Source organism: Pristiophorus japonicus, chromosome 23 (genome assembly GCF_044704955.1).
Source record: "Pristiophorus japonicus isolate sPriJap1 chromosome 23, sPriJap1.hap1, whole genome shotgun sequence".
Classification (NCBI taxonomy): domain Eukaryota; kingdom Metazoa; phylum Chordata; class Chondrichthyes; family Pristiophoridae; genus Pristiophorus; species Pristiophorus japonicus.
Window position 1 is genome coordinate 49,386,469 of NC_091999.1, and position 59,934 is coordinate 49,446,402.

The 59,934-nt window shown below is 48.2% G+C and overlaps 1 protein-coding gene across 1 annotated transcript; it reads right to left on the reverse strand.

Moving 5' to 3' along the window:
- Nucleotides 1–12,160: 12,160 nt before the first annotated feature.
- LOC139235370 (zinc finger protein 664-like) lies at nt 12,161–48,961 on the reverse strand. Its single transcript, XM_070866513.1, has 3 exons — nt 48,725–48,961; nt 45,657–45,813; nt 12,161–13,449 (listed from the first exon to the last, which is right to left on the reverse strand). Exon 3 carries the CDS (start codon nt 13,107–13,109, stop codon nt 12,810–12,812), a length of 300 nt encoding a protein of 99 aa, XP_070722614.1. The 5' UTR covers nt 13,110–13,449; nt 45,657–45,813; nt 48,725–48,961; the 3' UTR covers nt 12,161–12,809.
- Nucleotides 48,962–59,934: the final 10,973 nt, after the last annotated feature.

Consider the following 59,934-nt stretch of genomic DNA (forward strand, 5'->3'; position numbering starts at 1 on the left):
CCTTTATGCCCTCCATTGCTTCAGCAGTGTCGCTAACTATCTGTTCCAGTACCCTCTCTAGGTTACGTAATTCATCCATGGTGCGTCCTATCCCGAATGGGAGCATCATAACCCCAAAAAGTCTCTCTACCGGGGTACGAGCTCGTCTTATTCTACCTGGTTTCTGTACTTCTGCTAAAGTACGTACCCGTCTGACAAAGGGGACCACATATCACAAATAACAGGAGCCCCTCCAGTTCTGAGGCAACCAGGGGTAGGCCTTGTGCCCGCACACAAATTAAGTGCCATTATATGCAGTTAGATTCGATCCCAATCTCTCTCTCTCAGCCCCCGTCGCCACCTAATCTTAGGGTTCCAGTCCTGGCTACTTGTCTGATTCTTCAAACCCTCCATTTCAAGGAATCCCTGGTTTATTGTTTCGCTGTCTATGTTCCACCTGGTGAGGTTAAAGTATTGCGTACAATTGCTATATCCTGCTCAAAACCTGTTTCCTCACCAGTCAGGTTTCTAGTGAAACAAATGTCAGCGGTATGCCTTCCAACTCGAGGTGTTGGTCAAAACCATGAACGGGGGTCGTACCGACCTATTGTATTCCGGCTGGTACCATCCGTCAATGCATCCAAAAGGTAACCCCCCCATCTCCACGTTTCTTTATTACCCACTCCGCTACTTCTGAAATGATGAGGGAGATTGACCTCAAACGGATGCGTCCTTTGCTATGTATGGGGATGTGCGAACATACCCAGCAACTAGAAAAGTTCCCATTTTGCGCATAAACATAAGACATGTACAAAAAGCTATTCACATGAAAATCTCGTTTCGGTCTAGCTAGCAGGCCGGACCAAAAATGAACTATGATAATCGCTCCGATCGCAATATATAGCTTCATCTTATTACTCTGTCATTAACAAATAGTCAAAGGCAAAATGGTCATATGGCTTGCTTGAAGAATCTCTCGCTGTCAATCTGTAAATAGACAAACAACAACAACTAATACGTGTGCTAAACGGCTGGTTCAAAAACCTTAAGCTGGGTCCAATGCTTCCATTGTCCGTTCCCTTTAACGTCGATGCAGGCCCAAGTGTCCACGCTGATTATAACCTCATATGGTCCTATCCATTTTGGGGCAAACCCCAGTTTTCCCGAGAGGACCCTTACCATAACGTGACTTACCGCCAACGGGACTTCAGGGAGCTTTGTAAACTCTGCTTCCGCGTCTCTTTCTTCCTGATTGTCCCTAACTAATTTACACATCCCTTTTAATTGAGTACTTAGTTCCAAAACATACCATTTTATTTTGTCTTTTAATGGGCCGACATCGGCCCCACCTGTTATGATGTTTTCTGGTAATTGCATCGCCCTTCCTGTCATTAGTTCATAAGGGGTTAATTGGGTTGTCCGGTTTGTCGTGGCTCTTAATTTCATCAATATGATGGGTAATACTTCCGTCCACGTTTTTTCTGACGTTTGCATGGCCTTTGCCAGCGCTTTCTTAAGGGTATGGTTCATGCGCTCTACCATCCCAGAACTCTGCGGGTGGTAGGGGATGTGGGATTTTTGTTTTATGCCCATCAGCTGGCATATTGTTTTTACAATCTTCCTGGTGAAGTGGGTGCCTTGGTCAGAATATCCTTACCACTGTTGAGGCAGTGCAATCACGTGTGGGCAAAGCTTCCACCCACCGGGTAAATTGATCTATAATCACTAGGCAATATCTTTTTTCCATGGGATGGGGGCAAAGGACCGTTGCAATCAATTTGTACGTGTTCCCATGGCCCCCGGTGACGGAGCTGGTCTCCCAATTTAATTTTAATGGGCCGGCCATGAACTATATTGTGCGCACGTAACACATTGATGGCAATGTTTGGTGATATCTCTCCCCATCCCTTTCCACCACCAATCTCTCCCAAGACTCCCGGTCATGGCCTCTCATCCTGAATGAGACAGGCCATGCTGCAACTCCAACAAGGTATTCTGTATGCATTCAGGCGCCATTACCTTGTTTTTTCATCTCCAAACGTTATCCTTCTCTTGCGTTGCGCCCTGCTTTGTCCACATACATATTTCCTCCTCAGAAGTGTCCTGGTGTAGTTTCTCAATACTTATCTGTTCGTCTCGGGCCCCAGCGGCACTGATTTAATTTTAATAATTTAAAATCATTATCAATGGAGAGTGTTTTTTACCTCTTCAAATTCTTTTTTTTTTCCCATTAAACCAATATCTTTTTCACAGCGGATATCAACTGGTATTTATTAAGTTATGTCTTTCTCCATCGCAAACACCCACTTTTTTTTCCAGCACCTAATTAGTGCATTACGTCTTTTTTTTAGATCACCTTTCTTCAAATTAGGTTTTGTATTTAAAATCATCAGACAATCGAAGACACTTTTTCTTTCCAATCGTTCAATTTGTTTATTTTCAAAGTTGCGTCTTTATCTTTTTCTTTTCTAAACTGCTAAAGCTTACTGTTTTCGCCTTTTTCAAAAGTCCCTTTTACACCTTCACAGATAGCTCACTACTCGCCCAGGAGTTTGACCTGATCCCTGAAGGTATTTCTAGATTTAAACCTTTTATATTTTTTACTAAGCTAGAAGCTTTTGTGTCAAGGTTTTACACAAAGAAAAATGGGAGCGTTTTAAAAGGCATTCTTTATCTCATTCTCGACTAAGTGTATGTCTTTCAACCCAATTGCATGTTTTCTTTCGACAAGTAAGTGAGCGTGTCAAATAAATTCTTTATATTTTTACTACCAGGACCATGTATTTTTTATCTTTTATTCAACAAACTTATCCTTTGTGCATTCCCTAGCTCCGTAACGTATCATCCAAATATATCCACACCTGCGTTTCTAACTTAAAATGTAATACCATAGGTTCACACTTTCTTAAACTTCCCCTATACAGGACAACATTACGAAGGGTTAAAAAAAACTTTCACTCTGTTTGGAAAAGGTGGGTGGAGCTAAAACAGTCAGCCACTCCATACCTTCCCACACAGACTTTTCATTCATTCCGCAGTGAAAATCACTCAAGTATTCTCATTCAAAATAGACATTCACAAAAGTCTCTCTTCGTTCAACAAAGCTTAAGTCTGGCCAGTTCTATTTTTGGATCCATATGTCACTTAAGATAGTCACTATCAACTTTCTTATGTCATTATGTAATTACGCAAGTTACAATTAATGATAGGAATTAATTAATGACCCGGGCAGCCCGCGTTTTACATTCCCTTCCTTACCTTCCATGTTCGCCAGTATCGGACGTTTCCCTTTGTTTCTGTAATACTCACTGCCACGACGACTCTGTGGAGACCCTTTGTCGTCGCAACAAAGCTAGAGTGTTTCCTTACCAGCGGAGTTTCGGCTCTAGGTTGGAGTGATCAGCTCCCTTCTGCACCGACCTTATTTACTAAAGGGACAACTCAAACTGGTTAGTCAGCTTCCTCCTGCTATCTACTTACTCGTATCTTATACACTATCCCGTTGTGCTCATGCACCTCTCTCTCAGTCTCTAACACCAGATTCCAGATACTGTCTGAAGTGATCACGTCTGATCGGACAGTATCCTGTTTGTGACGCCATTTTGTTGTGGAAAAATATTTCCGAGACTGTATAATATATAGAGAGGTTTATTAAATCGGAGACAAAGCTTTGGGAGAAGTGTTAGATACCACTGTCTCTGAACCAGCTTCTCAATTTGATATCTCCAGTGAGGTTTTTTATCTTACAAATTACGTCACTTTACATCACGTGCTTTAGCACGAGTCCTTAAGTCCATTCATCGCATTACAAGGTTTACAAAGCTTTTCATACAATTACTGTCCAAGGCTGAGCTCTTGATATAAACCAGCCTCGTATTGTGACAGGAATTATATACATCCAAGAGGACTAGTTCCACTTTTATCAACAAAAAAATAAGCGGCAGGCATTTTGGCACCTGTATAGACAAACATACCCCCACTTATCTCTCCAGTCGTTCATTATCTCACTTTCCTATCTCCATAACTCAAGGCCAGCATAACTTGAATTCTAACTGTGTTTTTTTATATAAAGCTTAATGCATCAGTATTGTTCCTTCCAAAATTCATTCAAGGGGAAAATCAAAACAAGTGTTTGGTCCCGTATACTAGTCAAGTATATGTCCAAAAATCCGCTCCAACAGGGGCACACACTCAGTCCAGTATCTGAAAGTGATTAAGAGACTGGGTTTTGTGTTTAGTGATCCCGGGCATGTTTCTGACACCTTTGCTCGCTACCAAGGCAAGGAGAGGTACTCTGGAAGGTATGAGGAACAGGGAGTAACCAAAGATATGAGACTGAAATAATGTCGAGTTAGAAAGTAGAAAATGCACAAAATGGTGCAGTCGGTAACAGGAAATAACTTAGACCCCTTTTATCTTGGCGACATCAAATATCGACACACTCTGTCATTTAAAATATCAAATTATTAAACTCCAGCCCAGTTCTAGGGGTTATTCACATCAGCAGAAACAAATTCCAACCAACACAAGAAACAAGATTCAGTCAGGAAGTCATTAACACCAGCAATAACCGCAGAATCTAACCCCTGCAGTCACTTGTGAACTCGCTGGTGTGTCAGCAGGTTGGATGACTGAGTGAATCACTTCCAACACTCAGGGCAGGTGAACGTCCTCTCCTCAATGTGACTGTGATGATGCATTTCCAGTTTACAACGTTGGGTTCAGTTTTGCACCCGCTGTGCACAGAGTGAGAATAAAATCAATGAGCTGCTGATTCTCTCTGCTGGACACTTCGTCTTTTGTGCTGGTCCAATAGGGTGAGCCTATGCTGCCCCAATAATGTGAGCCCGGGCTGGCCAGTAGGCTCAGCCTGGGCAGGCCCAAAAGAGTGCAATTGAGTGGCCCAATAGGGTGAGGCCGTGCTGGCCCAAAAGTGTCAGCCCGTGCTTCCCAATTGGATGAGCCCATGCTGGCCCAATAGTAAGATCCTGGACCAATGGTGAGTCGGGCTGGCCCAGAGACACCAGGCAACAATCAGCACAAGAAGACTCCCTTTCAGGGGCCACTGACCTGGTCACAAACATGTGGTCCAATCAAACTGACAGACAACCTGAAGCCCCGCCCAACCATTGTCCTTGCTGAAAAAGCCACACATGCGCCGCGAGACCCACCCAGACCAAGATGGCGGCCGCTCAGCCCGCTCTCCCACTCCCCACCCTGACCAAGATGGCGGCCGCTGAGCCTGCTCGCCCCGCCCTGACCAAGATGGCGGCCGCTGAGCCCGCTCTCCCACCCCCCACCCTGACCAAGATGATGGCCGCTGAGCCTACTCCACCGGACGCTCATTGACCGTGTCTGTAACCGGTGGGTAAACACGGGGTCTACAGGCTGTATTTGGGGCCTGGGGACGAGCCCGGGTGTGTGTGAAGCGGATGGTGCGGAGTGTTGTCTCTCGGGCCTGGGCACACACTTGGGCTGTGAGACCCCTCTCACTCCCATGGTTTATTAACCCAGGAAACTATAGGTTCTGCACTTTGTGATTTACAAGCGGCAAGCTCCGCCCCCTCCTCGCCCGAATCATTCCATGCAGGTGGTGAAGAGAAATAGGACTTGGGGAAGGCACTTCGGCTGGGGGAGGAATACATTGGGACAGGGGTAAGCCACATCGGCTGTGGGAGGGATACATTGGGACTGGGGTAAGGCACATCGGCTGGGGGAGGGATACATTGGGACTGGGTTAAGGCACTTCAACTGGGGGACTGATACACTGGCACTGGAGTAAAGCACTTCATCTGGGGGAGGCATACACTGGGACTGGGGTAAGGCACTTCAACTGGTGGAGGGATACACTTGGACTGGGGTAAGGCACTTCGACTGGGGAGGGATACACTCAGACTGGGGTAAGGCACTTCAACTGGGGGAGGCATATACTGGGACTGATGTAAGGCACTTCAACTGGAGTAGTCATGCACTGCGACTGGGTTAAGGCACTCCAACTGGGGGACTGATACACTGGCACTGGAGTAAGGCACTTCATCTGGGGGAGGCATACACTGGGACTGGGGTAAGGCACTTCAACTGGTGGAGGGATACACTTGGACTGGGGTAAGGCACTTCGACTGGGGAGGGATACACTCAGACTGGGGTAAGGCACTTCAACTGGGGGAGGCATATACTGGGACTGATATAAGGCACTTCAACTGGAGTAGTCATGCACTGCGACTGGGGTAAGGCACTTCAACTGGGGGAGGGATACACTGGGACTGGAGTAAGGCACTTCGGCTGATGAGGGATAGACTGGGACTGGGGTAAGGCACTTCAACTGTGGGAGGGATGCACTGGGACTGGAACAAGGCACTTCAACTGGGGGAGGCATACTCTGGGACTGGTGTGAGGCACTTCAACTGGGGGAGGCATACATTGAGACTGGGGGAAGGTACTTCAACTGGGGAGGGATACACTTGGACTGGGGTAAGGCACTTCGGCTGGGGAGGGATACACTGCGACTGGGGTAAGGCACTTCAAATGTGGGAGGGATATATTTGGACAGGGACAAGGTACTTCAAATGGGGGAGGCATACACTGGGACTGGGGTATGGCACTTCAACAGAGGGAGGGTTACACTGGGACTGAGGTAAGGCACTACAGCTAGGGGAGGCATATACTGGGATTGGGGAAGGCACTTTGGCTGAGGAGGCATGAACTGGGACTGGGGTAAGGTACTTCAACTGGGGGAGGGATGCACTAGGTCTGGAATAAGTCACTTCAACTGCGGGAGGCTTACACTGGCACTGGGGTAAGGCACTTCAACTGGGGGAGGGATTCCCTGCGACTGGAGGAAAGGCACTTCAACTGTGGGAGGGCTACACTGGGTCTGGAATAAGTCTCTTCAAATGGGGGAGGCATAAACTGAGACTGGGCTAAGGGCACTTCAACTGGGGGAGCGATACACTGAGATTGGGGTAATGCACTGCGGTTGGGGGAGGCATGCACTGGGACTCGGTAAGGCACTTCAGCTGGTGGAGAATATACTGGGACTGGGGTAGGGTACTTCGGCTGGGGGAGGCATGCACTGGGATGGGGGTAAGGCATTTCGGCTGGGCAAGGCATGCACTGCGACTGGGGTAAAATACTTTGGCTGGGGGTGGCATGCACTCACTCTGGCAAGGCACTTCAGCTGGGGGAGGTTTGCACTGGGCCTGGGGTAAGGCACTTTGGCTGGGATAGGCATAAACTGCGACTGGTTTTAGGCACTTTGGTTGTTGGAGGCATATACTGAGACTGGGACAAGGCATTTTGGCTGGGAAAGGCATGCATTGGCACGGGTGTAAGGGACTTCGGCTAGCAGAGGTGTGCACTCGGACTGGAGTAAGGCAGTTCAACTGGTGGAGGCATACACTGGGACTGCGGTTAGGCATTTCAACTGGGGAGGGATACAGTGGGACTGGGGTAAGGCACTTTGGCTGACGGAGGCATGCATTTGCACTGAGAAACGCTACTTCGGCTGGGGGAGGCATATATTGTGACTGTGGTAAGGCACTTCGGCTGGGGGACGCTAACACTGGGACTGGGCTAAGGCACTTCAACTGAGGGAGGGATAAACTGGGACTGGGGTAAGGTACGTCGGCTGGGGGAGGCATTCACTTGGACTGCGTTAAGGTACTTTGGCTGGTGGAGGCTTGCACTGGGACTGCGGTAAGGCACTTCGGCTGGGGGAGGAATATACTTGGACTGGGGTAAAGCACTTCAGCTGGGGGAGGCATGAACTGTGACTGGGATAAGGCACTTCGGCTGGGGGAGGCATGCACTGTGACTGGGATCAGGCACTTCGGCTGGGGGAGGCATGCACTCTAACTGGGGTAAGGCACTTCAACTGGGGCAGGGATATATTGGACTGGGGTAAGGCACTTCAACTGAGGGAGGGATACACTGGCACTGGGGTAAGCCACTTCAACTGGGGGATGCTAATACTGGGACTGGAGTAAGACACTTCAACTGGTGAAGGCATACACTGGGAATGGGCTAAGGCTCTTCAACTGGGGGAAGGATACACTGGGACTGGGATAAGGCACTTCGGTTGGGGGAGGCATGCACAGCGACTGGGGTAAAATACTTTGGCTAATGGAGGCATGCACTCACACTGTGACAAGGCACTTCGGCTGGGGGAGGCATGCACTGGGACTGGGGTTAGGCACTTCGGCTGGGAAAGTCATAAACTGCGACTGGTTTAAGGCACTTCGGTTGTTGGAGGCATATACTGGGACAAGGTAGTTTGGCTGGGAGAGGCATGCACTGGCACGGGTGTAAGGGACTTCGGCTGGCAGAGATGTGCACTCGGACTGGAGTAAGGCACTTCAACTGGTGGAGGCATACACTGGGAATTCGGTTAGGAATTTCAACTGGGAGAGGCATGCACTGGGACTGGGGTAAGGCACTTCAATTGTGGGAGGATACACTGGGACTGGAACAAAGCACTTCAACTGGTGGAGGGATACCTGGGACTTGTGTAAGGGTACTTCAAATGGGGAAGGCATGCACTGGGACTGCGGTAAGGCACTTCAACTGGTGGAGTGATACACTGGGACTGGGGTAAGGCACTTTGGCTTGGAGAGGCATTCACTGGGACTGGTTTAAGGCACTTTGCCTGGGGAAGCATATACTGGGACTGGGGTAAGGCACTTCGGCTGGGGGACGCATGTACTGGGACTGGGTTAAGGCATTTCGGCTGGGGGAGGCATATACTGAGACTGGGGTAAGGCACTTCAACTGGGGCAGGGATACACTGGACCGGGGTAAGGCACTTCAACTGAGGGAGGGATACACTGGCACTGGGGTAAGCCACTTCAACTGGGGTAAGCTAAAACTGGGACTGGAGTAAGACACTTCAACTGGGGCAGGCATAAACTAGGACTGGGCTTAGGCACTTCAACTGGGGGAGGGATCCACTGGGACTGGGATAAGGCACTTCGGCTGGGGGAGGCATGCACTGGGACTAGGCTAAGGCACTTTGGCTGGGGAAGGCATATACTGGGATTAGGGTAAGGTACTTCGGCTGGGATAGGCACAAACTGCGACTGGTTTAAGGCACTTCGGTTGTTGGAGGCATATACTGGGACTGGGACAAGTTACTTCGGCTGGGAGAGGCATGCACTGGCACAGGTGTAAGTGACTTCGGCTGGCAGAGATGTGCATTCGGACTGGAGAAAGGCACTTCAACTGGCGGAGGCATACACTGGGACTGCGGTTAGGCATTTCAAATGGGGGAGGCATGCAGTGGGACTGGGGTAAGGCACTTCGGCTGGGGGAGGCATATACTGGGACTGGGGTAAGGCACTTTGGCTGTGGGAGGCATATACTTGGACGGTGGTAAGACACTTCGGCAGGGAGGAGAAATGCAATGGGACTAGTATTGGGCACTTCTGCTGGGTGAGGCATGCACTGGGACTGGAGGAAGGCATTCAGTTGGGGGAGGCATATCTTGGGACTGGGGTAAAGCCCTTCTGCTGGGGGAGGCATGTATTGGGACTGCGGTAAAGCACTTCGGCTGGGGGAGGCATATCTAGGAACTGGGGTAAAGCACTTTGGCTGGGGGAGGCATATCTTGGGACTGGGGTAATGCACTTCGGCTGGGGGAGGCATATCTAGGAACTGGGGTAAAGCACTTCGGCTGGGGGAGGCATATCTTTGGACTGGGGTAATGCACTTCGGCTGGGGGAGGCATGCACTGGGATGGTGGCAAGGTACTTTGGCTGGCCCTTGCTATCTTATGGGGAGCTCTGTCCTCTGTCGCTTCAGGAAGTCAAAGTGGATTGAGTTACAATTTGCAAAGTCAGTGAGACCTTGGGATGGGCGGTTCCAGTTACACATTCCAGTGAAATCTCAGGGTGTAGCTTATCCTCCAAGGGACCAATCATAGACAAAGGGTGCGGCGTGGCGGCCATTTTGGCAGTACAAATAAGCGTGTTCTTTATTTACCCGCTCCCTCCCTCCGCCTGTCTCTCACCTGCTGACTCACCCACTGTGCATGCTCAGCTCACACTGCCCGGCTGATTGACGGTAGCTCCCGACCAATAGGGAGAGTGGGGGCGGGGCTGGAGGACCAGGCAGGCGATTGATTCTCCAACCAATCACAGTGTGCGAGAGGTGGGGCTTGCCATCCCCGCAGTGGGCGGGGCTGGGTCTGGATCTCGCTCATTGGCTGAAACTCTGCCCCATTGTTGAAACTAATGTCCCTCAAACTCCAGGAGGAAATGGGACATTTCTGTCGTGGCTTTAAACAGATGGAACTCTGTGGGGTGGAGGAAACATTGCAGCATTTGGTAGTGACATGGATTCATTCAGGCCAGACAGCGGGGATTATTTCTGGAAATAACACAGTGTAGTTGTTTCTGTTGAAACAGATGAAACCCTGTCGTTGTGGAGCAAGCACACTTCTCGTGTCCTGGTCAATCACGTGTGCAACAAATGTCATCATGGAAGTAAAGGATGGTATCAAATTGGAAAAAATGGCAGATAATGTTGTGAAGGACAGTGGAAGGCCAGAGGATTGGGAATTTTTAGAAACCTGCAAAGGACGACTAAAAAATTAAAAAGACAGAGAAGATAGCAGATGAGAGCAAATTAGCAAGAAATATAAAAACAGACAATAAGAGCTTCTACAGGGATATAAAAAGGAAACGATTATCTAAGTAAACATTGCTCGCTTAGAGGATGACATTGGAGAATTACTATTGGGAAACACGGAAATGGCAGAGATTTTGAACGAATATTTTGTATTGGGCTTCACGGTAGAGGACACGAAAAACATCCCAACAGTTGATAACCAAGGAGCTACTGCGGAGGGGTAGTGGGGGGGATGACTTAAAACAATCACTATCACGACAGATTAAGTGCTAATCAAACTAATGTGACTAAAGGTGGACAAGTCCTCTGGACCAGATGGCATACATCCTCGGGTCTTAAAATAATTAGTTGCAGAGATAGTGCATGCATTGGTTGTAATCCACCAAAATACACTGAATTCTGGAGAGGTCCCAGTGGACTGGAAAATTGCAAATGTAACACGCCTATTCAAGTAAGGAGGGAGACAGAGAGCAGGAAACTATACATCAGTTAGCCTTCCATCTGTCAGTTGGAAAATCCTCGAGTTCATCATTAAGGAAGTACTAGCAGGCCATTTAGAAAATCATACTGCAGTTAGGCAGAGTTAGCATGGTTTTATGAAAGGGAAATCATGTTTGACAAATTTGCTGTAGTTGTTTGAGGATGTGCGAGCAGAGTGGATAAGGGAGAACCACTTGATGCTGTATATTTTGATTTCCAGAAAGCATTCAATAAGGTGCCACACAAAATATTACTGCACATGCTAAGAGCTCACGGGGTTGGGGATAATATATAAGCATAGATAGAGGATTGTTGAACTAACAGAAAACAGAGAGTCCGGATAAATGGGTCATTTTCACGTTGGCAAACAGTAACTAGTGGGGTGCCGCAGTGATAATTACTGGGGCCTCAACTAATTACAATTTATATCAATGACTTGGATGAAGGGACCGAGTGTAACATAGCCAAATTTGCCGATGGTACAAAGATAGGTGGGAAAGCAAGTTGTGAGGAGGACGCAAAGAATCTACAAAGGGATATAGATAGGTTCAATGAGTGGGCAAAAATCTGGCAGATGGACTATAATGTGGTCAAATATCAGGTGATTTCATTTGGTAGGGAAAAAAAAGCAAATTATTATTTAGATGTGGACGATTATAAAATGCTGTTATACAGAGAGATCTGGGGATTCTTGTATATGAAACTCAAAATGTTTGCATATAGGTACAGCAATAATCAGGAAGGCAAACTGAATGCTGGCCTTTATTGCAAAGGGGATGGAGTCTAAAAGTAAGGAAGTCCTGCTACAACTGTAAGATCACACCTGGGCTACTGAGCACAGTTTTGGTCTCGACTTGTCTCCACTCTCGTGCCGAGAGGATTGATACACCCAGATGGGAACAACAACATTTGGGTACACTGATTCCCCACCAATTCCCATTCCCCTTCTTTCTGGTGGATATGGAGGGGCCACTGTGTGTAATGAGCAAGGCATTAAGAATTGTCAGCAAGCTCATTCCAATTGGAGATTTTATTCAGTGGAAACTTTCACACACTATTGTAGATTTTGTACCAAAGATCAATTTAGGATTAAAGTAAAAGTTCATAATTTTATTGCAAACTAAATTTCTGTTGAGAATTGCTGAATTAAGGGGAAAGATAACCAACAGTGTTTCTTAAATGGACACTGCAGCCCCGAGAACACAATCAGCAATATATCCAGAATATTAAAGTCCAGCCCAGTTACAGGGTTATTAACATCAACAGAGACAAACCCCAACTGTCAGAATGAACATGGTTCAGTCGGGATGTGATTAACAACCTCAATAACAGCAGAATCCAACTCCTGCAGTCACTTGTGAACTCGCTCGTGTTTCAGCAGGGTGGATGACTGAGTGAATCCCCTTCCCGCACTCCGAGCAGGTGAACGGCCTCTCTCCAGTGTGAAATCGCTGGTGTGTCAGCATGTTGGATGACTGTGTGAATCCCTTCCCACATTCAGAGCATGTGAATGGCCTCTCCCCAGTGTGAACTCCCTGGTGTGTCAGCAGGTGGGATGAACAAGTGAATCCCTTCCCACACACAGAGCAAGTGAACGGCCTCTCCCCAGTGTGAATTCGCTGGTGTGTCAGCAGGATGGATGGCTGAGTGAATCCCTTCCCACACTCCGAGCAGGTGAACGGCCTCACCCCAGTGTGAACTCGCTGGTGTGTGAGCAGGTTGGATGATCAAGTGAATCCCTTCCCACACTCATAGCAGGTGAACGGCCTCTCCCCAGTGTGAACTCGCTGGTGTTTCAGCAGGTCAGATGATGCAGTGAATCCCTTCCCACACTCCGAGCAGGTGAACGGCCTCTCCCCAGTGTGAACTCGCTGGTGTTTCAGCAGGTCAGATGATGCAGTGAATCGCTTCCCACACTCAGAGAAGGTGAATGGCCTCTCCCCAGTGTGACTGTGTTGATGAATTTCCAGGACAGATGGTGATCTGAATCCCTTCCCACAGTCCATACATTTCCACGGTTTCTCCATTGTGCTTGTATCCGTGTGACTCACCAGGTTGGACGATCAGTTGAAGCCTCGCCCACACACACAACACGTTTACAGTTTCTCCCCGCTGTGAATGGTGCGATGGTTCTTCAGGCTGTGTAACTGGTTAAAGTTCTTTCCACAGGCAGTGCACTGGAACACGGTGCTTTTCCAGTCACACAGATATTTGAAATCTTTTCGCACAGACAGAACAGACAAACATTTCTCCTTCCATTTTCAAAGGCCGATGATATTCGGGTCCTGATGAATCGATTGACTCCATCAGATCTTGACACGATGTTTGGTTTGTCTTTCCTGTCTGAAAATCTCCCCTTCTAATACGCTGTAAAAGGAGATAACAAAACTCATCACTGTCAGTACAATACACAAATTCAGGATAGACACATCTAGTTTCCATTGAACATTCTTTCCTCTCTTGTTCTTCCAGAGATGTAAATCCCTGTCCCACACATTGTCCCTCCTGCAGCGCTGAATTCCAAACCAACACACATTTCTAGCCTGTTTCTCCTCCACTCCCAGTTTTCACCACCAATTCTGGTTGGGTTCAGTTCTGCAGTCACTGGTTCCCGTCCCTCTCCTCCCCTGAACGTTCTGACTGTGGCTGGGTTCAGGTCGACACTCACTGGTTCCCTACTTCCCCTGAAGATGCTGAGTCTGGCTGTGTTCAGTTCCGGACTCACTGGTTCCTCTACCTCTGCTCCACTGATGGTGCGGTCTCTGGTTAGGGTCATTTCTATAATCACTGGGTCCTCTCCGTCCCTCCCCTCTTTCCCCACCACTGAAGATGCTGACTCTGGCTGGGTTTAGTTCGACAGTCACTGGTTCCCCTCCCCTGAAGGTACTGACTCTGGCTGGGTTCAGTTCCAGACTCACTGGTTCCCCTCACCTGAAGGTGCTGACTCTGGCTGGGTTTAGTTCTACATTAACTAGTTCCCCTCACCTGAAGGTGCTGACTCTGGCTGGGTTTAGTTCTACACTCACTGGTTCCCCTCCCCTGAAGGTGCTGACTCTGGCTGGGTTCAGTTCTCCACTCACTGGTTCCCAACACCTGATGGTACTGATTCTGGCTGGGTTCAGTTCTACACACACTGGTTCCCCTCCCCTGAAGGTACTGACTCTGGCTGGGTTCAGTTCTGCACTCACTGGTTCCCCTCCCCTGAAGGTACTGACTCTGGCTGGGTTCAGTTCTACACTCACTGATTCCCCTCCCCTGAAGTTGCTGACTCTGGTTAGGATCAGTTCTACACTCACTGGTTCCCCTCCCCTGAAGGTACTGACTCTGACTGGGTTCAGTTCTACACTCACTGGTTCCCCTCCCCTGAAGGTGCTGACTCTGGCTTAGTTCAGTTCCAGACACTGACATCATTCACTTTGTTCCTGCACCAAGATGGCCACGCATGCGCTGTACTGCTCAGTAAATTAAATTGGCGGCGTGAACATGCCTTCCTGCACCAAGATGGTCGCCGTTAACCTGGGCCTGTGACCGGGAGAAAGCCCAAAAGCTGCAACCGCCGATATTCCGGTTATTATTCCGGGCTTGCGGCGAGCACCGATTGTTTATGAAGCCTCCCCAGCTCCCCGCTTGTCCATTACTCTGCTCCGTCCCGCTGAAAAGGACACTTCTTAGGAGCCTGTACAAAACGTGTCTCCTCCGCCATTACACGCACTGTGCATGCTCCAAACACAGCGAGGGCCCGCGCCTGAGCACTGAGCTCCTGTAGTCTGGGTGCGGCTCATTCTCCCCCCGGGGCATGCTGGGTACATATGACCATGAGAAATAGGAGCAGGAGTGGGCCACCCAGACCCCCGGGCCTGCTCCCCATTCAATAAGGTCATGGCTGGTCTGATCACAGACTCAGTTCCACTTCCCTGCCCACTCCCAAGAACCCTTTACTCCCTTATCGCTCAAAAATCTGGCTATCTCCACCTTAAATATATTCAATGACCCAGCCTCCACTGCTCTCTGGTGCAGAGAATTCCACAGATTTACAACCCTCTGAGAGAAGAAATTACTCCTCATCTCAATTTTAAATAGGTTGAAGAGAAAGATTGCATTTGTGACTAGAACACTATTTACTGTGATTGCATTGGGCACTGAACCATGTTCATTCTGGCAGCTCTTGTTTGTTTCTGGGTATCTTAATAACCTCTATACCTAAACATAAGAACATAAGAAATAGCAACAGGAGTAGGCCATACGGCCCCTCTAGCCTGCTCCGCCATTCAATAAGATCATGGCTGATCTGATCATGGACTCAGCTCCACTTCCCCGCCCGCTCCCCATGCCCCCATATTCCCATATCATTTAAGAAACTGTCTATTTCTGTCTTAAATTTATTCAATGGCCCAACTTCCACAGTTCTCTGAGGCAGTGAAGTCCATGGATTTACAATCCTCAGAGAAGAAATTGCTCCTCATCTCTCTTTTAAATGGGCGGCCCCTTATTCTAAGATCATGCACTCCAATTCTAGACTCCCCATTATCAGTGGAAACATCCTCTCTGCATCCACCTTATTAAGCCCCCTCATAATCTTATACGTTTTGATAAGATCACCTTTCATTCTTCTGAATTCCAGTCTGTAGAGGCCCAACCTACTTCATCGTTCCTCATAAGTCAAACCCCTCATGCCCAGAATCAAGCGAGTGAACCGTCTCTGAGCTGCCTCCAAAGCAAGTATATCCTTTCATAAATATGGAAACCAAAACTGCACGCAGTATTCCAGGTGTGGCCTCACATATAGCTGTAGCAAGATTTTCCTGCTTTTGTACCCTATCCCTTTTGCAATAAAGGCCAAGATACCATTGGCCTTCCTGATCACTTGCTGTACCTGCATACTATCCTGTTGCATTTCATGCACAAGTATCCCCAGGTCCTGCTGTACTGCAGTACTTTGCAATCTTTCGCCATTTAAATAATATGTTGCTCTTTGATTTTTTCTGCCAAAGTGCATGACCTCACACTTTCCAACATTATAGTCCATCTGCCAAATTTTTGCTCACTCACTTAGCCTGTCTATGTCCTTTTGCAGATTTGTTCAGTCCTCCTCACACATTGCTTTTCCTTCGATCTTTGTATCATCAGCAAACTTGGCTATGTTACACTCAGTCCCTTTTTCCAAGTTGTTAATACAGATTGTAAAGCTGGAGATTAATACCCTCTATAAATGTTGAATAAATTATCTTTGTTTCAAATACAGTTTGTTGAATATTTGATTCCTCCATGATCAGACGAGATTAATTGATGTTCTGTTACGGACTGTTCCCTTTTAGGGCTTTTTCTTAATCTAACTTATAGCACTTCTTATCTAGTTCGCTTTCTAGCATATCAAACTCCAAACTTGTTCCATTTGCATACATGAGTTGTGGTTGTAATAGACTTAACTGCAGTGTCCCACTTTAAACTCAGCTGAAATCTTTTGAACCACCCCTTTATTGAACTGTCTTGCATAATATTTGAAATCCGTTATTTTCTCGAACAGTTAACCTGTTTTTGAAACCAATTGAATATTAAAAACTCATCCACACATTTTGCACGTGATAGCCTGTGAAATATTCTGATATTTGTAATCATCATTACCACAAGCTCCGTTCCCTAGTGACCGACTCCATCCCTCTCCCCAACTTCTGTCTGAGCCTGAACCAGACTGTTCACAACCTTGGTGACATACTTAACCCTGAAATAAGTTTTTGACCACATACCACAAAATAACTAACAATGCCTATTTCCACCTCTGTAAAATCGCCCATCTCCGCTCATGCCTCAGCTCATCCACTGCTGAAGCCCTCATCCATGCCTTTTTTTACTTCTGGACTTGACTATTCCAATGCACTCCTCCCACATTCTGACCTACATAAACTAGTGTTGATCCAAAACTCGGCTGCCCATGTCCGAACTCGCACCAAGTCCAGCTCACCCATCACCCCTGTGCTCGCTGACCTACATTGGCTTCCAGTGAAGCAACGCCTTGATTTCAAAATTCCCGCTCACACTGCCTCCACAACATGCCCACGCCCGCCGCTCCCGCCCATGAGATATCAGTCTTTCTGAGTATCCCCCGATTATAATTGTTCAACCATTGGTGGCTTTTGTGGCTGTGCCTTCTGTTGCCCAGCCCTCAATTCTGGAACATCCAGCATAAACATTTCTGTCTAACCCCTGCTGTACCTGCCCTGGCAGTTTTTGATGGGATAGTGTAGAGCACATTTTTCTCTGTATCTACTCTGTGCTGTATCTTCGCTCAGAGTGTTTGACGGGACAGTGTAGAGTGATTTTTACTCAATATGTAACACGTGTTGTTCCTGACCTGGGTGTGTTTGATGGGAAAGTGTAGAGGGAGATTTACTCTGTATCTAACCTGTGCTTTATCTACCCTGGGAATGGTTAATGGGACAATGTAGAGGAATATTTACTTTGCATTATAACACTTTCTGTACCTGCCGTGGAGTGGCTGATAGGACAGTGTAGAGGGAATTTTCTCTGTATCTATCATTTGTGTACTTGCCCTGGGAATGTTTTCTGGGACAGTGTAGAGGGAATGTTACTCTGTTTGTACCCAGTGCTGTACGTGCCCAAGGAGTGTTTAATGGACAGTGTAGAGGGAGTTTTACTTTGTATCTAACCCGTGCTGTACCTGTGATGGGAGTGTTTGATAGATCAGTGTAGAGGGAACATTCCTCTGTATCTAACCTGTGTTGTACCTGCCCTGGGAATGTCTGGTTGAACATTATAGAGGGAGATCTCCTCAATATCTAATAAATGCTGTATCTGCCCTGGAATGCCTGGGATGTTAGAGGGAGATGTACTCTGTGTCTAACCTGTACTGTACTTGCCCTGGGAACTGTATAGCGGAAGCTTTGGTCTGTATTTAATCCATGTTGTACCTGCCCTGGGAGAGTTTGATGGGACAGTGTATTGGGATCCTTACTGTGTATCTACTCATATCCGTTATACCCCTTGGAGGACGAAATGTGCACTGTGACTCCGGGAGGAGCTCCTCAGCCGGAGTGACTGGAGTGCATCATCACCCCCAGCAACCAAATTTTAATTTGATTTAAGTTTACTGTCCAAAGTTTAATTGGTTTATTTTGTTGGTTATAGTGCCCCCCCACCCCCCCACCCTCCCGCCCCAGCTTTAATCAGGGGGCACTTGATTTACAGATCAAAAACAAAATAGTTGTGCTTTACCTGCCCTGGGATTTTTTTATTGGAACAGTGTAGAGGGAGAAATTACTCTGTAATTATCCCGTGCTGTTCCTGCCTGGAGTGTTTGTGGGACATGTACTCCATATGTGCTGTACCAGCCCTCGTCTGTTTGTTGCGACAATGTTGAGGGAGCTTTATTCTGGATATAACCCATGCTGTACCTGCCCTGGGACTGTTTAATGGGACCGTGTAGAGAGATTTACTCTCTGTTTAAACGGTGCTGTACTTCACCTGAGAGTATTTAATGTGGCAGAGTAGAGTAGCGGGAGCTCTACACACTGTATCTAACCCATGTATCACATCATGGGCCAACCCAACCTGCGAGAGAACATCTCCACAAGTTGGGGCTATAAAAAGAGATCGACCAATGGGCTCTAGGATATCGTGGGCCACCCCAACCTGCGAGACAACATCTCCACAGGTTGGGGCTATAAAAAGAGATCGACCAATGGGCTCTAGGATATCGTGGGCCACCCCAACCTGCGAGAGAACATCTCCACAGGTTGCGGCTATAAAAAGAGCAGGAGCGAGCCACTGCAGCTTCAGTGTGAGCTGACACAAATGTGTGACGGCTTCGAGGTAGATGACTGGGTGACATCATCAAGCCCCAGATTGCCATTTGGATTGCCATGAGCAGGAGCATCGGCAGGGCCCTGGTACAGCAGAGGAACATGGAAGGTTGTGCTGGACTTGTGACGAGTGATCGGGGCAGAGGAGTGATGAGGGAGCATGCCTGAGATTTGGTGAGTGATCGTGATGGAGGTTTAGCGAATGTTTGGTGCAGAGATGGGGCAGGAGATTGTGGCGGAGGTGCGGCGAGTGTTTTTTTGGAGGAGGAGTGGAAAGAGATCGTGGCGGAGGTGAAGCGAATGTTTGTGGTGGAGGAGTGGCGAGAGATCGTGGCGGAGGTGCAGCGAATGTTTGTGGTGGAGGAGTGGAAAGAGATCGTGGCGGAGGTGAAGTGAATGTTTGTGGTGGAGGAGTGGCGAGAGATCGTGGCGGAGGTGCAGCGAATGAGGGTACCGGGTGCAAAAGAGGCGAGAGCCCAGGGGCAGCACGGACCAGCCCACACTGTTATATTTGTGCACACTAGCTCCGTACAGCAAAACAGGTCTCCAGTAATCCAGATTAACCCTTCCCACTGGACCAATCCTAGCTCTGTCATGCCCGTGTCGTGGCTGGTGTGCAACGGTCACCACACGTTAAAAAAAACCCATCGGCATCTTCCACCTCCTCAATTGGAGGTCAGGACTGGAACATTGGGTCCTTCATTGAAACATCTGTGAACTCATGTGGAAGCAAATCATCCTCGTTCGAGGGGCCAGCTATGATCATCTAACCCGTGCTTTACCTGCCCTGGGCTTGTTCAGAACAGTGTAGAGGGAGCTTTATTCTGTATCTATCACATGCTGTAGTTTCCTCTGGCACTGACTCTCAATGGGGTACAGTTCCTTTGGCACAGCTTTACTGTATATTTAATTCGTGCTGTACCTATCCTGGGAGTATTTGATAGGATAGTGTAGAGTGAGCTTTATTCATTATCTAACCAATGCAGTATCCACTCTGGAATGCATGGGACAGGTTGAAGGAGATATACTCCATATCTCACCTTGGAATGTCTAGTGGGATAGTGTTGAGGAAGCTTTACTCTGTATCTAAGCAAGGCAAGCCTATCCTTCCTGAGAGAAGGAGACCAAAACAGTGCATAGGACTCCAGGTGTGGTAAGGGAGTGAATGGTTCTGGGGAGCGGGCAGGGAAGTGGAGCTGAGTCTGTGATCAGACCAGCCATGACCTTATTGAATGGGGAGAAGGCTCAGGGGTCCGTGTGGCCCACTCTTGCTCCTATTTCTCATGGTCTTATGTACCCAGCGTGCCCCACGGGGGAGAATGTGCTGCACCCAGACTATAGGAGCGCAGTGAGCATGCGCTGTGCGTGTAATGGCGGTGGCGACACATTTTGTACAGGCTCCTCAGAAGTGTCCTTTTCAGCGGGACAGAGCGGAGAAATGGACCAGCGGGGAGCCGGGGAGGCTTCATAAAAAAACGATGCCCGCTGCAAGCCCGGAATAATAACCGGAATATCGGCGGTTGCAGTTTCGAGGCTTTCTCCCGGTCACAGGCTCAGGCTAACAGTGGCCATCTTCATTCAGGAAGGCAGGCTCAGCGCTCCGCTATTTTGATTCAGTGAGTAGCAGAGCGCATGTGTGGCCATCTTGGTGCAGGAACAAAGTGAATGATGTCAATGTCTGGAACTGAACCCACCCAGAGTCAGTACCTTCAGGGGAGGGGAACCAGTGAGTGCAGAACTGAACCCAGCCAGAGTCAGTACCTTCAGGGGAGGGGAACCAGTGAGTGTAGAACTGAACCCAGCCAGAGTCAGTACCTTCAGGGGAGGGGAACCAGTGAGTGCAGAACTGAACCCAGCCAGAGTCAGCACCTTCAGGGGAGGGGAACCAGTGAGTGTAGAACTGAACCCAGCCAGAGTCAGTACCTTCAGGGGAGGGGAACCAGTGAGTGTAGAACTGAACCCAGCCAGAGTCAGTACCTTCAGGGGAGGGGAACCAGTGAGTGTAGAACTGAAACCAGCCAGAGTCAACACCTTCAGGGGGGGGGGGAATCCAGTGAGTGTAGAACTGAACCCAGCCAGAGTCAGTACCTTCAGGGGAGGCGGGGGGAAGAGAGAGGGGATAAAAGTTCACTGGTTTGGGGGTAATATATTAGCATGGATGGAGGATTGGCTAACTGACAGAAAACAGAGAGTCAGGATAAATGGTTGTTTCTCGAGTTGACAATCAGTAACTAGTGGGGTGCCGCAGGGATCAGTGCTGAGACTCCAACTATTTACAATCCATATTAATGACTTGGAAGAAGGGACCGAGTGTAACAAAGCCAAGTTTGCTGATGATACAAAGATGGGAGGAAAAGCAATGTGTGAGGCAGGGACACAAAACCTGCAAAAGGACACAGACAGGCTGAGTGAGTGAGCATAAATTTGGCAGATGGAGTATAATTTTGGAAAGTGTGAGGTCAGGCACTTTGGCAGAAAAAAATTAAACAGCAAGTTATTGTTTAAATGTTGAAAGATTGCAAAGTGCTGCAGTACAGCAAGACCTGAGGGGACTTGTGCATGAAACACAAAAGGATAGTATGCAGGTGCAGTAAGTGATCAGGAAGGCCAATGGAATCTTGGCCTTTATTCCAAATGGGATGGAGTATAAAAGCAGGGCAGTCTTGCTACAGTTGTACAGGGTATTGGTGAGGCCACACCTGGAATACTGCGTGCAGTTTTGGTTTCCATATTTATGAAAGAATATACTTGCTTTGGAGACAGTTCAGAGAATTGTCACAAGGTTAATTCCAGGGATGAGATAGACAGGACAGAGAGAGGTTGTTTCCACTTTGCAGGGAGACTCGAACTTGGGGGCACAGCCTCAAAATATGGGGGAGCCAATTTAAAACCAAGTTGAGAAGGAATTTCTTCTCCCAGAGGTTTGTGAAACTGTGGAATTCTCTGCCCAAGGAAGCAGCTGAGGCTAGCTCATTGAATATATTCAAATCACAGATAGATAGATTTTTAACCAATAAGGGAATTAAGGGTTATGGGGAGCGGGCGGGTAAGTGGAGCTGAGTCCACGGCCAGATCAGCCTTGATCTTGCTGAGTGGCGGAGCAGGCTCGAGAGCCTAGATGGCCTGCTCCTGTTCCTAATTCTTATGTTTTTATAATTCTTATGTTCTTATGTTCTTATTAATGTTGGGGAAGTCCAGAACCAGGGGTCACAGTCTGGGGATAAGGAATAAGCCATTTAGGACCGAGATGAGGAGAGACTTCTTCACCCAGAGAGTGGTGAACCTGTGGAATTCCCTGCCACAGAAAGTTGTTGAGGCCAATTCACTAAATATATTCAAAAAGGAGTTAGATGTCGTCCTTACTACTAGGGGGATCAAGGGGTATGGCGAGAAAGCAGGAATGGGGTACAGAAGTGGCATGTTCAGCCATGAACTCATTGAATGGCGGTGCAGGCTCGAAGGGCCGAATGGCCTACTCCTGCACCTATTTTCTTTGTTTCTATGTATCTATGAGGGGGTTGACTTATGAGAAAAGGTTGGGGTTGGGCCTCTACTCATTGGAATTCAGAAGTATAAGGGGTGATCTTAACGAAATGTGTAAGATTATGAGGGGGCTTGACAAGGTGGATGCAGAGAGGAATTTCCACTGTTAATGGGGAGACGAGAACTATGGGGCATAATCTAAGAATAACGGGCCGCCCACTTAAAAGAAGAAATTTCTTCTTGGAGAGTTGTGGATCTGTGGAATTCACTGCCTCGGAGAGCTGTGCAATCCGGGACATTTAATAAATTTAAGACATAAATAGACAGATTCATAAACGATAAGGGAATAAGTGGTTATGGGGACTGGACCTGAGTCCATGATCGGATCAGCGATGATGGTATTAAATGGAGGAGCAGGCTCGAGGGGCCGGATGGGCTACAGCTGCTCCTATTTCTTATGTTAACCAGTGAGCGCAGAACTGAAACCAGACAGATTCAGCATCTTCATTGGATGAGAGGGGAGCCAGTGAGTGTAGAACAGATTCCAGCCACATTCAGCACCTTAAGGGGAGGGGACCAGTGATTGTAGAATTTGTTCCAGCCAGAGCCAACACTTTTAGGGGAGGAGAGGGAGGGGATCCAGTGAGTGTGGAACTGAACCCAGACAGAGTCAGCACCTTCAGGGGAGGGGAACCAGTGAGTGTAGAACTGAACCCAGACAGAGTCAGCACCTTCAGGGGAGGGGAACCAGTGAGTGTAGAACTGAACCCAGCCACAGTCAGCACCTTCAGGGGAGGGGAACCAGTCAGTGTGGAACTGAACCCAGCCAGAGTCAGCACCTTCAGGGGAGGGGAACCAGACAGTGTAGAACTGAACAAAGCCAGAGTCAGCACCTTAAGGGGAGGGCCAGAGGGCAACCAGTGATTGTCGATGAAGTAGGATTTTAGAATCTCACTGTCGAAAGACCCTGGCAATAGTCAATGTAGGTCAGAAGCAAACCCGGTTGCCCCAGCAACAGGAGGATGGAGCTGTAATAATAAAGTACATCGCATACACTGTTCCAAGAAATCGCATAGGACAGGATGTTCGGCTGCGAGAATGTAAACCACAGTCGGCTGAGACTGCGAGATGTGCACTTCTCTGTAAATGTCACAAACATTGTGGTTGAGATGTACAAACCACACAATTTGAGCAAAGTTGTATCAATGCACTGTCAACACCATGTTTTAGATGCAATGTTAAATGTCATGAAACTTTGCGTCGGGCCGAGCAGGTGTGTCTCTGATCAAAATAGGTCAATGTCGCTGTAAAACTGAACCCAGCCAGAGTCAGTACCTTCAGGGGAGGTGAACCAATGAGTGTAAAACTGAACCCAGCCAGAGTCAGCACCTTCAGGGGAGGGGAACCAGTGAGTGTAGAACTGAACCCAGCCAGAGTCAGCACCTTCAGGGGAGGGGAGAAATGGTAGGAAGGGGAAGCATGGAGTATAGAACTGAACACATCCACAGAAGGTACCTTCAGGTTCACTCCCTGGTTCCTCTCCTGTCTGGTGTAGAAATCCCCTCGGCACAGGAATGGAGACAAGTCCAGACCAAAACTGTGCGCAGTACTCCAGCTGTAGTCTTACCAATAACCTGTACAGTTGTAGCAGGACTTCGACTTTTATACTCCGTCCCCTTGCAATAAAGGCCAGAATTCCATTTGCCTTCCTGATTACTTGCTGTACCTGTATACTAACTTTTTGAGTTTCATGTACAAGAACCCCCAGATCCCTCTGTGTAACAGTATTTTGTAATCATCCATTTAAATAATAATTTGCTGTATTATTTTTCCTACCAAAAGGAGATAACCTGATATTTTACCACATTGTCGTCCATCTGCCAGATTTTTGCCCACTCATTGAGCCTGTCTATATCCCTTTGTAGATTCTTTGCGTTCTCCTCACAACTTGCTTTCCCACCTATCTTTGTATCATCAGCGAATTTGGTTGCGTTACACTCGGTCCCTTCATCCAAGTCATTATCAATTATAAATAGTTGAGGTCCCAGCACTGATCCCTGTGGCACCCCACTAGTTACAGTTTGCCAAACTGAAAATGACCCATTTATCCCGACTCTGTTTTGTGTGTTACCCAATCCTCGATCCATGCTGATGTATTACTGACAACCCCGTGAGCTCTTAGCCTGTGCAGTAACCTTATCGAATACTTTCTGGAAATCCAAATATACATCATCAACGGGTTGTCCTTTATCCACTCCGCTCGTTACATCTTGAAACAACTCCAGCAAATTTGTCAAACATGATTTCCCTTTCATAAAACCATGCTGACTCTGCTTGAGTGCAATATGATTTTCTAAATGTCCTGCTTCTACTTCCTAAATGATGGACTCCAGTATTTTCCCATTGATAGATGGTAGGCTAACTGGTCTATAGTTTCCTGCTTTCTGTGTCCCTCCTTTCTTAAATAGGGATGTTACATTTGCAGTTTTCCAGTCCACTGGGACCTCTCCAGAATTCAGGGAATTTTGGTAGATTACAACCAGTGCATCCACTATCTCTGCAGCCACTTCTCTTAAGACCCTGGGATGCATGTCATCAGGTCCAGGAGACTTGTCCACCTTTAATCCCATTAGTTTGCTGAGTACTTTATCTCCAGTGATAGTGATTCTTTTGAGGTCCCCAACCCCCACAATAACTCCTTTAACAACTATTGGGATGTTTTTAGTGTCTACTGTGAAGACCGATAGAAAATATCTGTTCAAAGTCTCTTCCATTTCCGTCTTTCCCATAATCAATTCTCCAGTCCCATCTTCTAAGGGACCAACGTTTACTTTAGCTACTCGTTTCTTTTTTTACATACCTGTAGAAGCTCTTACTGTCTTTTTATATTTCTTACTAGTTTGATCTCGTATGCTATCATCTCTGTCTTTCTTATTATTAGTCCTCCTTCGCTGGTTTGTAAACATTTCTCAATCCTCTGGCCTACCACTGTCCTTCTCAACATTGTATGCTTTTTTTCCAATTTGATACCATCCTTTACTTCCTTACTTCGCCAGGGATGGTTCATCCTTCTCTTAGCATCTTTGTTTCTCTGCTGAGATTATGAAATATCTCCTTAAATGTTTCACAATGCATTTCTACAGTCTTACCCTTGAACATATTTTCCCAGTCCACTTGGTGTCAGTGACAAGGATTGGTTTATATCACATGGGAGGAGATTGGTGTCAATGACTGTGGGGTTAATTCAACCTTCTTTGACACTGTCAACCGTGAGGGATTATGGGGTGTACTTTTCAAATTCGGCTGTCCTCAAAATTTGTCACCATCCTCCACTTGCTTGGTGATAACATGCAAGCTGTGATCCTGAGCAATGGATCCACCACAGACCCAATTCATGTACGGACCGGGGTGAAGCAAGGCTGTGTCACTGCACCCACGCTCTTCTCCATTTTCCTTGCTGCATTGCTACATCTCACCGTCAGTAAGTTTCCCGCTGGAGTGGAGATAATCTACAGAATAAATGGGAAACTGTTCAACCTCCATCACCTTCAGACCAGATCCAAGGTCGTGCCATCCTGTGTCATCGAATTACAATATGCAGATGATGCTTGTGTCTGCGCTCACTCAGAGGATGAGCTCCAAACCATCGTCAACACGTTCACCGTAGTGTCTGAGAGCATAGGCCTTACACTAAACATCTCTGTAAAAGAAAGGTGCTCTATCAACCTATCCCCACCACACAGCACTGCCCTTCACCCCCACCCCACCCCGGATGATCAAAATCCATGATGAGGCCTTTGGCAAAATTGTCCATTTTGCATACCTCGGGAGCCTACTGTCAACAAGGGCACATATCAATGACTAGGGCCAACACCACCTTCCGTGTGCCAGTACAGCCTTTGGTCGCCTAAGGCATAGAGTGTTTGAAGACCAGAACCGTAAAACCGGCACAAAGCTCATGGTCTACCGAGCAGTAGTGATACCTGCCCTCAGACACACTTCTCAGAGATGGACTATGTACAGCAGGCACATCAAAGCACTGGAGAAATAACATCAACGCTGCCTCCGGAAGATCCTACTAATCCATTGGCAGGATAGACGCACCAACGTCTGTTCTCTCACAGACCAACATCCTCAGCATTGAAGCATTGACCTCACTCGATCAGCTACGATGGATGGGACACATCGTCCACATGCCCGATACGAGACTCCCAAAGCAAGCACTCTACTTGGAGCTTCAACATGGCAAGCGAGCCCGGGGGGGCCGAGGAAACGCTTCCTTGAAGTTCAACATCCCCACCGACACCTGGGAATCCCTGGCACAAGATCGCTCAAAGAATAATCCGTGAGGGCGTCGAACACTTCGAGTCTCTCCACCTGGAGCAAGCGGAGACCAAGTGCTTACGGCGGAAGGAGCACACGACAACCCAAGCACTTCAACAAACCGGCACTTCAACCAACGTACTTTCAACCACCGTCTGTCCAACCTGCGACAGAGACTGTAGCTCACGCATTGGACCTAACAGACATCTGAGACCTCATTTGTAATGTGGAAGCAAGTCATCCTCGACTCCAAGGGACTGCCTATGATGTTGGTTGGTTTATATCAGACAGGAGGAGATTGGTGTCAGTGACTGTGGGGTGGGTTTATATCAGACAGGAGGGGATTGGTGACATGGAATCATAGCAGTTTACAACACAGAAGGAAGCCATTTGGCCTAGTGTGTCTGAAAAAGAGCTATCCAGCCTAATCCCACTTTCCAGCTCTTAGTTCATAGCCTTGTAGGTTACGGCACTTCCAGTGCATATACAAGTACTTCGGTAAATGCGATGAGGGTTTCTGCCTCTACTTTCAGGCAGCAAGTTCGAGACTCTGGAGGTTATGCTCGGACTGTGTAAAACACTAGTTAGACCACAGCTAGAGTATTCGCACAGTTCTGGTCACCACAGTGCAGGAAATATGTCTTTGCACTGGAGAGGGTACAGATGAGATTTACAAGGATGTTGCCTGGACTGAAGAATTTTAGCTGAAGAATTTTAGATGGGGTGGTGTTATTTTCTTTGGAATAGAGGCTGAGGATAGAATTGCGTACAAAATTATGGAGGGTCCCAGATGGAGTGGATAGGAAGGACATAAGAACATAAGGACAAATAAATAGGAGTAGGCCATCGGACCCCTCGAGCCCACTCCGCCGTTCAATAAGATCATGGCTGATCTGATCTTGGTCCCAACTCCACTTTCCTGCACTCTCGCATAAACCGTTGACTTCTTTATCTATCAAAAATCTGTCTATCTCCACCTTAAATATGTTCAATGACCCAGCCTCCACAGTTCTCTGGGGCAGAGAATTCCAAAGATTCACGACCCTCTGCGAGAGAAATTCTTCCTCATTTCCATTTTAAATGGACAACCCCTTATTCTGAAACTATGCACCCTAGTTCTAGTTTCCCTCTTGAGGGGAAACATCCTCTCTGCATCAAACCTGTCAAGCCTCCTCAGCATCTTATACATTTCAATATCACCTCTCAGTCTTCAAAACTCCAATGAGTACAGGCTCAACCTATCTTCATATGACAACCCCTTCACCTCAGGAATCAACCTTGTGAACCTTCTCTGAACTGACCTATTTCCCTTCGCAGAGAGGTCAATAACCAGGGGGCACAGATTTAAAGTAATTGGTAGAAGGATTAGAGGGGAGTTGAGCAGAAACTTTTCACCCAGAGGGTGATGGGGGTCTGGAACTCACTGCCTGAAAGGGTGGTAGAGGCAGAAACCCTCACCACATTTGAAACATACTTGGATATGCACTGGAAGTGTCATAACCCAAGGCTGTGGAGCAAGAGCTGGAAAGTGGGATTAGGCTGGATAGCTCTTTTTCAACCGGTACAGACACAGTGGGCCGAATGGCCTCCTTCTGTGCTGTAAATGTCTATGATTCTGTGGTAGTTGAAATCCCCGACTATTGCTGCCCTATTGGTTTTGGACTTCTCAGAAACCTTCCTCCATATTTGCTTTTCTATCTCCCTCTGACTGTTTATAGTACACTCCCAACATTGTGATTGCCCCGTTTTTGTTCATCAGTTCAACACATATAGCCTCATTTGATGATCCTTCCAACATCTCATCCCTCCTCACTGCTGTAACAACACCTCAGCATATCTGCCTTATCCCCTAGACTTCTTGCATTGAAGTATATACCATTAAGCGCGGCCAAACTCCTTCGTTGTCGATTTTCTAGCCTTTGTTTCCTCTGACTTACAAATTCATTTACGAATTTTCTGCTCCCATTACCAAGCTTTACTTCTCTCCCTCGTGAATCTACGCTCAGGTTCCCATCCCCCTGCCAAGCAAGTTTAAACCCTCCCCAACAGCATTAGCAAAACCCCAGGAGGATAATGGTAGGGGCCCTGGTGAGGTGTGACCTTATCCGGCTTGTACAGTCCCCAGCCCCTCAGGAATCTGTCTGTTCACCCTCGCCCCTCAGAATGTCCTGCAGCCTCTCGATGATATCCTTGACCCTGGCACCAGGAAGACAACCGACCATCCTGGAGTTATGTCAGTGACCGCAGAAAGACCTGTCTGTTCCTGTAACTATTGAAACCCCTTTCAATATTGCCGACCTGACCTTGCCCTTCCCCCCGTTCCATACAGTTGAGCCACCCATGATGCCTTGGACTTGGCTCTGGCTGTACTCCCTGAGGAACCACCAGTGCAGAGAGTGAGATGCACTGAGAGGTGTCCTGCACTACCTGCCTGGTCCTCCATGTCTGTCTGGGCAGTCACCCATTCCCTCTCTGACTGCACACTCTTATGCTGCGAGGTGACGACCCCCTGAAAGGTGCTATCCACGTAGCTCTCAGCCTCGCGGATGCAGTGACAATCGCTGCTGCTCAAGCTCCGAAACCCAGAGATCGAGCTCCTCCAGATGACGACATTTATTGCACACGTACTTGACCAGGACACGAGAAGCGTGGTTGTTCCACAATGACAGGGTTTCATCTGTTTAAACAAAAAACAACTCCACTGTTATTCCCTGAAATAATCCCCGCTGCCCGGCCTGAATGAATCCATGTCATTCCCAAACGCTGCAATGTTTGCTCCAACTCACAGGGTTCCATCTCTTTAAATGCATGCCTCCCCCAGCCAAAGTGCCTTGCCCAGTCCCAGTACATGCCTCCCCCAGTCCTGTTTCTCAGCACCACCTGCATGGAATGATTCGGGGGGGGGGGGCTAGGCAGTGGGAGGGGCTTATCGCCTGTCAGTCACAAAGTGCAGAACCAATAGTTCCCTTTGTTTAATAAATCCCCGGGGGGGAGGGGGTGGTCACACAGCCCGAGTGCGGGCCCAGGCCGGAGTGACAACACTCCGCACCATCCGCTTCACACACACCCGGGCTCGGGCCCAGGCCACGACTCACAGCCCGCAGGCCCCGTGTTCACCCTTCTGGTTCCAGGCCTGGCACACCCTATTGGACCAGCCTGGACTCACCCTATTGTGCCAGCACAAAAGACCCAATATAAACAGAGACAGGGCCCAGTGTAATATAAACAGAGACAGGGCCCAGTGTAATATAAACAGAGACAAGGCCCGGTGTAATATAAACAGAGACAAGGCCCGGTGTAATATAAACAGAGACAAGGCCCGGTGTAATATAAACAGAGACAGGGCCCAGTGTAATATAAACAGAGACAGGGCCCAGTGTAATATAAACAGAGACAGGGCCCAGTGTAATATAAACAGAGACAAGGCCCGGTGTAATATAAACAGAGACAGGGCCCAGTGTAATATAAACAGAGACAGGGCCCAGTGTAATATAAACAGAGACAGGGCCCAGTGTAATATAAAGAGAGACAGGGCCCAGTGTAATATAAACAGAGACAGGGTCTAGTGTAATATAAACAGTGTCAGCGTGTAGTGTAATATAAAGAGAGACAGGGCCCAGTGTAATATAAACAGAGACAGGGCCCAGTGTAATATAAACAGAGACAAGGCCCGGTGTAATATAAACAGAGACAGGGTCTAGTGTAATATAAACAAAGACAGGGCCCAGTGTAATATAAACAGAGACAGGGCCCAGTGTAATATAAACAGAGACAGGGCCCAGTGTAATATAAACAGAGACAGGGTTTAGTGTAATATAAACAAAGACAGGGCCCAGTGTAATATAAACAGAGACAGGGCCCAGTGTAATATAAACAGAGACAAGGCCCGGTGTAATATAAACAGAGACAGGGTCTAGTGTAATATAAACAAAGACAGGGCCCAGTGTAATATAAACAGAGACAGGGCCCAGTGTAATATAAACAAAGACAGGGTCTAGTATAATATAAACAGAGACAGGGCCCAGTGTAATATAAACAGAGACAGGGCCCAGTGTAATATAAACAGTGTCAGGGTCTAGTGTAATATAAACAAAGACAGGGCCCGGTGTAATATAAACAAAGACAGGGCCCGGTGTAATATAAACAAAGACAGGGCCCGGTGTAATATAAACAGAGACATGGTCCAGTGTAATATAAACAGAGACAGGGCCCAGTGTAATATAAACAGAGACAGGGCCCAGTGTAATATAAACAGAGACAGGGCCCGTTATAATATAAACAGAGACAGGGCCCGGTGTAATATAAACAGAGACAGGGCCCGGTGTAATATAAACAAAGACAGGGTCCAGTGTAATATAAACAAAGACAGGGTCCAGTGTAATATAAAGAGAGACAGGGCCCAGTGTAATATAAACAGTGTCAGCGTGTAGTGTAATATAAACAGTGTCAGGGCTCAGTGTAATATAAAAAAAGACAGGGTCCAGTGTAATATAAACAGAGACAGGGTCCAGTGTAATATAAAAAGAGACAGGGTCTGGTGCACTAATAACTGACACAAGGCCGAGTTTTACACTAGAAACAAGTCTTTAATATTGAAAGAACTTTTTGGCAATAATAATTGAAAGAGGTGATAGTGTCACATGAACAGAAGCCTTTAACACTTTAACAATACTAGAAACATTCTCTATAGAATACAACAGAGACACGATCTACAGTTATAATAATAGAGGTGTGCACTAGAACTGGAACTACAGGGGCAGGTTATTTTCAGGTCTAGTGTAACAATTCCAGAGACAGGGTCCGGAGTAATAACAGGAAATGCATGGCCCACTGTGAGTAACAAAGACAGTGTTTGATCCAATAATAACAGAGGCAGACTCTTGTGTAATACTGAACACAATGCTGGATCGAGTGTGATGGTCACACAGGCAGTGTCTAGTGCAACAAAACAAAGATTGGGTCTCCTCTAATAGTGTGTGCAAGTCAGGGCCTATTGCTATAACCTCATTCCCCCATCCCCCTGTGCTCACTGACCTACATTGGCCGCTGGTTAAGCAACGCCTCGATTTTAAAATTCTAATCTTTGGTTTCAAAACTCTCCATGGCCTCGCCCCTCCCTATCTCTGTAAACTCTTACAGCCCCACCACCCTCCGAGTTTCTGCACTCCTCCAAATCTGTCCTTGCCCATCCCTGATTTTAATCGCCCCACCATTGGTGGCCGTGTCTTCAGCTGCCGAAGCTCTAAGCTCTGGAATTCCCCCCTAAACCTCCACCTCCTCTTTCAAGGTTCTTTTTAAAAACTACCTCTTCAATTAACCTTTTGGGAATCTGTCCTGATATCTTTCTCTGTGGCTCTGTGTCAAAAATGTTTTCTTATTGATATCGATCGTGTTAAGCACCGTGAGATGTTTCATTGCATTAAAGGCGCTATATTAATGTAAGTTCTGGTTGTTTTCTTGTTGTAACAAATGCTTTGCCGAATGTCTGAGCACAGAGTCAAGGCCCACTGCAGTATGAATGTGTGGGTCAGTGTAATAACACCGGCACGGTCTAGTGTAACGGGAACAGGGAACAGACCCTGTCAGCCTTGGCTCAGTGGTAGCACTCTCGGCCGAGTGAGGGTTCAATTCCCAATCCAGAGCCCGAGCACATCATCTAGGCCCAGACTCCAGGTGTCAGTACAGAGGGAGTGCTGCACTGTCAGAGGTGCCGTCTTTCAGATGAGATATTAAACCTATGCCCTGTCGAGATTTTAAGTTGGATGTAAAAAATCCCACGGCCACGATTCAGAGGAAGAACAGGCGGAGTTCACCCCAGTGTCCTGGGTAATGTGTATCCCTCAACTTACATCACTGAGAACGGATTGTCTTGTCATCATTACATGGCTGTTTGTGGAATCCTGCTGTGCACAAATCGGCTGCTGCATTTCCTACATTACATCTCCTCCCCAAAACCCCCTCACCCCAACCCCTCCTTCACCCCTACTCTCCAACCAACCCCTCCTTCACCCGTACTCGCAGCCCCTCTTGTGTCTTGAATTGCCTTCACTGTAATGGAAACTGACAATTGGAACTGGTCAGGATATGAAAGATATTTACAACAGATTCAAGATGTTCTGAGAGTCAGTATCTTTCTCTATTCTGCCAACTTGAGGAGTTAGATGACCAACTTTCTTCTGTGAATATAGAGCTGGAGTATTGGGTCGTGATGTATTCACTAGTTCATCCTGTTGACTCTAAATATTGAGTCTTGTGGTTTCAGACACCAGATAATCAAGCTCAGAACACCAGATTGACTTTTACTCATGTTATTAACAGCACTGCAAACATACAGACAGTATAGTTACCGGATCCAGAGAATGGTTCTGCCTGTGACCACAGGCTGTGTCACTGCCACACACAGATACTGTTTCCTTGTTTCACATCTCCATACAAACACCATCACTTCACACATCCCCTTTCTACACAATTACAGCCGACATGAGCAAGGACATGAGTCACATTAAACTATAAAAACATTTCATAATAGCAAAGGTTAAACTGGGATAAATGTCCAGTTATTTTCTGTTCAGGCAAAATGCAGAACAATCCAACAGCTCACCAGCACCTTTACAGCGTCTCATCGGCCGACAGACTTTCATTAAGTACATTTACTGAGTGCATTTAAATTTAAAACCAGGTTTGCAGGCGTGATGCTCCATTCACACATCGAAGGTGAGAGAGATGCTGTGGGGCACACACTAAGTCCAGTATCTGAAAGTGATTAACAGACTGGGTTTTGTGTTTACTGATCCCGGGTGTGTTACAGACACCTTCCCTTGATACCAAAGCTCGGAGAGGGACTCTGGAAGGTAAGGGGAACTGGCACTTGTCCCTGAGAGTAGCCGAAGGTATGAGAACTGAAATAATCCAGAGTTAGAAAGGAGAAAAGGTTCCAAAATTGAACAGTCGGTAACAGGACATCAATTAGAAACAAATACTCAACTGTGCGTTTGAAACAAAGCTGACTTGTTTTTTTATTTGTTCATGGGACACGGGATATGGGTGTCACTGGCAAGGCCAGCTCTGGGCCAATAAGAGTGAGGGGCGGGGCTGGAGGACCGAGCGGGCGGTTGGTCCTCGAACCAATTGGAGTGAGCGAGGGGCGGGGCTTGTGGCCCCTCCAGTGGGCGGGGCCGGGCCCGGATCTCCCGCACTGAGCATGACGGGCTGCGGCGGCCACAGTTGGTGGAGCCCGGATGATGTCGGACAGGAGACAGTCGACTGTCGGTGCGGGGCAGGAATTGGAGCCACGAGTGGGCGGGTGAACGTCAAACACCTGCTGTAGGCCTCAGGCCCCAATCACAGCCCAGAGGCCCCGGGTTTACCCCGTGGTGACAGGCCCGGGTCAGCGAGGTCACTGGCCGACATCTTGGATGGGTTAGAACATCAGAAATAGGAGCAACAGTGGGCCATTCGGCCCCTCGAGCCTGCTCCGCCATTTAACACCATCATGGCCGATCCAATCATGGACTCAGTTCCACTTCCCTGTCCGCTCCCCATAATCCCTTATCCCCTTATCATTTAAGAAACTGTCTACTTCTGTCTTAAATATATTTAATGTCCCAGCTTCCACAGCTCTCTGAGGCAGTGAATTCCACAGATTTACAACCCTCAGAGAGAAGAAATTCCTTCTCATCTCAGTTTTAAATGGGCGGCCCCTTATTCTAAGATAATGCCCTCTAGTTCTAGTCTCCCCCATCAGTGGAAACATTCTCTCTGCATCCACCTTGTCAAGCACCCTCATAATCTTAGACGTTTCAATAAGATCACCTCTCATTCTTCTGAATTCCAATGAGTAGTGGCCCAACCTACTCAATCTTTCCTCATAAGTCAACCCCCTCATCCCTGGAATCAACCGAGTGAACCTTCTCTGAACTGCCTCCAAAGCAAGTATATCCTTTCGTAAATATGGAAACCAAAACTGCACGCAGTGTTCCAGGTGTGGCCTCACCAATACCTTATATAGCTGTAGCAAGACTTCCCTGCTTTTATACTCAATCCCCTTTGCAATAAATGCCAAGATACCATTGGCCTTCCTGATCACTTGCTGTACCTGCATACTATCCTTGTTTCATGCACAAGTACCTCCAGATCCCGTTGTACTGTGGCACTTTGCAATCTTTCTCCATTTAAATAATAACTTGCTCTTCGATTGTTTTCTGCCAAAGTCCAGGACCTCACACTTTCCAACATTATACACCATCTGACAAATGTTTGCTCACTCACTGAGCCTGTCTTTGTCCTTTTGCAGATTTTGTGTGTCCTCCTCACACATTGCTTTTCCTCCGATCTTTGTATCATCAGCAAACTTGGCAACGTTACACTCGGTCGTTTCTTCCAAGTCGTTAATATAGATTGTAAATAATTGGGATCCCATCACTGATCCCTGCGGCACCCCATTAGTTACTGGTTGCCAACCAGAGATTGAACCATTTATCCCGACTCTCGGTTTTCTGTTCATTAGCCAATCCTCTATTCATGCTAAATTATTACCCCCAACCCCGTGAACTTTTATCTTGTGCAGTAACCTTTTACGTGGAACATTGTCAAATGCCATCTGGAAATTCAAATACACCACACTCACTGGTTCCCCTTTATCCACCCTGTTTGTTACATCCTCAAAGAACTCCAGCAAATTTGTCAAACATGACTTCCCTTCATAAATCCATGCTGACTCTGCCTGACCGAATTTTGCTTTTCCAAATGTCCTACAACTGCTATTTTAATAATGGACTCCAACATTTTCCCAACCACAGATGTTAGACTAACTGGTCAAAAGTTCCCTGCTTTTTGTCTGCCTTCTTTTTTAAAAAGGGGCGTTACATTTGCAATTTCCCAATCTGCTGGGACCTCCCCAGAATCCAGGGAATTTTGGTAAATTACAACCAATGCATCCACAATCCCTGCCGCTACTACTCTTAAGACCCTAGGATGTAATCCATCAGGTCCAGGGGATTTATCTGCCTTCAGTCCCATTATCTTACTGAGTTGCACCTCCTTAGTGATTGTAATTGTGTTAAGTTCCTCCCCCACCCTTTAGGCCCTTGACTATCCACTATCGGAATATTGTTAGTTTCCTCTACCCATGTCATTGGTCCCGATGTGGACCACAACCTCCGGCTGTTCACCCTCTCCCCCCAGAATGCCCTGCAGCTGCTCAGTGAAATCCTTGACTCTGGCACCAGGGAGGCAACATACCATCCTGGAGTCATGTCTGTGGCCGCAGAAACGCCTGTCTGCTCCCCGACTATTGAATCCCCTACCACTATAGATCTTCCATTCTTCTTCCTCCCCCCTCGTGCAGCTGAGACACCCGTGGTGCCGTGGATTTGGCTCTGGCTGCACTCCCCAGAGCCACCATCCCCCTCACCGGTACTCAGAACAGAGAACCAGTTGGAGAGCGAGATGGACTCAGGGGACTCCTGCACTACCTGCCTAGTCCTCCTCTTCTGACCAGGGGTCACCCAATCCCCATCTGCCTGCACATTCTTAAGCTGTGGGGTGACCACCTCTAGAAACGTGAGATCCCCGTAGCTCTCAGTCTCATGGATGCACCGCAGTGACTCCAGCCGCCGCTCAAGCTCCAAAATGCAGAGCTGGAGTTGGTGCAGCTGGAGACACCTCCTACACATGTGGTCGTCCCGGCTGTGCGAAGCTTCCAGATTTCCCACAAGCCACAGGATGTGTAATCCACGGGACTGAGCTGTCCTGTCATCCCTCTAGTTACACTCACAACTATCAAGTAGAACTAAACTCTGAACCTTAGAGAAATACACCCAGCAACTACTCAACAATCCGCTGATTTAATTAACTGGCTCTCCTTCGATAATAAAGTTCACATATATTTACTGGCAGATCCGACTTACAACAATGCCAAAGGTTTCCTATTGAAAAGCAAAAGAAAAAGATTTACCAATCCACCAGCCAATCACTTACCCGCTGGGCTGTGACCCTGCACCAGCCGGTTCCTCCCGGAACTCCCCCTCCCCCCAGACCACCCCTCCTCCACTCTCCACCCCTCTCCCCCCCACTCCACCCCAGGCGGCCCCGACTTAATGAAAGCCTGTCGGCCGATGAGACGCTGTAAAGGTGCTGGTGAGCTGCTGGATTGTTCTGCATTTTGCCCGAACAGAAAATAACTGACATTTATCCCAGTTTAAACTTTGCTATTATGAAATGTTTGTGTAGTTTAATGTGGCTCATGTCCTTGCTCATGTCGGCTGTAATTGTGTAGAAAGGGGATGTGTGAAGTGATGGTGTTTGTATGGAGATGTGAAACAAGGAAACGGTATCTGTGTGTGACAGTGACACAGCCTGTGGTCACAGGCAGAACCATGCACCGATATCCTTGAGGTTATGGTTTGAGCAGCGTCAGATCAGGAATGTAGCAAACAAGTTCAGTATAAATATCGCCAGTGTATCCGCAGCTTGTTAGACACACCTGGGGAGAGGAGCCCTGGGAACCCACTCGATTATCCCTGTTCTCTGGATCCAGTAACTATACTGTCTGTATGTTTGCAGTGCTGTTAATAACGTCAGTAAAAGTCAGTCTGGTGTTCTGAGCTTGATTATCTGGTGTCTGAAACCACCACACTCAATATTTAGAGTCAACAGGATGAACTAGTGAATACATCACGACCCAATACTCCAGCTCTATATTCACAGGAGAAAGTTGGTCATCTAACTCCTCGAGTGGGCAGAATAGAGAAAGATACTGACTCTCAGAACATCTCAAATCTGTTGTAAATATCGTTCAAATCCTGACCAGTTCCAATTGTCAGTTTCCATGACAGTGAAGGCAATTCAAGACATGAAGGGGCGAGGGGGGGGGGGATGTAATTTGGGAAATGCAGCAGCCAATTTGTGCACAGCAGGATCCCACAAACAGCCATGTAATGATGACAAGACAATCCGTTCTCAGTGATGTAAGTTCAGGGATACACATTACCCAGGACACCGGAGTGAACTCCGCCTGTTCTTCCTCTGAATCGTGGCCGTGGGATCTTTTACATCCAACTTAAAATCTAGACAGGGTATCGGTTTAATGTCTCACCTGAAAGACGGCACCTCTGACAGTGCAGCACTCCCTCTGTACTGACACCTGGAGTCTGGGCCTAGATGATGTGCTCGGGCTCTGGATTGGGAATTGAACCCTCACTCGGCCGAGAGTGCTACCACTGAGCCAAGGCTGACAGGGTCTGTTCCCTGTTCCCGTTACACTAGACCGTGCCGGTGTTATTACACTGACCCACACATTCATACTGCAGTGGGCCTTGACTCTCTTATCACACATTCGGCAAAGCATTTGTTACAACAAGAAAACAACCAGAACTTACATTAATATAGCGCCTTTAATGCAATGAAACATCTCACGGCGCTTAACACGATCGATATCAATAAGAAAACATTTTTGACACAGAGCCACAGAGAAAGATATCAGGACAGATTCCCAAAAGGTTGATCGAAAAGGTAGTTTTTAAAAAGAACCTTGAAAGAGGTTTAGGGGGAATTCCAGAGCTTAGAGCTTCAGCAGCTGAAGACACGGCCACCAATGGTGGGGTGATTAAAATCAGGGATGGGCAAGGACAGATTTGGAGAGTGCAGAAACTCGGAGGGTGGTGGGGCTGTAAGAGTTTACAGAGATAGGGAGGGGCGAGGCCATGGAGAGTTTTGAAACCAAAGATTAGAATTTTAAAATTGAGGCGTTGCTGAACCAGCGGCCAATGTAGGTCAGTGAGCACAGGGGGATGGGTGAATGAGGTTATAGCAATAGGCCCTGACTTGCACACACTATTAGAGGAGACCCAATCTTTGTTTTGTTGCACTGGACACTGCCTGTGTGACCATCACACTCGATCCAGCATTGTGTTCAGTATTACACTAGAGTCTGCCTCTGTTATTATTGGATCAAACACTGTCTTTGTTACTCTCACAGTGGGCCATGCATTTGCTGTTATTACTCCGGACCCTGTCTCTGGAATTGTTACACTAGACCTGAAAATAACCTGCCCCTGTAGTTCCAGTTCTCGTGCACACCTCTATTATTATAACTGTAGATCATGTCTCTGTTGTATTCCATCGAGTATGTTTCTGTTATTGTTAAAGTGTTAAAGGCTTCTGTTAGAGGGGATAGTGTCACACTTTGTTATTATTGCAAAAACGCTGTTTCAATTATTAAATACTTGTTTCCAGTGTAAAACTAGGCCTTGTCTCTGTTTGTGTTACGCCGGACCCTGTCTCCGTTTGTGTTACGCCGGACCCTATCTCCGTTTGTGTTACGCCGGACCCTGTCTCCGTTTGTATTATGCCGGACCCTGTCTCCGTTTGTATTACGCCGGACCCTGTCTCCGTTTGTATTACGCCGGACTCTGGGTCTTTTGTGATGCACAATAGCATGAGCCCAGGCTGGCCCAATAGCGTGAGCCCAGGCTGGCCCAATAGCGTGTGCCCAGGCTGGCCCAATAGCGGGTGCCCGGGCTGGAAGTGGGGGTGCAAACACGGGGCCTGCGGGCTGTGATTCGGGGCTTGGGACCGAGCCCCGGTGTGTGTGTAGCGGATGGTGCGGAGTGTTGTCTCTCAAGCCTGGGCCCGCGCTCGGGATGCGTGACCTCCCGGGATTTATTAATGCAGGGAACTATTTGTTCTGCACTTTTCTGATGGACAGGCGACAAGCCCCACCCCGTGTCATGGCCCACCCCCTCTAAGCCCAAATCATTCCATGCAGGTGGTGCCGAGAAACAGGACTGGGGTAAGGCACATACTGAGACTGTGGTAAGGCACTTCAGCTGGGGGAGTCATGCACTGGGAGTAGGGTAAGGCACTTCAGCTGGGGGAGGCATGCTTGAGCATGGGGTTTGAGAGCTTGAGCAGCAGCGAGGGTCACTGCATTCGCGAGGCTGAGAGCTACGTGGATAGCACCTTTCAGGGGGTCGTCACCTCGCAGCAGAAGAGTGTGCAGGCAGAGAGGGAATGGGTGACTGCCCAGACAGACATGGAGGACCAGGCAGGTAGTGCAGGACACCTCTCAGTGCATCTCACTCTCTGTACTGGTGGTTCCTCAGGGAGTACAGCCAGAGCCAAGTCCAAGGCATCATGGGTGGCTCAACTGTAAAGGGGGGGGCAGTGGGAAGAGGAAGGTCAGAGATACGGAGGGGTGTCGGGCTGGAGGAGGTTCGAGAGATAGAGAGGTGTGTAGGTGCTGGAGGAGGTTAGAGGGATAGGGAGGATGTAAAAGCTGGAGGAGGTTACAGAGGGGGCGGGGTCTAGTGCTGGAGGAGGTTGCAGAGGGGGACGATTGTAATGCTGGAGGGGGTTACAGAGATAGGGAGAGGTGTCGGACCTGCAGGAGGTTAGAGATAGGACGGGGTTTAGGGCTGGAGGAGATTACAGTGAGGGAGGGATGTAGGGGATGGAGGTTACAGAGATAAGGAGGGGTTTAGGGCTGGAGGAGGTTTTCGAGAACAGGATGAGTGTAAGGGCTGGAGGAGGTTAGAGAGAGAGAGAGATGTTTGTAGGGTCTGGAAGAGATTACAGAGATAGGGAGGGTTGTAGGGCTGCAGCTGGTTACAGAGATAGGGAGGTGTGCAGTACTGGATGAGGTTACAGAGATAGGAAGGGGCTGGAGGAGATTGCAGAGATAGGGAAGATTCTGGTATTGGAGGTGGTTATGGAGATAGGGAGGGGTGGAGGGCTGGAGGAGATTACAGAGATAGAGAAGGGTGTAGGGGCTGTAGGTTACAGAGAGAGGAAGGGGTGTAGGGTCTGGAGTAGGTTGCAGAGATTGGGAGGGTTGTAGGGGCTTGAGGAGGTTAGAGATAGGAAGGGGTATAGGGCTGGAGGAGGTTACAGAAATAAGCAGGTGCTGGAAGAGGTTGCAGAGATATGGAGGGGTGTAGGGGCTGGAGGAGGTTACAGAGATAGGGAGGGGTATAGGGGTAGGAGGAAGTTAGAGATAGGGAAGGGTTCAGGGCTGGAGGAGGTTGCAGAGATAGGGATGGGTGTAGGGGCTGGTGGAGGTTAGAGATATGGAGGAGTGTAGGGCGGGAGGAGGTTAGAGGGATATGGAGGAGTGTAGGGCTGGAGGAGCTTACAGAGATAGGGAGGGTTGTAGGGGCTGGAGGTTGTTACAAGGGATAGGGAGGGTTGTTGGGGCTGGAGATGGTTGCAGAGATTGGAACGTTGTAGGGGCTCGAGGAGGTTAGAGATAGGGAGTGGTGTAGGGGCTGGAGGAGGTTACACGGATAGGAAGAGGTGTAGTGCTGAAGGAGGTTACAGAGATAAGGAGGGTTGTAGGGGCTAGGGGAGGTTACAGAGATAGGGAGAGGTGTAGGGCTGGGGGTGGTGAGAGATAGGGAGGGGTGCAGGGGCTGGAGGAAGTTAGAGATAGCGAGGGGTGTCGTTCTGGAGGAAGTTAGAGATAGGGAGGGGTTTAGGGCTGGAGGAGGTTACAGAGATAGAGAGGGGTGTAGTGGCTGCAGGTTACAGAGATAGGGAGGGGTTTAGGGCTGGAGGAGGTTACAGAGAGAGGGAGGGGTGTAGGCGCTGGAGGGGATTACAGACAAAGAGAGGGGTGTAAGGGCTGGACGAGGTTATAGACAAAGGGAGAGGTGTAGGGTCTGGTGGAGGTTAGAGATAGTGAGTGGTGTAGGGACTGGAGGTTGCAGTGATATGGAGGGCTGTAGGGGCTGGAGGACATTACAGAGAGAGGGAGGGGGGTATGGCAGGAGGAGGTTATAGAGATAGCAAAGGGTGTAGCGCCTGGAGGAGGTTAAAGAGATAGGGAGGGGTGTATGGGCTGGAGGAGGAGGCTTGTAGTGCTGGAGGACGTTACAGATAAAGGGAGGGTTGTCAGGGCTGGGGGAGGTTACAGAGATCGGAAGGGTTGTCGGGGCTGGAGGAGGTTACAGATAGGGGAGGGTGCAGGGGTTGGAGGAGACTACAGAGATAGGGAGGGATGTAGGGGTTGAAGGAGGTTCCATAGATACGTAGGGCTGTAGGGATGGAGGAGGTTACAGAGATAGCGATGGGTGTTGGGCCTGGAGGTTACAAAGATAGGGAGGGTTGTAGGAACTGGAGGTGGTTACGGAGATAGGGAGGGGTGTTGGGCCTGGATGAGATTAGAGGTAGGGAGGGATTTAGGGCTGGAGGAGGTTATAGACAGAGGGAGGGGTTTAGGGGCTGGAGTTGCTTACAGAGATAGGGAGGGGTCTAGTGCTGGAGGAGGTTACAGAGATCGGGAGCTGTGTCGGTGCTGAAGGTTACAGCGATAGGGACGGGTGTAGGGGTTGGAGGAGGTTAGAGAGATGTGGAGGTGTGTTGCACTGGAGGTTACAGATGGGGAGGGAAGTAGGGCTGGAGGAGATTGCAGAGATAGGGAGGGGTGTATGGTCTGGAGGAGATTACCGAGATAGGGAGGGGTATCGGGTCCGGAGGAGGTTACAGAGATAGGGAGGGGTGTAGGGTCTGGAGGAGGTTACAGAGATAGGGAGGGGTGTAGGGGCTGGAGGAGGTTAGAGATAGGGAGAGGTGTCGGGGATGGAGGAGATTAGAGATAGGGAGGGGTGTATGGGCTGGAGAGGTTACAGAAATAGGGAGAGGTGTAGGTCTGAAGGAGATTGCAGAGATAAGGAAGGGTCTCGGGGCTCGAGGAGGTTACAGAGATCGGGAGGGGTGCAGCGATTGGAGGAGAGTACAAACATAGGGAGGGGTGAACGGGCTGGAGGAGGTTAGAGATAGGGAGATATGTAGGTGCTGGAGGAGGTTAGAGATAGGGAGATATGTAGGTGCTGGAGTAGGTTGGAGAGATACCAAGGTGTGTAATGCTGGAGGAGGTTACAGAGGGGGAGGGTTGTCGTGCTGGAGGAGGTTGCAGACGTAGGGAGGGATGTAGGGGCAGGGGGAGGTTAGAGAGATAGCAAGGGGTGTAGGGCTGGAGGAGGTTACAGAGATAGTGGCTGGATGGGGTTAGAGATAGGGATGGATGTGGGGCTGGAGGGGGTTTAGAGATAGGGAGAGGATGTAGGGCAGGAGGAGGTTCGAGAGATTGGGAGGGATGTCGGGCTGGGGCTTTGGGGCTGGGGGAGGTTTAGAGAGATATGAGAGGTGTCGGTGCTGGAGGAGGTTGAGAGAGATAGGGAGGGGTGCAGGGCTGGAGGAGCTTACAGAGATAGGGAGGGTTGTAGGGCTGAGGAGGTTACAGAGATAGGGAGGGGTGTAGGGTCTGGAGGAGGTTACAGAGATAGGGAGGTGTATAGGGGCTGGATGGGGTTACAGAGATAGGGAGGTGTGTTGGGGCTGGAGGAGGTTTAGAGAGATAGGGAGGGATGTAGGGCTGGGGCTTTGGCGCTGGAGGAGGTTTAGAGAGATATGAGAGGTGTCGTTACTGGAGGAGGTTACAGGGATCGGGAGGGTTGTAGGGCTAAGGAGGTTTAGAGAGATAGGGAGGGGTGCAGGGCTGGAGGAGGTTAGAGATGGGGAGGGGAGATTGAGGGATATGAACACGAGGTTGAGAATTTTAAATCAGTGCCTCGCTGGGGCTGAGGAGGGGGGGAGAAGTGCAGGAACACAACCCCCTCACTACCTACCCTGCACTAACCCCCATCATCTGTTAAATCACCTGGAGTTCCAGTGACACTCCTCCCACTCTCTCTCGGTATTTATCCACTCACTGCCTCACTCAAAGCTTATCTCCCATTGACAGTCCGTGTGAGGGCCCTCGTTGTCCCAGAATTGCTCCCCGTGGACACTGACTGACCTTCCCCGTGCCTCCGCCGCCCTCCTCCTGTTCCGTGACGGCCGACAAATTCAGGTTGTGTTCCAGTCAGCAAGCGAAAGATCAGGAATGGGGGTGTATAAATTAAAACATTTGGCGGGCCGGAGGAAGGGGCTTGGGGGGCCGTGTCCTGCCCACAGGCCGTATGTTTGACACCCCTGAGCTACACTGTCAAGCCCTGTAAGAGTTTTCTATGTTTCAATGAGATCACACCTCATTCTTCTAAACTGTAGAGAATATCGGCCTGGTCTACTCAATCTCTGCTCACAGGACAATCCCCCCATCCCAGGATTCAGTCTGGTGAACCTTCGTTACCATCCTCAATGGTCTGTACATCCTTCCTTAGGTAAGCAGCCAAACTGTACACAATACTCCAGGTGTAGTCTCACCAGGGCCCTATATAATTGCAGTAGGATGTCTAGGAGCAAGTTATTATTTAAATGGAGAAAGATTACAAAATGCTGCAGTACAGTGGGACCTGGGGTCACTTGTGTATGAAGCACAGAAGGATAGTATGCAGGTTCAGCAAGTGATCAGGAAGGCCAATGGTATCTTGGCCTTTATTGCAAAGGGGATGGAGTATAAAAGCAGGGAAGTCTTGCTACAGCTATATAAGGTATTAGTGAGGCCACACCTGGTATACTGCATGCAATTTTGGTTTCCATATTTACGAAAGGATTTACTTGCTTTGGAGCCCGTTCAGAGAAGGTTCACTAGATTGATTCTGGGGATGAGTGGGTTGACTTATGAGGAAAGGTTGAGTAGTTTGGGCCTCTACTCATTGAAATTCAGAAGAATGAGAGGTGATCTTATCGAAATGTATAAGATTATGAGGGTGCTTGACAAGGTGGATGGAGAGAGGATGTTTCCACTGATGGGGGAGACTCGAACTAGAGGGCATGATCTTAGAATAAGAGCCACCCATTTAAAGCAAAAATGAGGAGGAATTTCTTCTGAGGGTTGTAAATCTGTGGATCTCGCTGCCTCAGACAGCTGTGGAAGCTGGGACATGAAATAAATTTAAGACAGAAATAGACAGTTTCTTACACGATAAGGGGATAAGGGGTTATGAGGAGTGGGCGGGTAAGTGGAGCTGAGTACATGATCAGATCAGCCATGATCTTATTGAATGGCGGAGCAGGCTCGAGGGGCCGTATGGCCTACTCCTGTTCCTATTTCTTATGTTCTCATGTTTACTCTTATCCTCAAATCCTCTTGTAATAAAAGGCTGACATACCATTTGGTTTCTTCATTGCTTGCTGTACCTGCATATTAACTTTCAGTGATTCGTGTACAAGGACACCAAGGTCCCTCAAAACACCAACATTTCCCAATCTCTCACCATTTCAAGTAGCTGTTTCCAGTCCACTTTGGCTAAATCACATATCAGCTTAGTAAAATTGGCTTTTCCCCAATTGTGAACTTTTATTCCTGGTCTATCTTTGTCCTTTTCCATAACTACCCTAAATCTAACTGAATTATGATCACTCGCACCAAAATGCTGTCCCATCGATACCCCTTCCACCTGCCCAGCTTCAGTCCCGAATACTAAGTCCAGAACTTCCTCCTCTCTTGTTGTGCTTGCTACGTACTGGCTAAAATGTTCTGCTGGTTGCTGACCCCTCTGCGAAGGGAAATAGATCCTTCCTCTCCACTCTATCTAGGCCCCTCATAATTTTATACACCTCATTAAGGTCTCCCCTCAGCCTCCTCCGTGCCAAAGAAAATAAACTATTAAGAGGGTTGGTGGGCTGGAGGAAGTTACAGAGATAGGGAAGGGCGAGACCCTGGAGAGATTTGAACAAGAGGATGAGTATTTTAAAGGCTGATGCCACCAGCCATCTCGCCGAGCACAGAATGTAACTCACTACCAACAAGAAGGATGTTACTCTAACTGCTAAAGTTGCATAATGCGGGGAAATAAATCTCTGTCCCTTTAACTAACAGCGACATGGAAAGAGGGAAATGAATGACCTTTAAACACAAGGTCTACTTGGCACTGAAGTATCTGAAACTCATATTAGGAACTCATAAATAGAAATAAAATACTGACAAATGTTAAACTGTTTTGTTGACAAAAGAAATCTCGATTTAACTTTAAAAGATGAATTGTTTAACAGAGATTCACACAGACTCACCTGATAGGCCGTCTCAGGATCCACCCCTCAAGCACCGTGATTGTGTGCAGAACACGCTGCTCCCTGGGCCCTCCAGCCTCTGACCTCTCTTCCTGTTGGTTCCCAGGGCAATCAGTCACCACTCGCCAACATTACGCTGCCACATTAAGTTGAGAGGCTCGGAGGAAGAAATAAAATGAGGCCGTGAAAGAGATAAGAAATAAAATTAGAAAAGCATGATTAAATAAACAAGGAGAGGCAATGTAAATTAAAGGGTACAATCCTAAAGGGGGTGCATGAACAGTGAGACCTGCGGGTATATGTGGACAAATCGCTGAAGGTGGCAGGACAGGTTGAGAAAGCAGTGAAAAAAACTTGCAAGTTGCTGGGCATCACAGAGTACAAAAGCAAGGAGGTTATGATGAACCTTTATAAAACACTGGTTCGGCCTCAACTGGAGCATTGTGTCCAATTCTGGGCACCGCACATTAGGATGTGATGGCCTAAGAGAGGAAGCAGAAAAGATTGACAAGAATGATTCACGAGATGAGGGACTTCAGTTCCGTGGAGTGACTGGAGAAGCTGGGGTTGTTCTCCTTGGAGCAGAGAAGGTTGAGAGGAGAATTGATAGAAGTGTTCAAAATCATGAGGGGTCCAGACAGAGTAGATAGAGAGATACTGTTCCCATTGGTGGAGGGGTCGAGAACCAGAGGAGACGGACTTAAGGTGAATGGCAAAATAACCAAAGGTGACATCAAAAAAATCTATTTTATGCAGCGAGTGGTTAGGATCCGGAAAGCACGGCCTGAAAGAGTGGTGGAGGAAGACTCAATCACAGCATTCAAATAAAAAGGAAGTTGGATAAGTATCTGAAAAAAAACATTTGCAGGGCCGGGGGAAAGGGAGGGGAGTAGGCAAGGGCTCGACGGGCCGAATGGCCTTCCATGCTGTAACCATTCTCTGATTGTGTGAGCAGAACCACTCTGTTCCCTGACTCAATCTAAAGCCTTCCTGATTGTGAGCACCTGTTAAACCTGCCCTGCACCTTCACTGCTCCAAGGAGAACCACCCCAGATGCTGCAGTCATCATCTTATTGAATGGCGGCAGGCTCGAGGGGCCAAAGGGCCGACTCATCTCCTATTTCTGATGTTCTCATGTATTCATGTCACTGGTCCCCATCCTGCACCTGCTCCCTGCAGTAAGATGGCCACCGCGCATGCTCCCTGCCCTGCAGCGGGACAATGGAAAGTATTGTGACGTCAAGGAAGCCCCGCCCCTGTTGCTCCCTGCTCCCCGAGGCGGGCGGACCCCTGCTGCCCAAAGATGGCGGCCGAACTCCCGGCAACCCCCGACAGTAACCAAGGCACGTCCCCGCCCGAAGGTGCCCCACAGCCGCCACCCAAATCTCACCGCCCGCGCGTGTCCGTGAGTCTGTGAGTCCTCAGGGAGGCTGGGCGCACTACCCGGGCTGCTCATCCATCCTCCGCGGCTGGGGGGGGGGCAAAACGTCGCACGTCGGCAGCTAATCTCCCACAATAGGCTGGCACCGCGCCTGCGCACAACTCCGCCTCGCCTCACCTGGGCCCCGAGCTCAAAGGCTGCGAGCGGAGCCCCCCAACATACCCCCCAACCGCAACACTCAGCCCGCAGCCAATGGCGAGGCGGCGCGGGGCACCAGCCCACCCAGCGCCCTGCTCCGCGCCAATCAGTGGTGGGGGGGCGGGGCCGGTGCACCAATCAATCACTGGTCCCTGAAGGTACTGACTCTGGCTGGGTTCAGTTCTACACTCACTGGTTCCCCTCCCCTGAAAGTGCTGACTCTGGCTGGGTTCAGTTCTACACTCACTGGTTCCCCTCCCCTGAAAGTGCTGACTGGCTGGGTTCAGTTCTACACTCACTGGTTCCCCTCCCCTGAAAGTGCTGACTCTGGCTGGGTTCAGTTCTACACTCACTGGTTCCCCTACCCTGAAGGTGCTGACTCTGGCTGGGTTCAGTTATACACTCACTGGTTCCCCTCCCCTGAAGGTACTGACTCTGGCTGGGTTCAGTTCTACACTCACTGGTTCCCCTCCCCTGAAGGTACTGACTCTGGCTGGGTTCAGTTCTACACTCATTGGTTCCCCTCCCCTAAAGGTACTGACTCTGGCTGGGTTCAGTTCTACACTCATTGGTTCCCCTCCCCTGAAGGTACTGACTCTGGCTGGGTTCAGTTCTACACTCATTGGTTCCCCTCCCCTGAAGGTACTGACTCTGGCTGGGTTCAGTTCTACACTCACTGGTTCCCCTCCCCTGAAGGTACTGACTCTGGCTGGGTTAAGTTCTACACTCACTGGTTCCCCTCCCCTGAAGGTACTGACTCTGGCTGGGTTCAGTTCTACACTCACTGGTTCCCCTCCCCTGAAAGTACTGACTCTGGCTGGGTTCAGTTCTACACTCACTGGTTCCCCTCCCCTGAAGGTACTGACTCTGGCTGGGTTCAGTTCTACACTCACTGGTTCCCCTCCCCTGAAGGTACTGACTCTGGCTGGGTTCAGTTCTACACTCACTGGTTCCCCTCCCCTGAAAGTACTGACTCTGGCTGGGTTCAGTTCTACACTCACTGGTTCCCCTCCCCTGAAGGTACTGACTCTGGCTGGGTTCAGTTCTACACTCACTGGTTCCCCTCCCCTGAAGGTGCTGACTCTGGCTGGGTTCAGTTCTGCACTCACTGGTTCCACTCCCCTGACGGTGCTGACTCTGGCTGGGTTCAGTTCTACACTCACTGGTTCCCCTCCCCTGAAGGTACTGACTCTGGCTGGGTTCAGTTCTACACTCACTGGTTCCCCTCCCCTGAAGGTGCTGACTCTGGCTGGGTTCAGTTCTACACTCACTGGTTCCCCTCCCCTGAAGGTACTGACTCTGGCTGGGTTCAGTTCTACACTCACTGGTTCCCCTCCCCTGAAGGTACTGACTCTGGCTGGGTTCAGTTCTACACTCACTGGTTCCCCTCCCCTGAAGGTACTGACTCTGGCTGGGTTCAGTTCCAGACACTGACATCATTCACTTTGTACCTGCACCAAGATGGCCGCGCATGCGCGGTGCTACTCACTGAACCAAGATGGCGGAGCGCTGAACCTGCTCGAATATGGCTGCCGTTAGCCGGGCCTGTGACCGGGAGAAAGCCCCGAAGCTGCATCCGCCGATAATCCGTTTATTATTCCGGGCTTGCGGCGGGCACCGGTTGTTTATGAAGCCTCCCCAGCTCCACGCTGGTCCCTCACCCGGCTCCGTCCCGCTGAAAAAGAGACTCCTTAGGAGCCTGTCCAAAACATGTCTTCTCCGCCATTACACGCACGGCGCATGCTCCAAACACAGCCACGGCCCGCGCCTGCGCACTGAGCTCCTGCAGTCTGGATGCAGCATATTTTCCCCCGTCGGGCATGCTGGGTAGATAAGACCATGACAAACAGGAGCAGTCGTGGGCCAGATGCTGCAAGGGTTATATGCAGAGTGAAGCTCCCTCTGTACTGTCCTAAACAATCCCAGGGCAGGTACAGCACGGGTTAGTTCCAATTTAAAGCTTGCTGTACGCTGACATTCATCAAACACATCAAGCAGGTACAGCACATGTTAAATACACAGTAAGTGTCCCTGCACTGTCCCACCAGGTATTCCCAGGGCATGTACAGCACGGGTTAGATAAAGAATAAAGCTCCCTCTGCACAGTCCCAAGAAACAATCCCAGGGCAGGTACAGCGCAACTATTTTGTTGTTAATCTGTAAATCAAATGCCCCTGATTAAAGGGAGGAGGGCACTATAACCAACAAAATAAACTAATTAAACTTTACGTGGTAAACTTAAATCAAATTAAAATTTGGTTGCTCGAGGTGACGATGCACTCCAGTCCCTCCAGTGCCGACCTCTTACAGAAGGCTGCAAGCGTACCGGTAGCAGGTACAGCAGGGGTTAGAGACAGAGTGAAGCTCCCTCTACACTGTCCCATCAAACACTCCCAGGGCAAGTACAGCATAATTTAAATGCAGGGTAAACGTCTTTCAAAACAGCCAATCCAAAAATTCACAGGACAAGCACAACACAGGTTAGGTACACATTATCATCATCATAGGCAGTCCCTCGAAATCAAGGAAGACTTGCTTACACTCTAAAGGTGAGTTATTAGGTGACTAAACATTCCATTACGGGAATTACAGTCTCTGTCACAGGTGAGACAGCCGGTCATTGAAGGAAAGGGTGGGTGGGACTGGATTGCCGCATGCTCCTACGCTTGGTTTCTGCATGCTCTCAGTGATGAGACTCGAGGTGCTCAGCACCCTCCCGGATGCACTTCCTCCATTTAGGGCGGAATTTAGCCAAGGTCTCCTAGGTATCAGTGGGGATGCTGCATTTTTATCAAGGAGGCTTTGAAGGTGTCCTTGAAAAGTTTCCTCTGATCACCTTGGGCTCGCTTGCCATGTAGGAGTTCTGAGCAGAATGCTTGCTTTGGGAGTCTTTTGTCAGCCATGTGAACAATGTGGCGAGCCAGGGTATCTCTGGAGTTGGAGCACGCCGTGTCCACAAGAGATGGACACTGCAGAGACTGGAGTGCATCATTTCAAGAGAGAACAGAATTTTATTTTAATTAATTTGATTTGATTTGACAAAGGTTCCCTTTATGTTGAATTATTAAGTTGTGTTTTTGGTGCCCTCAAAAAAAAAACAAGGGGGCATTTTAATGAAAGTTTCTGGAGTGTGACCACCCTCCCCCCTTTAATCAGGGGGCACTTGATTATTGTTCTACTTAAAATAGTTGTGAACAATGTGGCCCACCCAACGCAGCTGGTCGAGTGTGGTCAGTGCTTCGATGCTGAGGATGTTGGCCTGATCGAGGAAACACCAGGAATGGTTTGATGAGAATGACCAGGAGATCCAAGAGCTAATAAATCGCAAGCACAGGGCATTTCTGAACCTAAAACAACAACCCAACTCGGGACCAGCAAAGCAGCATTACAGGTGGCTTCAGGCCGAGGTCCAAGAAAAAACCTGTGACCTAAAGCATAGATGGTTCGTGAATAAATCACAGGAGGTTCAGCAGCTGGGTGACAGCCATGATGTGTGAGGATTCTTCACAACAGTCAACGCCACCTACAGCACAACCACCCAAGGCACCACCCCACTGTTGGCCAAGAATGGGGAAACACTCATCAAGGACATCGAGGCAGCCATGACCCGCTGGAAGGAACACTTCGAAGATCTCCTTAACCGACACTCTGCCTTTGACTCGAGTGTCCTCGACTCCAACCCACAGCATGCTACCCACCACCATCTCAGCAAAACCCCAGCCCTGTACGAGGTGGAAAATGCCATCTGCCAGCTCAAAACCAACAAGGCAATGGGAGTGGACGAAATCCCCACTGAGGCACTAAAGTATGGCGGAGAGGCACTATTGGCACAAATGCATGACCTCATCTCTCTCATCTGGAAGAAGGAGGGCATGCCTGGCGATCTCAGAGATGCAGTAATCGTGACCATCTTTAACAAAGGGGACAAGTCCGACTGCGGCGATTGCAGATGAATCACCCTGGGAAAGCCATCACTTGAATCGTCCTCAACCATCTTCTCCCTGTGGCTGAGGAGCTCCTCCCGGAGTCACAGTGTGGTTTTCATCCTCTGCGGAGTATAACGGACCTGAGTAGTTACACAGTAAGGATCTCAATACACTCTCCCACCAGACACTTGCAGGGAAGGTACAGCATGGGTTAGATACAGAGTAAAGCTCCCTCTACACTGTCCCATCAAACATACCAGGGCAAGTACAACATGGGTTAAATAGATATTAAAGCTTCCTCTATACTGTTCCATCAGACGTTCCCAGGGCAAGTACAGCAGAGGTTAGACACAGACTACATCTCCCTCTGACTTGTCCAGCCATTCCAGGGCAGATACAGCATCAGTTCGATATAGAGAAAATCTCCCTCTATACTGTTCTGCTGGACATTCCCAGGGCAGGTACAGCACGGGTTAGATACAAAGTAAAGCTCCCCTTACACTGTCCCAACAATCATTCCCAGGGCAGGTACCACCAAGCTCATGGTCTACAGGGCTGTAGTAATACCCGCCCTCCTGTATGGCTCAGAGGAATGGACCATGTACAGTAGCCACCTCAAGTCGCTGGAGATATATCACCAATGATGTCTCCGCTAGATCCTACAAATCCCCTGGGAGGACTGGCACAGCAACATCAGCGTCCTTGTCCAGGCTAATGTCCCCAGCATTGAAGCACTGACCACACTTGATTAGCTTCGCTGGGCAGGCCACATAGTTCGTATGCCAGACACGAGACTCCCAAAGCAAGTGCTCTAGGTGGAGCGCCTTCACAGCAAATGAGCCAAAGGCGGGCAGTGGAAACATTACAAGGACACCCTCAAAGCCTCCCTGAAAAAGTGCGACATCCCCACTGACACCTGGGAGTCCCTGACCAAAGACTGCCCTAAGTGGAGACAGTGAATCCGGGAGGGCGCTGAGCACTTCGAGTCTCAATGCCGAGAGCATGCAGAAATCAAGCGCAGCCAGTGGAAGGAGCATACGGCAAAGCAGTCCCACCCATCCCTTCTCTCAATGACTATCTGTCCCACCTGTGACAGAGTCTGTGGCTCTCATATTGGACTGGTCAGCCACCAAATAACTCACTTCAGGAGTGGAAGCAATGGTTCTTTCTATTTTTCCTCGATTCCGAGGGATTGCCTATGATGATGATGATGATGATGATGATGATGATGATGACAACACAGGTTAGATGCAGAGTAAAGCTCCCTCTACAATGTCTCACCAGACATTCCCAGGTCGGTACAGCGTGGGTTATTAAAGGTTAATTCTCACTCGAGCCTGTCCCAAGCAGTCCCAGGGTAGGTACAGCATAGGTTAGATACAGAGTTAATCTCCCTCTACGCCGTCCGATCAAACACTCGCACAACAGACACAGCACGGGTTCGGCAGAGAGTAAAGCTCTCCATGGACTGATCCATCAAACACTCCCATCGCAGGTACAGCACGAGTTAGATACAGAGTAAAGCTCACTCTACACTGTCCCATCAAACACTCCGAGGGAAGATACAGCACGGATTAGATAAGAGAGAAAAGCTTGCTCTACACTATCCCATCAAAAACTGCCAGAACAGTTACAGCATGGGTTCGACAGAAAGGTTTAGGCTCGGTTTTCCAGGACTTGGGACCTGGGCAACAGAAGGTACAGTCACCAATTATAATCAGGGATGCTCAGGAAGACAGATATCTCATGGGTGGGGGGCAGGATGGTGGTTGTGGGGCTGGAGGAATTTACAGAGCTAGGGAGGGGCGAGGCAATTTAGGCGTTTGAAAATATTAGAATTTTCAAATCAAGGCGTTGCTTAACTAGAAGCCAATGTAGGTCAGTGAGGACAGGGGTGATGGGTGAGCTGGACTTGGTGCGAGTTCGGGCATGGGAAGCCGAATTTTTGATTAATTCTAGTTTATGTATAGTCGAGTGGGAGGAGTGCATTGGAATAGTCAAGTCCAGAAGTAACAAAAGCATGGATGAGGGCTTCAGCAGTGGATGAGCTGAGGCAAGAGCAGAGACGGATGATGTTACAGAGATGGAAATAGGCAGTCTTAATTATGCCGTGGATATCTGGTTAAAAAACCTATTTCAGGGTTAAGTATGACACCAAGGTTGCAAAAAGTCTGGTTCAGGCAGAAGTTGGGGAGAGGGACGGAGTCTGTGGCTAGGGAACGGAGGTTGTGGCAATGACAATTACAAATATCAGAATATTTGACAGGCTATCATGTGCAAAATGTGTGGATGAGTTTGTAAAATTCAATCGGTTACAAAAACGGGTTACAGAAAGTAACGGATTTCGAACCTTATGCAAGATGGTTCAATAAAGGGTGGTTCAAAGGAGTTCAGTTGAGTTTAAACTGACACACTGCAGTTAAGTCTACTACAACTACAACTCGTACTCAAATGGAACAAGTTTGGGGTTTGATAGAAGGTGAACTAGGTGAGAAATGACATAAGTTAGATTAAGAAAAAGCACTAAAATGGAACAGTCAGTCACAGAACATCAATTAGTCTCCTCTGATCATGCAGGAATCAAATATTCGACAGACTGTGTTTGAAACAAAGATAATTTATTCAACATTTATACACAATATTAATCTCCAGCTCAGGTATAGGGGTTATTAAGATCATCAGAAACAAAGTAGAGCTGCCAGAGTGAACATGTTTCAGTGCCCAATGCAATCACAGTAAATCATGTTCTATTCACAAATGCAGCCTTTCTCCTCAGCCCATTCAAAACTGAGATAAGGAGAAATGTCTTCTCTCAGAGGGTTGTAATTCTTTGGAATTCTCTGCCCCAGAGAGCAGTGGAGGCTGGGTCATTGAATATATTTAAGGCGGAGATAGCCAGATTTTTGAGCGATAATGGAGTATAGGGTTCTGGGGAGCGGGCAGAGAGGTGGAGCTGAGTCTATGATCAGACCAGCCATGATCTTATTGAATGGGGTGCAGGCTCAGGGGTCCGGGTGGCCCACTCCTGCTCAAATTTCTCATGGTCTTATGTACCCAGCATGCCCCGCGCGGAAGAATGTGCCGCACCCTGACTACAGGAGCTCAGTGCGCAGGCGCCGATCTTGGATGTGTTTGGAACATGCGCGGTGCGTGTAATGGCGAAGGAGACATCGTTTGGACATGCTCCTTAGAAGTGGCCTTTTCAACGGGACGGAGCGGAATAATGGACAAGCGGGGAGCCGGGGAGGCTTCTTAAACATCCGGTGCCCGCCGCAAGCCCGGAATAATAACCGGAATATCGGCGGTTGCAGCTTCGGGTCGTTCTCCCGGTCACAGGCCCAGACTAACGGCGGCCATCTTCGTACAGGAATGCAGGTTCATCGCTCCGCCATCTTGGTTCAGTGAGTAGCATAGCGCATGCGCTGCTATCTTGGTACCGGAACAAAGTGAAAGATGTCAGTGTCTGGAACTGCACCCAACCAGAGTCAGTACCTTCAGGGGAGGGGAACCAGTGAGTGTAGAACTGAACCCAGCCAGAGTCAGTACCTTCAGGGGAGGGGAACCAATGAGTGTAGAACTGAACCCAGCCAGAGTCAGTACCTTCAGGGGAGGGGAACCAGTGAGTGTAGAACTGAACCCAGCCAGAGTCAGTACCTTCAGGGGAGGGGAACCAGTGAGTGTAGAACTGAACCCAGCCAGAGTCAGTACCTTCAGGGGAGGGGAACCAATGAGTGTAGAACTGAACCCAGCCAGAGTCAGTACCTTCAGGGGAGGGGAACCAATGAGTGTAGAACTAAACCCAAACAGAGTCAGCACCTTCAGGGGAGGGGAACCAGTGAGTGTAGAACTGAACCCAGCCAGAGTCAGTACCTTCAGGGGAGGGGAACCAATGAGTGTAGAACTGAACCCAACCAGAGTCAGCTCCTTCAGGGGAGGGGAAGCAGTGAGTGCAGAATTAAACCCAGCCAGAGTCAGCACCTTCAGGGAAGGAGATGGAGGGGAGCCAGTGAGTGTCGAACTGAACGCAGCCAGAATTGGTGGTGAAAATTGGGAGTGGAGGGAAAACAGTCTATAACATAAGAAATAAAAGCAGAAGTAGGCCATTTGGCCCCTCGAGCCTGCTCCCCATTCAATAAGATCATGGCTGATCTGATCATGGACTCGGCTCCACTTCCCTGCCCACTCCCCATAACCCTTTATTCCCTTATCGTTCAAAAATGTGTCTATCTCCACCTTAAATTATTCAATGACTCTGCTTGCACAGCTCTTTGGGGCACAGAATTCCAGGGATTTGCCACCCTCATAGAGGAAATTCCTCCTCATCTCACTTTTAAATGGGCGGCTCCTTATTCTGAGACTATGTCCCCCGAGTTTTAGTTTCCCCTATGAGTGGAAATATCCTCTCTGCATCCACCTTGGCGAGCCCCCTCATTATCATTAAGTTTCAATAAGATCACCTCTCATTCTTCGAAACTCCAATGTGTATAGGCCCAACCTACTCAACCTATCCTCAGAAGTCAACCCCCTATCTCCGGAATCAACCTAGTGAACCTTCTCTGAACAGCCTTCAATGCAAGTATATCCTTCCTTCAATACGGAGACCAAAACTGTACACAGTACTCCAGGTGTGGCCTCACCAATACTCTTTACAGTTGCAGCAGGACTTCTCTGCTTTTATACTCTATCCCCCTTGTAATACAGGCCAACATTCCATTTGCCTTCCTGATTACTTGCCGTACCTGCATACTAACTTTTTGTGTTTCATGCACAAGACCCCCAAGTCTCTCTGTAATGCAGCTGTTTGCAATTTTTCTCCATTTAAATTATAAATTGCTTTTCTATTATTTCTGCCAAAGTGGATAACTTCATATTTTCCCACATTATACTCCATCTGCCAAATGTTTGCCCTCTCACTTAACCTGTCTATATCCCTTTGCAGATTTTTTGTGTCCTCCGCACAATTTTTGTAACAACAGCAAACTCGGTCGCTTCATCCAAGTCATTAATATGGATTGTAATTAGTTGAAGACCCAGCACCGATCCCTGTGGCACCCCACTAGTCATGTTTGCCAACTGGAAAATGACCATTTATCCCGACCCTCTGTTTTCTGTTGGTTTGCCAATCCTCTATCCACGTTAATACATTACCTCCAACCCTGTGAGCTTTTATCTTGTGCAGTAACCTCTTATGTGGCACCTTATCGAATGCCTTCTGAAAATCCAAATACACCACACCCACTGCTTCCCCCTTATCCACCCTGCTCGTTACATCCTCAAAATACTGCAGCGAATTTGTCAAACATGATTTCCCTTTCATAAAACCATGTTGAATCTGCTTGATTGAATCATGCTTTTCCAAATGTCCTGCTACTGCTTCCTTAATAATCGACTCCAGCATTTTCCCAATGACAGATGTTAGACTAACTGGTCTAAATTGTCCTGCTCTTTGTCTGCTTCCTTTTTCAAATAGGCACGTTAAATTTGCGGCTTTCCAATCTGTTGGGACCGCCCTAGAATCCAGGGAATTTTGGTAGATTACAACCAATGCATCCATGATCTCTGCAGCCACTTCTCTTAAGATCCGAGGATGCAAGCCATCAGGTCCAGGGGACTTGTCTGCCTTTAGTCCTGTTATTTTACCTAGTACTATGTCATTAGTGATAGTGATTGTATTGCGTTCCTCCCTATCTATAGCCCCTCGCTTATCCACTGCTGGGATGTTTTTAGTGTCTTCTACCATGAAGGACTCTTGCTATCTGTTTTTATATTTTGTGCTAGTTTTCTTTCATAATCTATCTTCCCTCTCAATCATTTTTTTAGCCATTCTCTGCTGGCTTTTAAAAATGTCATGAACCTCTGGCCTCCCACTAGACTTGGCCACACTGTATGCCTTTGTTTTCAATTTGATACCTCCCTTATTTCCTTAGTTAGCCACGGATGGTTATCCCGTCTCTTACAGTCTTTGCTTCTCATTGGGATATATTTTTGTTGCAGGTTATGAAATATCTCCTTAAATGTCTGCCACTGCTCATCAACCATCCCATTCTTTAATCTATTTTCCCAGTCCAATTTAGCCAACTCTGCCCTCATACCATTGTAGTCTCCTTTGTTTCAGCTTGGGACCCTGGTTTGAGAACCAACTTTCTCACCAACCAGAATATGGTTGAATTTGAAATTCAACCATATTATGGTCACTCATTCCGAGAGGATCTTTTAGTACCAGATCATTTATTAATCCTGCCTCATTACACGGTACTAGATCTAAGATAGCCTGCTCCCTGGTTGGTTCCACAACATACTGTTCAAGGAAACTATCCCAGATACACTCTATGGACTCCTCCTCAAGGCTACCCTGGCCAATTTGCTTTGTCCAATCAATATGAAGTTTAAAATCACCCATAATTATTGCCGTTCCTTTATTACAAGCCTCCATTATTTCTTGATTTATACTCCGTCCAACAGTGTAGCTACTGTTAGGGGCTTATAGACTCTGTCCACCAGTGATTTTCCCTTTATTATTCCTCATCTCCACCCAAACTGATTCAATATCTTGATCCTCTGAGCAAATATCGTTTCTCACTAACGCACTGATCTCATTCTTTATTAACAGAGCTACCCCACCTCCTTTTCCTTTCTGTCTGTCCTTCCGAATTGTCAAATATCCCTGAATATTTAGGTCCTAGTCCTGTCACCTTGCAACCACATCTCTGTAATGGGTATCAGATCGTACCAATTTGTACATATTTGTGCCATCAATTCATCTATTTTGTTACAAATGTTATGTGCATTTAGACAAAGAGCTTTTAAATTTGTTTTTTTTCCTGTTTTTCCTGCTTTTTTCCTCTGTCCTTCCAACTCACTTTCTATATTTTTGCTTTCTAATTCCAGCTTTACTTCCCTCCCACTGAATCTATTCTCAGGTTCCCATCCCCTGCCAAGCTAGTTTAAACCCTCCCCAACAGCACTGACAAACTCCACCCCCCCCCCGGACGAGGATATTGGTCCCGGCTCTGTTGAGGTGCAACCCGTCCGGTTTGTACAGGTCCCACCTCTCTCCAGAAGCGGTCCCAATGCATCAGGAATCTAAAGCCCTCACTCCTGCACCATCTCTCCAGCCAGGCATTCATCTGCTCTATCCTCCTATTTCTGTACTCACTAGCTCATGGCACCAGGAGTCATTCTAAATATTACCCTAGACCATGTCACTGTTTGTTTATAATTACACATGACCCAGTCTCGGTTTATATTACATTCGACCCTGCCTCTGTTTATATTACACTAGACCCTGTCCCTGTTTATACTACACTTGACAGTATCTCTGTTTACAAATAGAAGTATCGAGTACAAACGCATGGATATTATGATGAACCTGTACAAAACAGGAGCAGCTGGGGTTGCAAGTGGTATAGAGTATAAAAGCAGAGAAGCCCTGCTACAACTGTACAGGGTATTGGTGAGGCCACACCTGGAGTACTGCGTACAGTTTTGGTCTCTGTATTTAAGGAAGGATATACTTTCATTGGAGGCAGTTCAGAGAAGATTCACTAGGTTGATTCCTGAGATGAGGACATTGACTTATGAAGAAAGGTTGAGTAGTTTGGACCTATACTCATTGAAGTTCAGAAGAATGAGAGGTGATCTTATTGAAACTTAAAATATACTGGAGGGCTTGACAAGGTGGATGCAGAGAGGATATTTCCACTCATAGCAGAATCTAGAACTAGGGGGCATTGTTTCAGAATAAGGGGTTGCCCATTTAAAACTGAGATGAGGGGGAATTTTTTCTCTCAGAGGGTTCTAATTCTGTGGAATTCTCTGCCCCAGAAAACTGTGGAGGCTGGATCATTGAATTTTTTTAAGGCGGAGATAGACAGATTTTTTGAGCGATATGGGAGTAAAGGTTTTTGGGAGCGAGGGGGAAGTGGAGTTGAGTCCATGATCAGATCAGCCATGATTTTATTGAATGATGGAGCAGACTCGAGGGGCCAAATGGCCTACTCCCGCTCTTATTTCTTGTGTTCTCCTTGGAGAAGATTGAGAGGAGATTTGATCGAGGTGTTCAAAATCATGAGTGGTCTTGCCAGAGTAGATCGAGAGATACTGTTCCCATTGGCAGAAGGGTCGAGAACCAGAGGACACAGATTTAAGGTGATTGGCAAAAGAACCAGAGGCGACACAAGAAAAAACCTTTTTGCGTAGCGAGTGTTTAATATCCGGATTGCACAGCCTGAAAGGGTGGTGGAGGTAGACTCAATCACGGCTTTCAAAAGGGAGTTGGATAAGTACCTGAAAGAAAAACATTTGCATGGCTGTGGGGTAAGGGTGGGGGAGTGGGACTAGCTGAGGTGCTCTTGCAGAGAGCTGGCACGGGCTAGACGGGCCGAATGGTCTTGTTCCGTGCTGTAACCATTCTATGGTTCTAACTCTCTCATCAAAAGCCTCCATTCCCTTCTCCCTCATGTGCTGATCTTCAGTGCATCGATACTGGAAACACAGAGCGACCAATCCAGAGCCGTTCTGTATCAGGGTGGGCGCTGGATGCGGGAGTCGCTCCCTGGCCTCCTGTGTGGGTCGGTTTGTTGCATCGGTTTGAGCTGGATTGGAGAGGGGGAGAAGCTGCTGGGTTTAACCCCCAGAACCTCTGGGCCCAGTCGGGCCCAACAATTTCTGATGAGAGACTGTCAACGGCGGTGGATTCTCGGGGAGATTAAGTTGTGAAACAGACACTGCCCGCACAATGTAGAAGAGTATTGTTTTAGGAACAAGTATTTCT

Coding starts and splice junctions, on each gene's coding strand:
- LOC139235370 (XM_070866513.1), bottom strand. CDS start 13,109: ATGGAGAAACCGTGGAAATGTATGGACTGTGGGAAGGGATTCAGATCA.